At 43.5% G+C, this 72,089-nt stretch overlaps 1 protein-coding gene across 2 annotated transcripts; it reads right to left on the reverse strand.

The window, feature by feature from the left end:
* Nucleotides 1-4,411: 4,411 nt before the first annotated feature.
* Nucleotides 4,412-47,371, reverse strand: LOC147630804 (uncharacterized protein At1g03900-like). 2 transcript variants are annotated; one of them, XM_086810791.1, is made up of 3 exons: nt 46,713-47,371; nt 4,917-5,216; nt 4,412-4,716 (listed from the first exon to the last, which is right to left on the reverse strand). In XM_086810791.1, the coding sequence occupies exons 1-3, from the start codon at nt 47,184-47,186 to the stop codon at nt 4,642-4,644; spliced, it is 849 nt and encodes a 282-aa protein (XP_086666917.1). In that variant the 5' UTR covers nt 47,187-47,371; the 3' UTR covers nt 4,412-4,641. The 2 variants fall into 2 exon arrangements, with proteins under 2 accessions (XP_086666917.1, XP_086666916.1); XM_086810790.1 differs by having other exon boundaries at nt 4,412-4,835; nt 46,713-47,370.
* Between the last annotated feature and the right edge of the window lie 24,718 nt (nt 47,372-72,089).

Raw genomic sequence — 72,089 nt, forward strand, 5'->3', positions numbered from 1 at the left:
CTGCCCCATCTCACTCTCTCTCTCAAGCACATTCTACACATAGATGCAGATGTACACACATGCATGCATATACTCTCTCTCTCTCTCTCTCTCTCTCTCTCTCTCTCACACACACACACACACACACATGTACACACTGCACATACACTAATCTAAACGCATACTCTTTCTCCCACACAAACTATCTCCTACGTAGAAATTATTTGTCGTCTCTCTCTCTCTCTCTCACACACACACACACACACACACATGTACACACCGCACATACACTAATGAAAACACACACTATCTCCTCCCATACAAACTATCTCCTACATAGAAATTCTCAGCCTCTCTCTCTCTCTCTCTCTCTCTCTCTCACACACACACACACACACACACTCTCTCTCTCTCTCTTCACGCACACTCTCTCACATAGAAACTCTCATGCACACACACACACACTCTCTCTCTCTCTTCACGCACTCTCTCTCTCTCATGCACACACACACACATACACTCTCTCTCTTCACGCACACTCTCTCACATAGAAACTCTCTCTCTCTCTCTCTCTCTCTCTCACACACACACACACACTTAAATAGATTTACACATATATATAATTTTAATTAATTAAATTTTAATGGTAGGGATGAGTGGTGAGGTGTACTCACTCTCAAATAAATGCATCTTTCATGTAATCTCTCTCTCTCTCTCTCTCTCTCTCACACACACACACACATGTACACTATTTATATATACATGCTTACATACCTATAGATACACATACATACATAATATATATAAGTGTGTGTATCTATAGGTATGTAAGCATGTATACAAAGATTTCATTGAAAGATGTGAGATGAGATCTTCTTAGATTCAAATTCAAAATTGCTTTGGAAGATGTGAGATTTGGCTCTTGAGTCCTCCTCACGCTTGAAGGAGGAGTGGCCATTTTGAAATAGGCCCCCCTCCTTTGCCCACGTGGAGGGAGGGCCACTCTCCCTTAATCCTGTATAGATGAGAGACCCCAAAAGTGCAGCCAATGGGCGTGTAGCTCAGATATTGGTAGAACGGTCAGGTTCCACAATGATGACTCAGGTTCGATGCCTACGGACTACACGATAGATGGCACACACGACACGCACAAATCCATTGTCCCAACAAAAAAAGACCCAAGAAGAAGTGCAATGAAAAGCTTACAAATAAAATAAAAATAGATAAGATATAAAGAGAGTACATTAACGTCTTCAAAAGACCCAAAGGGTTAATATGATGTGTACATAGTGTCCATGAAATCTCATCATGGATGAAATAATTAAACTAAAATTGAAAACTTAAAAGCTAAGATCTTAGACTCATATTACATAAGATGAAAAATCTAGATCCTACTATGCCTTGGGACCATCCAAGGAGAGCTGAATAAAATCAACCATGTATGTCAAGCAAGGGACCATCTAGGATGTCCATCATGGGTGATACAAGAAGGCTAGAGATGTTGATAGTCTCTTGTGAGGATGAGTGCTTGATAATGGACCAAGATCTCCTAAATCTGGGACTAATGAGTTGGGGATGGTCGAGGTCCGATGAAACAAGGGCGTCTCGCTCTTTGGATTGTGTGTGCCCGATCTAATGCGACTCCCATGTGCCTACTGCGAGGGCACATTGGTATAGGCTCTCGTATCCACTGTAGTAGGCTCTTGTGCCTCCCTATCCACCCCTCTAGGTTGGAAAAAACTGGTGATGGTAAGCTAAGAGGAGGGCTGTTGGCAACGAGGATCTCTGAGTAGTGACTCTCTATGTCGCAAGACTGAGCTCCAATAATAGGAAGAGTCCAAGGCACCTCTAATCTGGCTACTCCATGATCCAAGATAAGGGTCTCGCTATCTGAATAGACAATGAAATCTCCCTCTGATCTCTAGCAGACTAGGCACTGGCAAACGTAGTGCTCCTTCAACTCGACCCTCGTCAGAGTCTACATGTCATGTCTTCTTTGGATCTCCGCTCAACTCTGCCATCCTCTATTCTCAATCTATGGGCCTCAGTCTATGGGATGATACTCTAAGCTAGCCAATGGCTATCCTCATAGCATGGGACATGAAAACATCCAGATAACTTGGTCTCCGTATGAAACCATCTAATGTGAGTCTCAGGAAACGATCTCTGTAGTATTGCAGCTTGGTGGGCAATGGGCCTAGTAGTGTAATCCATGTATTACGTGTGTATAGCCCTAGTAGATTGTATCGAATCACCCGATTCCTGTCCTCACGTGTAAGGCTAATGTATGGGGAATCTGAATCATGCTGAAATGGAGGGAGGCGATCCATCTATAATCCATGTGCCTAAAACCAAGTGAGTATTGTGCCATACCAAGATGAATGCTCTCCTCCGGCCACTATTGGTTGTGATCTGGTGGGGAACAGATGGCTTGCTACGTATCATCCGGATTATCTAAGAGGATGCTATATGTGCTGCCAATCTACCAAGATAAATCAGATTCCCAGAAGGGAGCTGCAAACATAAGTGTTAAGGTAACTAAAGTGTCAAAAAGCCAACCCTTCGTCCTCAACTCCTGAAAATGTGCATGGAAACACCGCCTCTCCAATAAGGCTAGAGCTACATATCCTCTAGTGAGTCTATCCTATGTTGCATGTCTCATAGAGAAGCGTGGCCTAGTGAAGGTAGCTCCGAGATAGACATATGAGTGCACCATGTCAATCCTACTACCCATGTAAGTGATCTTTGAAGGACCTGCAACTAGGTAGGAGGCATGGAATACCATAACATTGGTTTTTCCAAGGTTTATTGAGAGCCCCCTCTGTGTAAAAATCCTATATTCATTTTCTTTGTTAGACCCTCCTCAGAATCTACAATGAGCACAGTATCAACATATAAAAGGATGGAAACAAGAATCTCTCCTAGAAAATCTAATTCGCCTCCAATTCCGTCAATGAAGTTCTAGATCTCATCTATGTAAAGTCCAAAGTGGGTCAGAGATAGTGAGCATCCTCAGATAGTCCTCCCAAGCATCTCACCCTACCAATAACTGACTCATGTAGGGCAATGATAGCCCAGATCATGTCAAGCGAGACCCCAAGATGTTGTAAGCGTTGTAGGAGATGGGCCCGAGGCATTGTATCAAAAGCTTTGCATTAGTCCACATAGCAACAGTATAGTCAACATTTATCTGCATTGGCCTGCTCAAGAATAACCTAAAGCGTGAATGGAGAAGGTCTTGCTGAACCTTGGTGCCATGTATCCCTGTCTCTGCCAGTGTGTTGAGCTCAGACTCAAAAGTATAGATCCATAAAGCTTCGCCGAGATATGGCCGATCATGATGGTTTTGTAGTTATTAGGATCCATGGGGCCACGCAAAGGCACAATAATGTGTGATGACCAGGTGGGGGGAAAGCCCTCTGAGAGGGCCCTATTAAACATATGGGCATAGGAAAGGTGCTCAACCATAAGCCCCTTGTGATCCTATGATCAACCGTTCTGAAGCTTGCACGTAACCTTCACTTCACCACCATGCCATCTATGAAGAAGGTGGATGTGGTGGGATGTACGTGAGGTGGATGTGGGAGGGAGGGTTGGCGGGGTGTCATAAAATGCGTGTGCATATGAGTGCCAAATGTGCGGGTCTATGATGAGGGTGGGTAAGCAATGTTCCCGGATCCTACGCCAAACCTTGTGAGTTGGTACAAGTCCTTATGTTGTGTACGACAATGCGCTTGTTGCTTGCGGTGAGTAAGTTGCCGATTAGTCCGTTCAGCTTCGCACTTATAGATTTGACCGGTAGCCAACTAATGCAAAAGGCGTGCACGTGTGATATGTGTCATTAATCGTCATACCAACAATTATGAGGCATGGTACATGTGCAAGCTTTGGCAGTGGACTGGCGGGGGTGTGGAAAAGTGTCGATAGCAAATGTGTGGATGATTGTTGTGAGATATGAGGTGCACGTCGAGAGCAGTGCAGATGGGTCTACATCCAAGAGACGACGGTAGAGCTGATTTGCATAGATAAGATGACAATCATACGTGAAATGGGTTTGGGTGTAGTATGTGTGTGTGAGAGAGAGGAAAAGAGATAATTAATGCGTACCAAAAACCTGAAGGATCTATGAGACCAAAAGGCGTTGCATATTATCCATGAGTAAAGTAAATCAAAGACAACATAAAAAAGAAAACTAGGGCCAACATACTGTGTAAACCCTACGTATAAAATGGAGTCAGCATAAATACCTCATGTCCAGGCTTGTCATGTGTGCATGTATGCATGGACATGCAAAACACATTCTTACACACCCACACACTACAACTAAAATGAATGCAAGCTTAACATTCCAATTTCATAAATTCCAACAACATAACAAATATTATTCAACACAGATGGAACCTCTCTCATGATCTTCTTACAATTGTACCCCTTGAAAAGAAGTAAAAGAATCAGATTACTAATCGGAGTAACAGAAGTGATTTTACTAGTACGAAGACAAGAAAAACTATGAAACTGGGAAATCGGCCAGTACAAATACCATGAAAGCTTGCAGACCTCTTGGGTATAAAATAGTTCTCATTGGCATCAAGAGTACCAACTCATGATCACATTCTTTCCATCAAAGGTCTTGCAAAGCATAAAGTTCCCTTAGTCTTACAACTACAAAAAGACCGCCCTTCCGATTATGTCACTTGCATAAAGATAGGAGCCCACTCCTCCATTATCATAACTCCACTGCAAACAAAAAGAAATGAAGTTCTCAGCAAGCTTTGGTAAGCTCAAAAAGCTGCCCAGCCTGCATGGCTGCTCTTGTTTGAGGTTGTTCCTGACTTGAATGATGATGAAAGACTTGTCTGTTACACAATAGGCCCAAATAAGCAAAAGCAAAATATGACGTCAAGCATTCTGACCTACATATAATGACAGCACATTACCTCTAGCTGGGAGAGGTCAGCAAAAGGATCACCAGTGGGTCTACCACTCTCTCTGGAAGCCTCCTGTGTCGTGATAGGTACAACTGCTCGTGTGGGAGCAGCTGTGCTAGTAACTCGAAGAGGCTTGGTGTCATTAGGTGGAGGAGGGAGGGGAGAACGAAGCCGACCACCACCAGGAGGTGGAGCTAATGGTGCTTTCATGCGCACAGTGCTTGCCACATTACTTCCCCCACTTGCATGTGACATCATCCCTGTATTAGCAGGTTTTGTCTTTACATTTATCCTAATGGTCTCCCCTTCCTGCAGAATCAACCAAGTACCTCCTTGTAAAAGCAGAAAAGATATGCTCAAATAATTCCACCCTCAAGAGTACAAAGAGGAATACTGCAGACACAGTCAATGTAAGAGAAATTGCTTGAAGAATACATGTAAAAAACAGTGTGCGCGTAATGGATTACATAAGAAGTCAACAAGCAGGTGCAAATGTGATTACATGAAGCCATATCAAAGAATACAGATTTAGAATAACAAAGGGGATGTGTTGAACCTAGACTAGAGGACACTTGCTTACACCTCTATATAAATCACGAGATGCCGTGCAATAAGGATGTTCCATTGACTTAAACATAGTGACATGGCACCATAATGTGGCATGCTGAATAGACACATGACATGTTGAGTATCTACTATCAACAAACATTTCTTGATGAGCTCTCCCCCAATGACTGAAAGAGACAATACAGAAGTGTGGAATCACGCTGACAGAATGTACCAAATCAAACGAGTACAAAGAACAAATTACTACATATATATATATACCTAGATGAATCCAGGAACATGCCCAAATTCACTTTTTAGGAACATGCATGTTATATACTCATGGTAGTCAACCCACAAGGCTATATAACTATCAACTCCATTATACATAGTATGGACTAGATACCACGACATCCCCACTAACGTCATCAGAGCCCAATAGTGGGTGTAGAACTTTGTATCAAGATATGCTCTCACACACGCACTCCACACACACATAAGAGCATATATTCACACAAAGCCCTTCATACTGAGTTTCTGTCAAACCTCCGGAGATGCAAGGCAGACTCAGCCATAATGAAGCCTAGCACTAAGGGAAGTAGCAAATAGAAAGAATTAGCACAACAAATTAGTTGATAGGGCAAATGCACTGCTAAAGATAGAAAGAATTAGCACAATATCAACTGGCCGCAACTCGGACGAAAACTTCACAATGTGAAATCTGCATGTCCGCTAATACGGCTGAATTATATACCTAGATGAATCCAAGAACATGCCCAAATTCACCTTTTAGGAACATGCATGTTATATACTCATGGTAGTCAACCCACAAGGCTATATAACTATCAACTCCATTATACATAGTATGGACTAGATACTACGACATCCCCACTAACGTCATCAGTGCCCAATAGTGGGTGTAGAACTCTATATCAAGATATGCTCTCACACGCACTCCACACACACACACACACACACACACACACACACACACATATTCACACACAGCCCTTCGTACTAAGTTTCTGTCAAACCTCCGGAGATGCAGGGCAGACTCAGCCATAATGAAGCCTAGCACTAAGGGAAGTAGCAAATAGAAAGAATTAGTACAACAAATAAGTAGTTGATAGCGCAAATGCACCGCTAAAGATAGAAAGAATTAGCACAATATCAACTGGCCGCAACTCAGACGAAAACTTCACAATGTGAAATCTGCATGTCTGCTAATACAACTGAATTATATACCTAGATGAATCTAGGAACATGCCCAAATTCACCTTTTAGGAACATGCATGTTATATACTCATGGTAGTCAACCCACAAGGCTATATAACTATCAACTCCATTATACATAGTATGGACTAGATACTACAACATCCCCACTAACGTCATCAATGCCCAATAGTGGGTGTAGAACTCTGTATCAAGATATGCTCTCACACATGCACTCCACACACACACACACACACACATAAGAGCATATATTCACACAAAGCCCTTCGTACTAAGTTTCTGTCAAACCTTCGGAGATGCAGAGCAGACTCAGCCATAATGAAGCCTAGCACTAAGGGAAGTAGCAAATAGAAAGAATTAGTACAACAAATTAGTTGATAGGACAAATGCACCGCTAAAGATAGAAAGAATTAGCACAATATCAACTGACGGCAACTCGGACGAAAACTTCACAATGTGAAATCTGCATGTCCACTAATACGGCTGAATTATAAAACCTTGGGTTTGGATGCTATGAAGTATTAATGCGGGTTGCAACTTTTGACAGGTGAGGAGTTTTCTGGGGCCTTGAGTTGGACGTGCTAGGGTTTCCATCAAAGATATTAGAAGCATCCATTTGTGTGACTGCTCAATTTCTTATCATTGAAATCCTCTTTGCTGTCTACGCAAATGCAGTTAACATGAGTCTACTTTCAAGCTGTAGAGGGCAACACTAGGAACCATGTCCGTAAATTATTCATGATCACACATCTAAAAGGTATGGGACTGTTTGCCAAATGCCTGCAGTATAATTTAGAGTACGGCGACCTCTAAAATCCAGAGCACCTTGCTTGACAAAATCGATGATTTTTTATGATTTATGAGCCCTACTATTGTGCAAGGACTCCCCTAGCCCTTGAGAGGCTTTGGGACCCCAAAAAAGATCACCCCACCACAACAAATGGATGGCTTGGTTAATTTACATAATGTAACATGCATTGCAGAAGCTTGACTAGATTAATGCTAATTAATAGGTTGTTTACCACTAATCACTTAATGATGCAAGCCCCAAAAAAGATCACCCCACCATAGCACATGGATGGCTTGGTCAATTTAAATATGTAACATGCATTGCAAAGCTTGACTAGATTAACACTAATTAATAGGTTGTTTACCACTAATCACTAATTAATAGATTGTTTACCACTAATTAATAGGCCAGCTACCAATTGTGACCAAACTACCCAAAAACCTTGTGGACCATGTCCACATGGGTGATGTTTGCGACATCCACTCTTGCTTATCTTGGAGCACTAGAACATATGATGCACCTTTGCTCGACTTCTAATTCGGTCTAGCTATGCCCATAGTTGCCAGGAAACGCATTTCCTTCAGGGTAAGAAACCTGGAAACGTTTCTGGAACGTTTCCTTGTAGGAAACACAATTCTTTCATGCAATTTTTTTTTTGACTTTTTTTTTTTGCCCCAAATCCAACGTCTAAAAATTTCGACTATTTTGCTAAAGATGTTTCTCTCTTTGTAAATTGTTACAACTTACATGTACGCTTCAAATTGACGTTTCCATGTATTCTATGCATTTAGTGTTATTTTTACATATTTTATAGTCTATATTTGAAATTTTGTACATGCAAAAACTTGTAGGTAGGAAACTTGTAAGAAACTTTGGGTTGATTTTACGAAACGTGTTTGAAACTTTTTAGGAAACCCAATTCAAACAACCCCCTAACTACTATGTGCCTACTACTTGCACTCTTTTGGTTCTTCTTCCTTTTGTGGTTTCGACTCTACTACATCTTCTCAGACGCCAGTTAAGGTACAAATCTCGAGACACTGTAATTGCCCCAAAAAGGGTTGAGCACCAATATTGACACACTATTAAACAAAATGAAATGGCACAAAACCAAATGAGATTGCAATGCTGAAATTTAAATAACGCTGCAATAGGGCCTAAAAGGGCGACCCCCCTTGTAATATGATTGTATTATCAAGGATTTCTCAAGATACAAGCTTCCTGGGCATCACATGCCAGATTTCCAACGACATCCATGTAATGAAAACATTTTGTAAACATGTTTTGTCAAAGTCGAGGTTAATTCCAGCAAAGAACCTCGCTCCCCAATCCCCAGTGTCTTGCCAAAAGCAACTATGCTCCACTAGCATCCATACACAAGCATGTGTGTGCTAGGCCGAGTCATAGAAGACCTTAATGGTCAAACACGTGGATGTATGGTGATAGAAATGCTCCAAAGCATTTTCAGCAGGTAAATATTCAAGAGATAGCATCTGAAAAGGACTCCCAAGGGCTTGACAGCAGTGTATCACTCAATTGCCGGCTAATCCAAGAGTTGGAGAAGCAAGAAACTACGCCAAAAAGTATGTGTGTAGACTAGTTATGCTGAAAATTGTCTTTCTTTTCATCCTCATGAAGTAGGCAACTATTTCCCTACAAGGGAGGGAGAGGATAAGTCTTTCCATGGTGGTCATTGGGCCATCTTAATAGGAGCCACACCTCTCCCATAAGTGGAGAGGGTGCCCAATAAGTTGTCCACACTCTTCTATTTAAAAGAGTTTGGCCAGTTGCCATCCAATAACTCCCCAAACTCACTTATAACCTCTCAGCCCAATCTTTAATGAAGTGTGGACCTACAGAGCAACACAATGAGCTAAAACAAAAATAAGCTTAAACAAAGAGTTAAGAGTCACATCTACCACCTGTCTACAACCCACAAGCAAGGTCAAAATACAGATTCACGCGCACAATTCACAAGAGGGCATCCCCTGCCTGTAAACTAGACACAGATCTTACAAGCAATAAAACATTTCACGCGAAAACAATTCCAAGCATGCAAGTATGCCATGCAGAAGAATGTATTGGTCAATCTCCCTTTCATTTAGCTTGTAGCGAGTGGTCATTCCGAAAGTAGACATTACGTCCCCAGGCCAACCGGAATACCATAATTTGGATATCAGTGCGGACCAAAATCCCTAGCCTTTCTACTAGCCCTTGGTGAGACATCAGTCCCCTACCATGAGGTGCAAGTCCACATGACCCTTGACGTAGACGTAAGTCCCTTGCCACGAGGTGCCATGTCCACACTATGGAGCCCATCCATAGGTCCAGAAGCGTAGAGAATGCCCAACTAGTGACATCCCCCCCAGCTTCTGAATAGTTGACCGCAACTGGAAAGCTTCCAAGTATGCTTCTAGGAGCTGTGGATACTCCTGGAAGTATACCTCATCCATCCATTTAGCATCCATGGGTGAAAACTTCACAAGGTAGTGTCTTTGAAGTTTGCCACCTGCAAGCTTACGCTCCTTGTAAAACACAATTTGCTAAGGCTGTGACCCCTCTTCCAGCTCATCCACTTCAAGTGGATCTTCCATAATTGGCTCTCTAGGGTCCGGTCCCATGTATTTGCACAAGAGGCTGTGATATGCAACGGAAGTCTTTGTATTGGAGGATCTGAAGCCTGGCTGAACTGTACACGGCTGTAGAAACACCTCAATGAACTGATCTCGAGCCTATGCACTCTTCCCAAGGGCATGAGGAAGGGCTGCACACCTGAGGCTGAGAAAAGAAGGCGGTGGACTGTTCTAAGCTATGTTAGAATGCTGTAAATGCTTATGAATGATAGAATACCTTTACCAGATGACTGGTGTATGCCTAGATGATGCACTGAATGCTGGATACTGATGTAGACTGATGAATCAAGGCTGAAACTGCTGGGAATCTGCAAACGCAGGTCTGTAGGGCTGTTGTAGGGCTGTAACGCAGATCTACACCTGTTGTATGACTGAAACGCAAGTTTACAAGGCTGGATATCTGCAAACGCAGGGCTGTACTGGTCTGTGTACCTGCTGGTTATGCTGTATGCACAAACGGAGAGGTTGATGTTGATCTGAGGCCTGCAAGAGTGCTGACTGCAGGCGCCTATGGACTGTATGCTGCGCCTAGGCCTGCAGGGGATTGAAGAGCTGAACTACTGCGTTAAAAGGACTGTTGGCTGCTGGCTGAAGGGGTCTGATGGCTGTGCCTAGGGCTACTAGATGGGCTTCAAGAAGGGCTGCAAGAAGACACCAACTACCAAGGAGCAGGAGTTCAATCTAGGCTGAACGCAAGGGTACTCCTAGGGCGGAGGAGGAAAGCTCTTAGCACACTGAAGACTGAATGCTGAACTAAGCCCTATGCAAGCCTATTTATACTAACTAGGGGCTGGTCAAGTTGGCTGGTCATTTATTTAATAAAGTTTATATTTATAAATGACATTAAATGCTAAATAAATACCATAAAATATGAAAAAAAATACCAAATAAATCCTAGTAAATTCCCTACGGCTTCTGGGATGTTCTAAATGATGCACAGGCATATGAACGCATATTATGCAGGATGCAGAGTGCTTTCTGATGCAAACCCTAAGGCTTCTACTGACTCTACATGCATATGATTCTCTCCAAGTGGGTTAAGGGACTTGACTGACTGACTGACTGACCCGCTAAGGTTGAGGAATGACCTACGTAGCTCGTGCCTGACTTATCTTGGACTGAGGATGTACAATGGGGTCACGGTGTACGACAAATATCATCCTACTGGGTTCTAATAATGTACAAATGTTGCACTGCTGATAATGAGCTAGTTTGCCACTCTGCACTGTGAGTGCAGAGTGCACGTGACAGAGGCTTACATGCAACGAATTGTGTCTCCTCCAATGATTCGGCAAAGCCAACCGAAAAGCCACTTCATTGATTTGCTCAATGACTTTGAATGGTCCATAGTACCTAGTAGAGAGCCTAAGACACATCCCCTCTTTTCCAGGCCTCTTTCTAAGTCTGGCTTTCTCGAATTTCAACAATACCCAATCATTTTCTTTGAGGTCCAATTGCCTTCAATGCTTATGTGCAGCTTTTTTATACTTCTCTTGAGAACGCTCAATGGTTGTCTACACCTGTGCAAAAGCAATATCAAGGTCCTTGACAAATTCATCGGCAAGCATGCACTGTGTTGTTATATGCAAATTCCACAAGTAGCAGTTACTTCTCCCCATAACTTTTCTAATTGGCCACATAACATTTAAGCAAATCTAATACGGCTGAATTTGCAACTTCACTTTGTCCATCTGTTTGAGATGATAAGCTCATGAAAAATTCAGCTTAGTACCCATATTGTCAAAAAGAGCTCTCCAAAAGAGACTCTTTGTCTTGGGATCTCTATCCCCCACAATTGATTTGGGCATTCCATGATGCTTGAACACATGTGACATAAAGATTTTGACCATGTGCTCAACTTTTATGGTCTTTCTAACAGCTTTACCTCCTATAACCATTTAATAACCTCGAAAGAAAAAGAATACGATGCTGGCCCATCATCAAAGCTTGCTTGCTAAACCTATCCACAAAAGTTCATATTGCATAAATCCATAATTAAATCCATGGCAATGCTTTCCCATGGTTGGTTCGGATCTGGCAAAGGCTAAAGCAAACCGAGAGCCTTCGGCTATCAAATTTTACCTTTCGACAAGTGATACATGCAAGTACATAAGCCTCTATGTCTCTTCTCATGCCTCGCCAAAAGAAATACCTCTCAATCATTTGAGTGGTAGGCAAAATTCATCTATGCCTTGCATAAGGAGGAGCATGGCATTTATCCAAAACTTTTTGTCTCATGTTTGTGATAGAGTGTGTGAAACCGGCCTTCAGAAACAAAAAACAAATGAACATGAACATGCATACACATGCACACACGCACACCAAACATGTATCTGCATCCATACACGTGTACAAACTTACACATGCACATACACGATTAAACATGATTAGTGAATGCTATACAGGTTTAAACATAATCACAATGCATAAGAAAAAGAGGTAAAATACTCAGTCTTGTAACATACTCCCCTCTTAAAACAAAGCAATCGTCCTCGATTGTTCATTCAAAGGATCTGCCAATTGAAACAAAACCTAAGAGAGCAACGAGAAAGCTATGTCCTGCCAACTGAATCAGAACATCTGAATAACATAAATCAAGAGCATCCACCTCGTGAATAGTCATGTCCCCCTGGATGTTTTACCTGCTCCGCTCATGGCCATCCCACAGGACCCACGATCAGCAATACATCATGAACATGAGTAAAGACTAATGCATATCAAATGAAAGTCTAGAATAGGCGTCCCCATTCTCTCAAAAGATTCGTATATCCATGAATCAAACCATGTGACTCTCACCATTTGGCCACCCAATTGGTCCACCCGTGCTTTCTTATCATGTATGTACATTGGACCGGTGTCCATGGCAGTTGTTTATGCCGGGGATTGATGCCACTCATGTGATACTGTAGACTTGGCTTTCCGTTGGGACTTGTGCCTCCGTGTACATGCTCGGAAATGCTTGGTGGATTGGTGTTCCATTGGGTCTGGTACCTCGTGTACTTGCCTGGAGCACGTCTATTTTGGTATAGTCTCATGAACGGGGATTGTCCATACCAATGTTGCATTGCATTGCATCTTTATGTGCTTGCTTGCAATTGAAATTGCATGCTGTTTTCATGCTTGCTTGACCAGTGTGTAGTTCCGGGTAAAGGGACGCCCGCCCGCGAACCGTGCATGTGAAACTGTCTGCTGACATGGTTATGTGGCATGTGACAGGTGGTTAGTATTGGTCATAAACTTGGCCTTAGGAGTTAGCACTAATTTATAAGTGAGTGTGTACACACTTCATTAAGTTTTGGGCGACCAAAACTCACTTATAAATTATGACCAGCCCACTGTTCACACATACTGATGTCCGGAGGTGGACATAACCTAATGTCCACTGCCCAGACCTTATCCCCTTAAAGGGAGTAACCAGCCATGTGTCCACTCTAGCTTGCTCCACAAAGCACCTGCCTACCACCTACACTAGACAACTTACCATCTCACTCCTCGTCCTCTCTCTAGAGTTTGGCGCCTCCTTCATGAGGGCTATTGGGCTGCATTTTTTGCAATTTCTCCTTCCCAACTACATTTCGAAGCTTGCTAAGGTGATTTTCAAGCTTCCAAGAGTGATTCCGGATGCTAATCACTCTCCTACACACTCCCAATGACTGAAATTAAGCAAAACAGCTCTCTTTATTGCTGTAATTTCTGGTCTTTTTGCTGTGAAAACCCTAATTTCAACCCTCCTTTCTCAAGTTGAACCATAGGGGAAGCTTTCCCAAGGTTCCCTTCATCCTCTTGAAGACTTTTGTCGCGAAGAATTGCGACAAATCGAAGATCTCTTCACTCCAAGGACTTCCATCGCGAAGACTTCCGCTGTCATCGACTCTACTTGCAATTGGTAAGCTTTAATGCTTAAATATGGGAGCAAGTAGCAGGAGGGAGAAACCGGATTACAAGATCACATACCCTATGTAGTGTTATCTTGTCCTACGTGCTCTCTTGCAGATTGTTGCTACCATGTGTTGGTGGAACAATAGAGAGCAGATGGTAGGCAACATGGGCACTTGAGAGGGTAGTGTGGGTTGCAAGTCTACATCGATAACCACTTCTTTGCAATACTGTATTCATATGCATTGGTATGGAAATCTGGTCAGAAATGCCCATGACACTATGTACTTGATTCTCCCAAGATCAATATACTTAATTTGAGGGAGGGGTCAGTCGTTCCGGCTCATTGTGTGTCTCTTGTCGATTCAGCAATTTACTTCTTGTATTTGAACAAGTGTCCATCAAATCTTAGTGTATTTAAGTGTATTGATTAGCATTGTGTTCAACCAAGTTACAGTGACTAGTACACATATATCATAGAAATCCCATACGTAAATATGCTGTCAGTTCAGTATCTCGGGTGTGCTGATAAGAACACCAAGCGATTTCCAGATCTCATCCAAGTGAACTCTGTGACAAGGGAGCGGAGTCACCCCCCTCTTGAGTAACAGGTAGTACTTCGGAATCCACAGCTGAACCTGTTGAAGCACTTTCTAAGGTATGCTCCAAACCAAAAGCCTTGAGGTAAAGTTGTAGTATCCTCGCTAAATCTGCCAAGTCACTATCCTCCATCCACTTCGAATCCATAGCTGAATAGTTCACAAACTTCACCAGATATCGACATGAAACTTTTCCTCTGACTATTATTTCTTTATGTGCCAAAATTTGTTCCGGTTGAAGAATCTCATCTAGTTCTTCGACTTCTAGTTGTCTCATCAACTTGATCTATAGACACCTCACCTCTGAAAGATTTAAGAAGACTCACATGAAATGCATTATGAATCCTCCAATGATCCGGTAGCTAAAGACGATAAGAAACATCACTTATCTTCTCAATCACCTGAAAAGGCCCATAGTATTTGAATTTGAGTTCCTCAGATCATCCTCAATCTGATGACCAGACTGAAAGAGTGAATCAGATTTTGGAGAATATGCTTCGAGCATATGTATCCAAAAGACAGAGTTCATGGGAGAATTATCTTCCTATGTTATAATTTGCATATGACAATAGTAAGCATACGAGTACAGGATTTAGTCCTTTCATGCTTATGTATGGTTTTCAACCTAGATCACCTGTTACAGTAGGATTCTCAGGACTTCAGCATAATGCAGCACGTAATTTTTTGCAAGATATGCAGGAAATGTTACAAGTTGCAAAGGAATCTATTAGAAGTGCTCAAGACCGAGACAGGTTTTATTTCAATAGACATCGTTCACCGAGAGAGTTCTCTGAAGGAACAATGGTGTATTTGCGAGTTCCGAAAGATTCCGAGACTTTACAGACAGGTAGATCTCCGAAATTATCCCCTAGATATTGTGGACCATTTCGTATTACACGACGGATTGGTTCAGTTGTATATGAATTGGATTTGCCTTCTCATGTGAAAGTTCATCCTGTATTTCATGTCAGTAGACTTAAGGAAGTACTGGGTGGAGCAGATCAGTTAGTTACTTCTCAAGAAATCATAGATGTCGAGGACACGACATTTGTTCCGCATGAACCTAAAAAGATTCTTGGATTTCATGAACGAAGATTGCGTAATACGCTTATCACGGAATACAAGATCAAGTGGAAGGATCGTGTTGAGGAGGACGCTACATGGGAGACATCGACTACTCTTCAGAGAGATTACCCTGGCTTTTTAGTGAGCTCACCATGTGCTACACGCACGCAAGACTAGTTTCGAGGCTTGGGGAAGCTTGGAACTAGGCAGGCTGATTGACGAGCTGAGTTAGGGAAATACTAACGGGCGGGCACCCAAGTATGGACGGGCGGGCGTCCAAGTGTGGATGCCCGATGACCGGCCAAGAGCCTATAAAAGGGTGGCCAAGGTTAGTTATTGGGATATAGAGAGTCTCGCGAGTTTCTGAGCTCTATGGTCTTGGAGCCTGGATCTAGTACAGACGTGCACCTGTGGCGGTATGGGACATCGCGAGGAGGAGATTGGTCGGTACGTCAACCTAGTTAGCTCAGCTCGTGGCTCGGTGGGGACAGCCAAGACTGTGGGCTCGCCCACGGCTGTCATGGTTGGGAGGTGAGTCACTCAGTCAGGCCTGCACCCCCTTGCTTGTTTGTTGTTTGTTCGTTTGTTCGCGGGATTCGAGTTTCGAACCAAGATCGATCACGAGGAGATCCGTGGGGATTTGACACACTCCAACCGTGGAGTCAAGCTCCATTATCAATCTCCCTCCTGTGTAAAAGAGTCCACGATCCTTCGCATGCTACAGAAACCACAAGATACGCAATCCTGCCTCCCAAAGAGTCATTTGCAACCATGAGCTCAAGGGCCTCATCAAGAAGCTCCCGTCCAATCCGGTGTCCATCAACCGAATCAATGAACCATTATGCTTCTGAGTCAAACAAGCATCACACTGCTCACAAGGATCAACACCTGTTACGGTGGGAAGCTGTTACAGGACTGAGTATTTTACCTCTTAGTCTTAAGCATTGTTAATTATATTTTAAGCATGTTTAAGCATTCACTAATCACGTTTAATCCAGTAAATGCATGTGTAAGTCTGTACATGTGTGTGGATTCAGATACATGTTTGGTGTGTGTGTGTTCATGTGTGTGCATGATCATATGTTTGTTCATGTGCATATTTTTTTGGGTCTTTCTCCTAACTTGGAAGCAACAACTGAGGCATCTTGTGGGTCAGCCCAGTCAGCAGCTGTCGTGGCATTGCCATGTGGCACAGGTGCAGGTGATGTGGCAGCTGACACAGTAACGCTAACGTGGCGCACGTGGACTGCAGCTGACGTGGCAGGCACAGGCACGTGTGGCTGGCTGCATGTGAGTCGGCTGGCTGCAGGCACTGCCTTGTAGACGGCTGGCTGCAAGCGCTGCCACTTGTCATAGGCAGCCTGTAGCAAGCAGTCCTACAAGCGCGCAAGTGAAGCGAAGGCTGGCTGCAGGTGCACATGGCGGCTGGCTGCCACGTAGGCGGGCAAGCGTACAAGCCAAGGAGAGAAGCGAAACGAAGGCGCCGAGCAGCAGCTACACGCAAGGTGACGGGCAGCAAGAAAAAGCACCGGAGAGGGAAAAAAAAGCGTCGGGCAGCTCAAACGCGCAAGAGAAAAGCTAAGCGTGGATTTTTTAAAAACACTAATCGCTGTGTTTTTTTTTGTTTTTTTTTTTTTTAAGAGAGGAAAAGCTATGCGAAGAGTTCTTTCTTTTTATAAAAGCTCTTGTAGTAGTTTTTTTTTCTAAGGGGAAAAGCATAGCTTTTCTCCCAAACTTGTATAAAAAGGGGACCAAGGCTCTTGTTTCAACACAACACATCTTGGGTGAAAGCTAGTAGGAGATCTCCTCCCCGTGGATCAAGGAGGAATCTTCTCGAGAGTTGTGCAAGGGCTACGCCAACTTTGAATTATAAAAAATACCTGCGGGGGCGCCACGCTTTGGGGCCAATTGGTCTCTTGTGCAGGAGCGCTCTAGCTCCACTTAAATATTTTATTTTTCCTCCAAATTTATTATTCCAGTTCATAAAAAGATTAAAGTGTGATTAAGTGTGTGTTCACCGCCCATCAAGTTACTGAAGGCCGGTTTCAAGGTTCCATTGCCAGGACTCATCATCAACTTTTTCAAGAGGGCGAGCCTGTGGTCGACACATTTAATTCTATGGCTCCACAACTTGAAGATGATGATGCCACCTATGAAGCAAAGATGCAGAGTTTGATGGAGGAATTAATGGAACTCACGAAGGACTCATGTTTTCCACGAAACTTCAAAGCTGATTCCAAACCACGGAGGCAGGGGTCTGAGAAGAAATCTAAGCCTCAACATTCAACTCCCATCCACCCAAATTTTCAGCCATACCCTGATTCTTCTTCTTTTCCCCCACCTATCCATGGAAACCCTTTCAATACTTCTCATCCTGGTTACTTTGGCGAAGCTCTGTCTTTCATTCCATGACGGGTGTACCCAACATGGGCATGACTGGGAGCTATGGCATGCAACCAGGAATGCATGGAGGTATGTATGGAGGTATGCCAAGAAGTATGTATGGAACTTATGGTGGCGGTGGTGGAAGTGCTTTTGGTATGCCTAATATGGGAGCTGGTATGATGGGAATAGGATCTAATGTTGTGGGCAATTCTCTTCTCAAACCACATCCCTATAATAATCTTGTTCAAGGCGAGAAGCCAAAAGATTATAAAGAGGATGGCGCTGCAATAAAGTTTGATACTTTTAGTGGTGCAAAGGACCGTTTGAAGGCTCTCACCTTCATTCAACAGTTTGATGCGACATTTTCTGGTGGTAACTTCACAGAGGCATCTAAGGTACAAAAGGCAGCTTCTTTCCTAAAGGGTAATGCTCTTCAATGGTGGTCGACACTTCTTCATCAAGGAATAGCGCCTAGCACTTGGGTGGAGTTCAAGCAAATCTTCTCTTCCTTATGGTTGACACCGACTTTTGAAGTGGATCTTATGACAGCTTGGCATCGATTAGATTCCAGAGATTGTAACAATCTGGAAGAATATAACAAGAAATTTTGGGATGCTCTGCTACCGGTCACATCCTTTAGGCCCGTGTCATTGATTGACCAGATAGAGACTTATTGCTGTGGGTTACCCAAGGAGCTTCGAGATTATTGCATCAAAACAAAGGTCATTAATATGACTCAGATGATAGAAAATGCTTAGACTGGATATGCCATGCTTACTAGTCAGATGTCAAGATTCAAGGATCAACGTCTCTTCTCCCAGAAAGCATCAAACGAGTCGAAAGAGACTAAAAACACTGGACCACCAGAAAAGGGACAATCCAAGAAGAGAAAATTTCAGTCCTTACCTCAAAGGACAGATGAAGAAAGGACAGAGCTTATAGCTGGCAATAAATGTTTCTCCTGTGGAGAAGCAGGGCATCGGTACTATAGATGTCTGAAGAGAGCACCTAAAAACGCAGATGATTTACAAGAAGACCTAAAGCAAAGATTCTCTCATAGGACTCAATGGTTCACTTTGAGTAACAAAAACATTGTGAACACTAGGATGTCTACTTAAAGCATCTGCCACAACATTTTCTTTTAGTGAACCCATTTGTAATTCTAAAACGTTAACCTCCTTTGTGCAGTTGTACTCAATACCTCAGGGGCCTTTTCAATAGTTCCTAGCTCATAGTACCAGGCAATATAATTACATAAGAAAATCCAGATGGACTCTCCATTGATGATCAGCAATATCAACCAACAGATCCATATAAAAGAGCCATGGACTCATCCGCTGAGGACCAACAAGGTCAATCAACCATATCCATGGCCAAGTTCAAAAAAAGACTCTAACACCTTGTTCCATTTTCTTCCTCGATGCACGCGTGGGTATCTTCGGCGACCCAGAGCCTGAGCACCATATGATCAGCACCCTCTAGGCTCCTTCACAGGTCACCTAGTGCGTCAGTCATAGGCCGCTTCCTTGGTCCCTCATCCACCGTACCGAAAGCTCACCACTTAAATCGAACCGAGGTTGATCAAGACCTCGGCTGACCTTGCTATGCGAGATGTCCTCCATTGACTCTTCGTCTGTGAGATCCCGCTACCCCCTCTGCGCACCGGATTCCCGGATGGTAGCAGCGTAAGTAGATCTTTCTTGCACGAGATGTCCTCCATTGACTCTTCATCTGTCAGATCCCGCTACCCCCTCCTGCGCACCGGATTCCCGGATGGTAGCAGCGGAAGTAGATCTCTCTTGCGCGGGGCAGGGGTTCTCACTCAGGGCCTCGCCCTCGAATGTCCGGGCACAAGACCAGGCTGGTGGTCCTTCCAAAACTGAAACCGGAAAATTTCCCATGCCCGGGAAGCGGGGACGATTCTGCCATTTTTATTTTCTTAACGAATTTTTCTAACAAGGTCAAGATACTGAACTAACCTTCATCTGAATAGAAGGGAAACTATTACAGACTTAACTTGAAGGAATCAACGCTTTTTTCCTGATTGAATCAGGCACAGAATATCATCTGCATATAGCATAATGTGGATTGTGGTACCTGAGATGTCTACCCCGTCCCCACCACCGTGACCAATGAAGTCAACCACCTCATTGATGTATAGCCCAAATAGTGTAGGAGAGAGTGGGCATCCTTGCTTCACACCTATGGTGCTAGCAATAACATCAGATAGCCCCCCGGGGCATCGTATGCCCCCGAGGACCTGCTCATATAAAGCATAAAGCATAGATGCCCCAAATCATCTCTGATGGGATCCCCAATGACTGTAGGCGCTGGAAGAGTCTCTCTCGTGGCACCGTGTCAAATGCTTTGCGGAAATCCACAAAGCAACAGTATAATCTCTTCTCCCGCGCCCTAGCTTGGTCAATCAGACATCTGAGAGAGAGAGAAAGAGAGAGAGAGGTGGGGGCAGGCCTAGGAGTGAGAGACAGTGAAAGAGAGAGAGAGAGAGAGATGGCTATAGAGAGGGAACCGGTTGTTTTCTAGACCCTTGGTCGCCACAACAACGCGCAGGTCCAATACTAGTATATATATATATATATATATATATATCACACACACACACGTATCTATAAAACCGTCTGCTGGACTAGTACCTGACTTGATAGGGATGAAGCAAGGGGATGCATCTTCAAAGTTATGCAAAGCATGGGGAAGACTTCGAGATCAGGAGGTTTTGATCTTCTTCGATCCTGGGGCTCATGCAAACTTCATCACCCCCGAGCTTGCAGCAAAGTTGGGCATCAAACCAGAGGAGATGGGTGTGTTACATGAGGCTACTTTGGCTTGTCCTGGACATTCGGTTGAGGTTACACCGATCATTGGGAAACTGCGTCTCAGTGTGCAGACTTACACGGACAGAGAGGATAACTTCTTCATTATGCCTTTGGTCCTGCCTGTCACCAATTGGCCGACCATTTGGTCCATTCCTAGTTTTTGCGTCTCGTTCACTTGAGGCCAGGCCGGTGTCTCATGTGAAGAGGCCAGTATTTTGCTGACATGGACGGGAGCCAGACTGGTGCCACCCGTGTGTTAGCAGGATGGTGTCGTATGGACGGGAGCCAGACCAGTGCCACCCGTGTATGACCTGGACTGTGTTCGATCCATGGGACTGTCACGCCATGGAAGAGCCAGTATTCATGCCGTGTTTTACCTATGGGACTGTCACACCTTAGGGAAACTCGTGCCTGGAACTGTGTCTTACCTATGGGACTGTCACTCCATAGGAAGACCAGGTTTTTATGTTTTTATGTCATGCCAGTTTTGTGCCGACAGATATTTTGTACATGTTCCATAAACGGGAGATATGTCCATGTTACTATTTGCACATGCACACATGATTTGTATGCTTGAAACTGTTTTCACATGACATGTATTCGTGTGTTTGCCTGCTTGACGTGTTACTTACTGAGCGGGGACGCCTGCCAGTGAGTCGTGAAGTCTGCTCTGTATTCTGACGAGTTTTGGTGCATGTGAACAGGTGGTAAGTATGTTGCACATGTTGTTTTATTATTTTATCTCTAACCCCTTTGTTTTATAAGGTGAAGTGTTCACATTCATTTAAATGTGGGCACCACTTTGGGCACCCACTTTGGGACTAAGGTGGGGAGCCCCACTTAAGTGAGTGTGGGGGTGGGCATGGGCACCTGCCCAAACTCCCCACCCTCATGCAAACGTGGGTATTATCACCTAGTTAACTCCACATTAATTTTATTAAAAAAAGGGCCCCCTTCAAGCGTGGAATGCATCGCATCTTCTTGGCGTTGATTTTTCATCACCCATCGCTTCCTTCTTACGTAAACAACCGGCGACCAGCGCTTCGGCTTCTCACAAGCTGCGCATACCACCATCAGCAAGGCTGCGTTTCTGCATACAGCCAGCAGGCCGTGTCCATCAGCAGCAACAGGCGGCCTTTCTCTTGAGGCTGCGCTAATCCTCCTAAGGCGGCTGCCATCTCCTACAGAATAGCAGCGCATACTCCCCAGGCGGCCATGAAACTGCTGCGCATGTTTTCCACAAGCAGCTACTACTGACAGGCTGCCCTATCCTTTACGCTACAGGCTGCAATCAAGCCCCTCTACATGCTCCTACAGGCGGCAGCATATTGGCAGTAGGCGCTGCCTGTTTCTCTTACAGGAAGTCGTGGGTCCTCTCCAGAAAATCTACGCTTGTTTATCCAGCAAGCTACCTTCTACAGGAAGCTACGCAGGCTGCAGCTAAATAGCTGTGCACAGCAGCCTGGTGCCTCCTCCATACTCGGTGGTTTCTTTTCTCTCTCAGGCGGCTGAGCTTACAGCGGGAGGCTATCTTCAGTTGGCAACTACACAAGCCTCTCCTTCTCTCACAGCAGGCGACAGTGGTCTTTGCGGTGGTACCTGTCGTGGTGGCTACACTAGGTTTATCTACAAGGCGGCTGTGCCATCTCAACAAGGTTGCACATCTTCTCCATTACAAGAGGAATTCACATCTATTGGGTGGCTACATCTTCTACACAAATACCACGGGTATTGGTCTTCTATCGGCCATCCACAAGTAAGTGAATTTCAGATTTGAGTAAAGCATTTAATGTTTAAATCTGATAAGGGATTCATCCCTCTACGGCCACACCCGTTCGGTGCCGGGTTGTCCAAGCTGTATTGGCGAACCTCGGTCCAAAGGTGCTGAGATCGGGAGAGCCAGGCGTTAGTACGAGAGCGCCTGTTTGTGCGTGGTCTCGGAACACCAGTGAGGCGCTCTCCGCGGAGTCCAGTGAAAGCACAGGACCGTAGAGATTGGGCCACACTAGTGGTCGTTCTGCTTCGAGTCTCTACATCGAAATTCGAGCCTACTTGTTTGGTACTGTTTTCATATGTACATGGACATTATCTGGTTCTCAGAACCCATGGAGCATTGTATTCTTTAAATACTCCCAATAAATATATCATATATTGAGGGGGGGGTCGGCCCGTTCCGGCCCCAGTGCTGGTGTCCATCTTTCCATTTCTGTTCAGTTAAATTTCAAGTTGTTTTAAGTTGTCCATTTCATATTTGTGGTTTTAAAGTTGTGCTATTAAGCGTGTGAGTGTCCAACGGAGTCTTTCCCACTTGACGGGATCGGTTTCATTGGTATCAGAGCACGGTTGTTTCCCTCTTCCTAGTGGGGAAACGAACCTGTGTACTGGACATCCCGCTTTTAGCAAACTTTGAACACAATGGACAGCCAAGGCAACCCTTTGGAAGTACCAAATTCGAGGGGTCCATCTAGTGCTTCTCGTGGGTCTGATGCCCTGCGTGGTAGGCACAAGCCTCTTGAAAGGGTTATGGATAGTGAATCCAAGGGTCAACTGTCTCCAGGAAAGACAGTTATGCTTGAACAAGAGCCTGAAGCTATGAGGGCTGAAATGGAACATATGAGAAAACTTTTGCAGGCCCAAGAGCAAGAATTGAAGTTTTTGCATGAAGATCCTCATCTACAAAGTGCTATTGAAGCCAGGAAGGCTGATGCTATGGTTGATGTAACCTTTGAATCAATGGCTCGTGAAGTGGGCAAGAAACCAAGGGAGTTGGCACTTGCCTATCTCCTTCGCAAAGGTGATATCAAAGAGGGGGATGACGGAGAGCTGAAATTCAAAAATCCACCTCGTTTGAAGCATGGAGATCCCGCATCCCAGAGGCTGAAATCTTTTATGCAAAAGGAAGAGGTGACTGTCACCTCTCGACATGCATCCTCTCCCCAAGGCACTAAGCCTGACAGATTTATGTATGCCAGTGCTCATGGAGGGCACGAAAGTCACATGCATGCAAGATATGTATCTCATGGTGACAGGTCTGCTTCCAGAAAAATTTTGCCTTCTGAGTTGTCTCATGGAGAGACTATGCCATATGCAGGTAAGCCACATGCATCTGAGCTTCGAGTTCGTGGAGCACATGCCACCGTGCCCCATGAAGCTTCTATGACGGCCCATGGAGCCCATGCAGACAGGGCTACCCCGTTGGATAAGGGGAAAAGAAAAAGAGAGGACCATGAGCCTCATGCCAGGAAGCTCAAGGAGTTCAAAGCAGGTGATAAATCTGTCAAATTTGATGTCTTTCATGGTGAACATGATGCTTCTAAGGTGTTAGCGTTTGTGGCACAGTTCGACATTGCTTTTAGCGATGAGGACTTTACAGAAAAGTCGAAGGTGCGCCATGCTAGCATGTTTCTAAAAGGGACTGCTGCCCATTGGTGGATCACTGAAAAGATCACCAAGGATCCCATCTCTACTTGGAAGGAATTCAAAGATAGATTTTATGCTCAGTTCTTGCCACCCAATGCGGAGCAAACTCTCACTCGAAAGTGGGACAGGCTGGAACAAAAAGATAATGAGAGTGTGCAACAGTATGTTAACAAATTTTGGAAAGTGTTGCTGGAAGTGACTCCCTTCATGCTAATCTCTGAGGAGGAAAGAAAGAGGAAGTTTCGTTCTGGATTGCAACCTGCATATAGATCGGGTATTGAATTGCACCCAAAACATACGTTGCAACAACTCACAGCTTCTGCTCTTGCTACAGAGCAATTGGTGCTCAAGATCAAGCAGGATCAAGGAGGTTCCAAGGCGAAGGACAAGGCTGCCCCAAATCAGCAAAAGGGCGGACAGCCATCTAAAAAGAACTTCCGGGAGCCTTACAAGGGTGGTAAAGCTGAAAATAACCCATCTAAAGAACAGGGCCCAAGGAAGAACAAATTTGGCTTAACCCCGGAGCAAAGAGAGCAATATGCTAAGGATGGAAAATGCTTTTCTTGTGGTAGCAAAGACCACATGTTTCGGCAATGCCCAGATCGCAAACCAAAGCACGAGGACAAGCACACCAAAGCAAATGTTCATGCAGTTCCTGATGTGCAAGGTAATACAGGTCATGATGCTAAAGAGAATGGTTTGCAAGGCTTGGGGGCAAATCAAGGATCAGCCCGCACTCTTTATGTTTGATGACTGTGCAACTGACAATTTCATCTCTATGCAAATGGCAGCTGCATTGGGTATTGAGGTTGAAAACATGGGACCTCAGATTGAAGCCGAAGCTGCATTTATTGGTAAAGAGGTGCAGGTTACCCCTTTGATTGGGAAGTTGCGTATTCATATACAGGGCTATCTTGATAATGAGCATTTCTTAGTTGCTCCACTGAATGGATGTGATGTATTGTTGGGCAAGCCGTGGCACCATAGGCTTGAGCCCCGCAAAGACTACAAGTCTAATATGATTTCCTTTATGCATAAAGGCCGCATGCATTTTATTGATGCTGGCAAAGAAGGGGATTCCATCCCAGTTGTATCACACATCCAAATTAATAAAGCAATGAAAAAGAGTCTTTCAGCGTACTTGGTTTTTGTGCGTGATAGTCTTGTGCCAAATCATCAAAATATGGATGCTATGTCTAATGATAGGCTGAATTTTCTTAATGCATTCAAAGACTGTTTTGCTGACTCGTTGCCAGGTGAATTACCTCCCCAAAGGCCCGAAGATCACCGCATAGATCTTGTGCCAGGTAGTTCTCCACCTAACAAACCCGCATACCGAGTGAGTGCTGCACAACAAGAAGAAATTATGAAGCAGGTAAACGAGCTTTTAGAGAAAGGTTTGGTTCAGCCCAGTTCCTCACCTTACTGCTCTCCTGTGCTTCTTGTTCAAAAGAAGGACGGATCATTCCGTATGTGTGTGGACTATAGAGCTTTGAACAAGCTTACCATCAAGAACAGATTTCCAATTCCACGTATTGATGATATCTTGGATAAGCTTGATGGTTCCGCTTGCTTTAGCAGACTTGATTTGAAGAGTGGTTATCACCAGATACGCGTGGTGCCACAAGATGTCCATAAGACTGCATTCAGGACAGCCTTCGGATTATATGAATTCTTGGTAATGCCTTTTGGTCTCACCAATGCTCCTGCTACTTTTAATCGTATGATGGATAGGATATTCCGACCCCATCGCAAGTTTACAGGAGTCTTCTTTGATGATATCTTAGTTTTCTCCAAGAATGAGCAGGAACACAGAACTCATTTGGTCACAGTGTTCGAAGAGTTGCGGAAGCATAAACTTTTCGTCAATGCCAAGAAAAGTGAGTTTTTCCTTTCAGAGATTCATTATCTGGGACATATTGTATCCAAGGATGGAGTTACAATGGATCCTGCAAAGATAGAGACTATTCGGAATTGGCCCGAATTGCAAAACGTACATCAAGTACGTAGTTTTCTGGGATTATGTTCGTATTACAGGCGTTTCATAAGGCATTTCGCCATGATTGCCACTCTTCTACATGATCTCACGAAGAAGAAAATTGCTTTCAAATGGACTTCAAAGGAACAGGATGCTTTCTTGCAACTCAAGCATGCGATCATATGTGGTCCAGTATTGATTGTTCCTGACTTGCACAAGTCATTCATGGTTGAATGTGATGCTTGTGGTGATTGCATAGGAGCTGTCCTAAATCAAGAAGGGCATGCAGTTGCATACGAAAGCCGTCGTTTGCATGATGCTGAGCTTCATATGGATATCTATGAGAAAGAGCTCTTGGCTGTAATTCACGCCTTAAAGATTTGGAAACACTACCTTCTTGGGGCTGAATTTGTAGTCAAGACAGATCATCAAAGCTTGAGATACTTCCTATCTCAAACCAAGCTTTCAGAAAAGCAGATGAGAATGGCAAATTTTCTTTCCATGTTTCATTTTCAGATTGTGCATACTCCAGGAAAGAAAAATGTGGTGGCCGATGCACTTTCTAGGAGGCCTTATGTTGCTGCAGTCTCAGTGGCCTCTCATGGAGATCTATCTGCTATGAGAGATTTGTATCATTTGGATGCTGATTTTTGCCATATATGGACTGATTTGATGGCTGGTCATTCACATGCCTCTTATGTTATCAACGAGGGTTATCTCATGAAGGATAATTGCCTATGTGTGGTGAAGGATTTGCGTCCAAAGGTTATGGACGAATGTCACGCTCCACCTTATGCTGGTCATAGAGGTATTATGCCTACTACTCGCATGATTCAGAGATACTTCTTTTGGCCAAGCATGCGTAAAGACATTGAGGCTTATGTGCGTGCATGTATTACTTGCCAAAAGGTGAAATTTGATAGGCAAAAGCCTCCAGGTTTGCTTCAGCCATTGCCTATTCCCTCGCAACCTTGGGAAAGTATCACGATGGATTTTATTATGGATTTGCCTAGATCCCAGCATGGGAATGATGCTATTTGGACTATTGTGGACAGGTTTAGCAAGCAAGCTCATTTCTTGCCCGTCAAGAAAACCATTAAAGCTGATCATATGGTAAAGCTTTTTCTTGCTAATATTTTCAAGCATCATGGTATGCCTAAATCCATTGTTGGGGATCGAGATCCCAGGACTACAAGCCTATTTTGGAGGGCTTTATTTGATAATATAGGTACTAAGCTTGAGTTTTCATCAGCTTATCATCCCCAAACGGATGGCCAAAGTGAAGCTGCAAATTCAGCCGTGTTGGATTTGTTGAAATGTTATGTGGCAGATCAAAAGAGTGCATGGGAGAAGTATCTTCCACTTGTTGAGTTTGCCTACAACAATACGATCCATGCTTCCACAGGAAAGGCTCCGTTTGAGATTATTTATGGCAGAGTGGTCTTGCCACCCATCCTTCGTACAAAGGATGAGATTTTTGCAGCTGATGAATATGTTCGTGACTTGGATGTTGCCTTTGGTCAGGTGCGGACAGCCATTGCAAGATCTCAGGATAAGCATAAAATGGCTGCTGACAAGCATAGAAGGGACATGGAAGTCAAAGAAGGTGATTGGGTATTGCTGAAATTTGAGAAGGCTAGGCTTCGGAAGAGGCCAGGACGAGAAGGATCATATCCTAAACTTTCTCCTCGCTATTATGGACCCTTCAAGGTGATTCACAAGATCAATGAAGTGTCCTACAGGCTTGCTTTACCTAGTCATTGGAAGATTCACAATGCTTTTCATGTGAGTCTATTTCGGAAATATGTGGGGCCAGATCCTGATGAGCCTGTCACAGAAGATCCGCCAGAAATTGAAGAGCTTGAGGAGATCCTCCAGCCAGAACAGATTGTCTTTCACAAGGAGAGAAAGCTACCTGCAGGAAAGCTTTCCAGGAGATACCTTGTGAAGTTTAAGAATTATTTGCCTATTGATGCCAAATGGGTAAATGAAGATTATTTTGCAGATTATCCGCAATTGTTGCAGGCATATCTTGAGGCTTTTAAGTTGAGGTCAACTCTTTAGAAGCCCGGGGGGATGTCACCAATTGGCCGACCATTTGGTCCATTCCTAGTTTTTGCGTCTCGTTCACTTGAGGCCAGGCCGGTGTCTCATGTGAAGAGGCCAGTATTTTGCTGACATGGACGGGAGCCAGACTGGTGCCACCCGTGTGTTAGCAGGATGGTGTCGTATGGACGGGAGCCAGACCAGTGCCACCCGTGTATGACCTGGACTGTGTTCGATCCATGGGACTGTCACGCCATGGAAGAGCCAGTATTCGTGCCGTGTTTTACCTATGGGACTGCCACACCTTAGGGAAACTCGTGCCTGGAACTGTGTCTTACCTATGGGACTGTCACTCCATAGGAAGACCAGGTTTTTATGTTTTTATGTCATGCCAGTTTTGTGCCGACAGATATTTTGTACATGTTCCATGAACGGGAGATATGTCCATGTTACTATTTGCACATGCACGCATGATTTGTATGCTTGAAACTGTTTTCGCATGACATGTATTCGTGTGTTTGCCTGCTTGACGTGTTACTTACTGAGCGGGGACGCCTGCCAGTGAGTCGTGAAGTCTGCTCTGTATTCTGACGAGTTTTGGTGCATGTGAACAGGTGGTAAGTATGTTGCACATGTTGTTTTATTATTTTCTCTAACCCCTTTGTTTTATAAGGTGAAGTGTTCACATTCATTTAAATGTGGGCACCACTTTGGGCACCCACTTTGGGACTAAGGTGGGGAGCCCCACTTAAGTGAGTGTGGGGGTGGGCATGGGCACCTACCCAAACTCCCCACCCTCATGCAAACGTGGGTATTATCACCTAGTTAACTCCACATTAATTTTATTAAAAAAAGGGGCCCCTTCAAGCGTGGAATGCATCGCATCTTCTTGGCGTTGATTTTTCATCACCCATCGCTTCCTTCTTACGTAAACAACCGGCGACCAGCGCTTCGGCTTCTCACAAGCTGCGCATACCACCATCAGCAAGGCTGCGTTTCTGCATACAGCCAGCAGGCCGTGTCCATCAGCAGCAACAGGCGGCCTTTCTCTTGAGGCTGCGCTAATCCTCCTAAGGCGGCTGCCATCTCCTACAGAATAGCAGCGCATACTCCCCAGGCGGCCATGAAACTGCTGCGCATGTTTTCCACAAGCAGCTACTACTGACAAGCTGCCCTATCCTTTACGCTACAGGCTGCAATCAAGCCCCTCTACATGCTCCTACAGGCGGCAGCATATTGGCAGTAGGCGCTGCCTGTTTCTCTTACAGGAAGTCGTGGGTCCTCTCCAGAAAATCTACGCTTGTTTATCCAGCAAGCTACCTTCTACAGGAAGCTACGCAGGCTGCAGCTAAATAGCTGTGCACAGCAGCCTGGTGCCTCCTCCATACTCGGTGGTTTCTTTTCTCTCTCAGGCGGCTGAGCTTACAGCGGGAGGCTATCTTCAGTTGGCAACTACACAAGCCTCTCCTTCTCTCACAGCAGGCGACAGTGGTCTTTGCGGTGGTACCTGTCGTGGTGGCTACACTAGGTTTATCTACAAGGCGGCTGTGCCATCTCAACAAGGTTGCACATCTTCTCCATTACAAGAGGAATTCACATCTATTGGGTGGCTACATCTTCTACACAAATACCACGGGTATTGGTCTTCTATCGGCCATCCACAAGTAAGTGAATTTCAGATTTGAGTAAAGCATTTAATGTTTAAATCTGATAAGGGATTCATCCCTCTACGGCCACACCCGTTCGGTGCCGGGTTGTCCAAGCTGTATTGGCGAACCTCGGTCCAAAGGTGCTGAGATCGGGAGAGCCAGGCGTTAGTACGAGAGCGCCTGTTTGTGCGTGGTCTCGGAACACCAGTGAGGCGCTCTCCGCGGAGTCCAGTGAAAGCACAGGACCGTAGAGATTGGGCCACACTAGTGGTCGTTCTGCTTCGAGTCTCTACATCGAAATTCGAGCCTACTTGTTTGGTACTGTTTTCATATATACATGGACATTATCTGGTTCTCAGAACCCATGGAGCATTGTATTCTTTAAATACTCCCAATAAATATATCATATATTGAGGGGGGGGTCGGCCCGTTCCGGCCCCAGTGCTGGTGTCCATCTTTCCATTTCTGTTCAGTTAAATTTCAAGTTGTTTTAAGTTGTCCATTTCATATTTGTGGTTTTAAAGTTGTGCTATTAAGCGTGTGAGTGTCCAACGGAGTCTTTCCCACTTGACGGGATCGGTTTCACTGCCCTTGACCTTCAGAAGTCCACCCCTTTGCTTGGCAATCTCCTTGGCTTGACTGGCCCTTGATTGGCTTGAGCACTTGGTGAAAACTAAGATGAATGATGGGATTATGGCCTCCACTATTTATACTCCTCCTCACGAGCAGTCGGCCAGCTGAAAAACAGGCTATGTCCCACGACTGGTGGAAATTCAGCAATAAATGCTGAATTAAATCTCAAAAAATACTGCCTTTTTTTCCTAACAGGCTGAAAGTGATGCGCCTGCTTCTGATTGACTGGACACCACTTTTGTCCACAATCCCAAGGCTGGGCAGCCTGTATGGGCTGCCCCATACATGCCATACAGCCATCTAAAGGCTGTATGCTCCTGAAAATAGCCTTATCTTTGCCCTAGGGCTGTCCCACAGCCCTTCCATGGCTGGTGGGTCCAGCCTGGGCCTTCCTGGCCCTCATGGGGATGGTTTTCACACCATTCCCATGCCCATACTAAGCTCCGGGGTAGCCCTATGGGCTGGCCCCTTGTCCTAAACATAATCTACTCAGTGATCTGGCATCCGGTACCATACCAGATACACAGAACCACTGACATCATTCTAGAGGAAGACTCACAGCGCGGACTGGCACTGTTTCATGTGCAGGACAGTGCACACCTGACCTTAGACTCCTGTGCAAGACAATGCACACCTGACCTCGGACATCTGAGATGGATCCCTGGCTGACTCGTCCCGGACTGGGCTCACATGGGACCACTTCACCATCCCAGGTCCTGCACCTTCTGTACAGAAATGTCTACGTGGCATCCAAGTGCGAGATGCACGTGACATCCCCTTCTGTTTAACTTGACGGAAGCTGCATAGCCTCCAAATAATCCGTCAATAATGCCGGATAGTCTTTGAAAAATTCTTTGTCGAGCCATACCGCTTCATGAGTTCCTCGGTCCTGACACTTCGTGAGGAACTATCGTAGTCTTCGGCCTGAGCCATGCTTGAAACGGTGCAGAAGGATCTGTTCTGGAACCATTACTTCTGCTTCATCAACAATGTCTAGTTCCGCTTCGTCTTTGACCTCTGAAGGGGGTGGACCTGCATATGGCTTTAACCAACTGACATGAAATACATCGTGCATAGTCCAACTCGGAGGTAGCTTTAACTGCATAGACACCTCATTAATCTTTTTCCGGATGGGAAATGGTCCGAAGCTCCTGAAAGACAACTTTGGGCATCGCTTGCCCACCTGCTTCAATCTTTGCTTCATAATCCGAAGATACACCCAATCCCCTTCCGAAAACTTCATATCCCTTCGGTCTTTATTGGCCTGTCGAGTGTAGGCCTCTTGCGCTTTAGCCAATCTGTCTTTAACGGACTCTAGGATCTCCTGTAAAGACTTCGTCACTCTGTTCGCCTCCGGTACTGAAGACGAAGTCCTGGTTAACAACGACTGGAAAGGCCTTCCAAACACTGCCTCATATGGAGTCCTGCCAATAGCTGAAGAAAAAGAGTCATTCAAAACAGCTTGAACTAAAGGCAAAAACGATTCCCACTTACAATGCTGATCGTGGACATAACACTTCAGCACATCAAAGGCCAACTGGTTGTATATCTCTGTCTGGCCATCTGTCTGTGGGTGGAATGCACTGGAAAAATTCAACTTAGTACCAAAATTATCAAACAATGCCCTCCAAAAATGACTGGTAAACTCGGCATCTCGGTCTGACACTATGGTTCTAGGAATCCCGCCAATCGGGTACCAATGCCGAATGAACAACTGGGCAACATCCTCGGCGGTCACATTGGCCCTGCAAGGAATAAGCATAACAAATTTGCTGAACCTATCAACAATAGTTAAACACTGCGTATTACGCTTACTCGGACTGGGAGGCAGATTTGTGACAAAGTCCATCGAAATGTCCTGGAAAGGACCCTCAGGAATTGGCAAAGGCTGTAACAACCCTATCTTCTTTCCACGAGGAGCTTTTACCTTTTGACAAATGTCACAGCGTTGTACATATGTAAACACATCACGCCTCATCTTTGGCCAATAGTATTGCCGTTCTAATTTCTCCAGAGACGAATTCATGCCCCTATGACCACCTGTAATGGCGTCATGGGCATCATGGAGAAGAGCTGCCCGGAATGATTTCATGACACATAGTCGGCCTTTGTAGAAAAGCCAACCATCGCGTATCAGAAAATGGCATGGTCCTGTGGCATCCAATGCATGTTCCCACTGAGTACCGAATTCCTCGAAATCCGTGTACGTGTGCTTCATGTCTTCTAGTCCTGTACCAACAAGGTCAAGTCTAGTGGTCTGAATTGCAGATACTTGTCCCTTCCTGCTCAGAGCATCGGCCACTGGATTGGCCTTTCCTGGAAGGTACTCAATCATACCACCGAACTGCTGGAATATTTGACTCCAGCGGTGTTGTCGATCACTCCACTGTGCACTTGGCATCGTCTGAATCCAGCGCAATGCCTGATGGTCAGTGCGAACCTCGAAGTCACGGCCATACAAGAAATGTTTCCAATGTTTCAAGGCCTGTATAACTGCTAGGAGTTCACGATCATAGACTGAGTAGTTCTTTTCGGCGGGCAGTAACTTACGAGACATGTAAGCTACCGGATGACCATTCTGTTGCAATACACCTCCAATTGCGATGTTACTCGCATCGGTGATCACTTGAAATGGTTCGTCCCACGAGGCAAATGTCACGTGCATCCCGCACTTGGATGCCACGTAGACATTTCTGTACAGAAGGTGCAGGACCTGGGATGGTGAACTGGTCCCATGTGAGCCCAGTCCGGGACGAGTCAGCCAGGGATCCATCTCAGTCGTCCAAGGTCAGGTGTGCATTGTCCAGCACATGAGTCCAAGGTCAGGTGTGCACTGTCCTGCACAGGAATCAGTGCCAATCCGCGCTGTGAGTCTCCCTCTGGAATGATGTCAGATGTTCTGTGTATCTAGTTTGCAACTGGATGCCAGACCTCTGTGGGCATGTAGGTTTGCATGTAGAGATGGGGCCAGTCCATAGGGCTACCCCAGTGCGAAGAGTTGCACCCTTAGTGTGGGCATGGGGGAGGTGTAGAACCACCCCCAAGGGGCCAGGAGGGCCCAAGCTGTGCCCACCAGCCATGGCATGGGCTGGAAGGGCTGTCGGCCAGCTTTAATGCTGCTGGACAGGCAGCCGACAGGGTTAGAAACCCTACCCAACACGTCGGCCAGGTGTAGGGGCAGTCCCACACCCATGCGCAGATGTGCCCAGCAGCCTGGTGCTGTCCCAGAAGGCATGCGCAGAATGGCCAGCATTTTATATAGTGTGAAAGCATTTTATTGAAAAAGATCTAGTCGTGGGGCTTCATGAAGCTGGCCGACTGGATGATAAAGGGAGTATAAATACTCCAGCCAATAATCATTGAAGTCATCTCATAATTCACCAAGTGCATCAAGCAAACAAGGGCCAGGACAGCCAAGAGGTTGCTAACGCAAAGGGGTGAAGGACTGAAGGTCAAGGGCAGGTTTTCCAGCCAAGAAAAGGTCAAGTTTCTGTATTTGTTTTCAGATTTACATCATTCTAATAAAGCAAATACACCATCCGTCGTGGGGGCCCTACAGAGGGTAATTGGGACCCAATACTGTGTCCTCTCCATCTCCCCTTTCTCTCTCTATTTTCTGCACATCTCCTTTCAGTTTGTGCGTTAATTCCATCGCGAAAAGAGTGCTGATTTCTGAGTTTTGAAGTACCGATCCTTCTCCGAAGCTTCCGCATATTACAGTGGTATCAGAGCTCACTTCAAGGACAAAGATTCAGCAAAGAAAACCAGAAAATGTTTTCGCTCGTGTGGTTGGTTTTTAGACACCGGTGGACTACCCCTTTCGGAGTGACTCCTGTCCCTCGAAGGACGGTTGGTTTTTAGCCTCCGGAAGCCTCCGGAAGTCTCCCGCGGATGGTCAGATTGCGTTCCGGAAAGGAATTGCATTTTCCCGCTATGGCGAGTTTCGGCGACGAGAGAGAACCAGAACCATGGGACCAGAGTGCACCAGGCAGCCCAACTAGGGCACCCGGCTTGAGTGTCACAGACATGTTCCAGCAGATGATGCGAGCAATCGCAGACCAGACAACCAAGTTGGATGAGCAGAAGGCGCGGATTTTGGCTCTGGAGGAGCGTTCTCGCTCTCCAGCGTCGCGTTTTCCATCTCCTCCTCCCTCTCCTTCCGTATCCCAGATACCAGATCCTCGTCACAGGGACCCTCTTGCGGGATCACAGCCGCAGCCAAGCTCCTTGCTTGAGATGCAGATGCGTGCATTGGAGATTTGACAACGAGAAGACGACGCCATGCGACGAGTGGAACACGAGCGTTACCTCAGAGCTTTGGACGCCAGATTGACACCAGCGGCGCCCTCGAATCATTTTCCCGAGAAAATGAATTTCAGTAAGGATAATGGTAAACTCGATCCCACTACTCTTTATTCATGGTTACATCAATTTGAAGCTTACTTTGCCCCAGTTAGGAAAACAGATATTGACAAAGTGATCTTAGCTAGTTGGTACTTGGAAGGTGAGGCCATTCCTTGGTGGACTCAGTGCCAGAGCAGGTATGGCAGCTTATGTGTGGGACGAGTTCGTCCGCGACCTTAAGCAGCGGTTTCTACCGCCCCACTACCTTGAGCAACTCGAAGACGAGTTCAGGGGAGCGCGTCAGAACGCGCAACCAGTCCTTCAGTTTGCCAATAAAATTTTGACCTTGTGTCTGCAATTAGGCTTATCTGATACGGACAAGAAAGGGCAGTTTTTGTATGGCCTGGACACGCAAATCCAATGGGAGGTGCGTATGTTTAGGCCAGCCACCTTTGAGGACGCACTCTCGCTTGCGCAGAGTGCAGAAATGAAACACAATGGTGGCAAGCCCAAGACTTCCCAGCCGGCTTCCCCCAAGGCTAACGCCTCGGGGGGCAAAAGCCAGAACCAAACGGGGTCTTCCCCAGGACAGAGCCCGGGAGCCTCTGGCTCCAAGAACTCGAACAATGCGTCTAAGCTTACTCCAAACCAAAAAGCGGAGGCAGGCAAGACAGGTGGCAAGTTGAGTGCTGAGGAGCTTTCTCAGTACAGGAAGGAGGGTAGATGTTTCTTTTGTCACACAAAAGGACATACTTCTCGGGATTGTCCGAAGAAGCCTCCAAAGGCCGCCACCGCCTCCACAGCTTCCGTGGTGAGCACAGCTCCCACACAGACCCCAGCGGCTACCCCTAGTTCTTCAACCCCCGGTGCTTCAGTTGGAGCAATTATTAGCCGGGAGCTCGAAGATAAGCAGAAGGGCACCCATGACCAGGAGTATGAGCGCAACGAATTGCTCAAGTCCTTTGGCTACATAGGTGGCCAGAGAGTCGTTGTCTTGTTTGACAGCGGCAGCACGGAGGATGTGATCACGGAACAGGCCGCTAGGCGTGCCTGTTTTGAGCCGACTCCGGTGGACAAACAAGTTGAGGGTTTTAGCACAGGTATGACAACGAGTGTCAAGTATGAAGCTCTAGGTGCTAAGTTAGTAATTCAGGGCATAGAGTTTGTGCGTGACTTTATGGTTGCCCCTCTTGTAGGAGCAGACATAATTTTGGGTATCCAGTGGTTTCACAAGTTTCTTCCTGATGTCAAGTGGGACAAGCACACGTTCCAGATCGATCGGAATGTGTCAAACACCCCGGTGACCATTAAGTGTGAGCCAGGTATTCCAAACTTTCCGCTCATAAGCCACTTGCAGGCTAAGCGAGCAGTCAGGAAAGGCACACAGTGTGCGATGATTTACATCCAGACAGCCCAGACGGTGGCCAGTGCTTCCGAGAAGTACTCGGTTCTCCATGAAAAGTTCCAGAAGATTTTTCTTCGGGACAGTCTCCCTCCCCAGCTTCCCCCGTCCAGACCGGAGGATCACAAGATTGACCTCCTCCCAGGCTCAGAACCCCCGAGCAAGTTTCCGTATCGCCTTTCTAAGGCAATGGAATCGGAGTTGGACCGCCAACTCCAAGAATTGTTGCAAGCTAGCTTCATCCGCCCCAACGTGTCGCCATTTGCAGCACCGATCTTATTTGTCAAGAAGAAAGATGGGTCTTCTCGGTTGTGTGTCGATTATCGTGCACTCAACAAGCTGACTATCAAGAGCAGATTCTCGATGCCTCGAATTGACTATATTCTCGAGAGGCTGAATGGAGCTAAGGTGTTCTCCAAACTGGATTTAAAGAGTGGGTACCACCAGGTACGGATTGTAGAGGGGGACATCCCCAAGACAGCATTCCGTACAGAACGGGCCCACTATGAATTTGTGGTTATGCCATTTGGATTGACGAACGCCCCAGCTACATTTAACCGCATGATGATGCGTATTTTCCGGGAGTTGATTGGAGTGTGTGTGTTCATATTTCTGGACGACATACTCATATTTTCAGCTACAGTTGAGCAGAATGACATTGATGTGGAGAAAGTCCTTAAGTTGCTGGAGAGCAACGAGCTCTATGTCAATGAAAAGAAGTTAGAATTTTATCTGTTCCAGGTACATTACTTGGGATATATAATTAGTGCCGAAGGCATTCGACTTGATCCGGCTAAAGTGGCCGAGATTGTTAACTGGGAAGTACCTCAGACCGCTTATGACATTAGATCATTTGTGGGTATATGCCAGGCATATTCCACCACATTGACAAGTTTTCTGATCTCTCGGCAGACCTCACCGATCTGCTAAAGGGAGTGAAAACAAGGAGGCAAAAGATTCGAATGACTCCACGAGCGTTGGAGGCATTCCAGAACCTCAAGGTGGCTTTGTCAGAAGTGCCTTGTTTAGCCCTTGCCTCGTGGGACGAACCATTTCAAGTGATCACCGATGCGAGTAACATCGCAATTGGAGGTGTATTGCAACAGAATGGTCATCCGGTAGCTTACATGTCTCGTAAGTTACTGCCTGCCGAAAAGAACTACTCAGTCTATGATCGTGAACTCCTAGCAGTTATACAGGCCTTGAAACATTGGAAACACTTCCTGTATGGCCGTGACTTCGAGGTTCGCACTGACCATCAGGCATTGCGTTGGATTCAGACGATGCCAAGTGCACAGTGGAGTGATCGACAACACCGCTGGAGTCAGATATTCCAGCAGTTCGGTGGTATGATTGAGTACCTTCCAGGAAAGGCCAATCCAGTGACCGATGCTTTGAGCAGGAAGGGACAAGTATCTGCGATTCAGACCACTAGACTTGACCTTGTTGGTACAGGACTAGAAGACATGAAGCACACGTACGCGGATTCCGAGGAATTCGATACACAGTGGGAACATGCATTGGATGCCACAGGACCATGCCATTTTCTGATACGCGATGGTTGGCTTTTCTACAAAGGCCGACTCTGTGTCATGAAATCATTCAAGGCAGCTCTTCTCCATGATGCCCATGACGCCATTACAGGTGGTCATAGGGGCATGAATTCGACTTTGGAGAAATTAGAACGGCAATACTATTGGCCAAAGATGAGGCGTGATGTGTTTACATATGTACAACGCTGTGACATTTGTCAAAAGGTGAAAGCTCCTCGTGGAAAGAAGATAGGGTTGTTACAGCCTTTGCCAATTCCTGAGGGTCCTTTCCAGGACATTTCGATGGACTTTGTCACAAATCTGCCTCCCAGTCCGAGTAAGCGTAATACACAGTGTTCAACTATTGTTGATAGGTTCAGCAAATTTGTTATGCTTATTCCTTGCAGGGCCAATGTGACCGCCGAGAATGTTGCCCAGCTATTCATTCGGCATTGGTACCCGATTGGTGGGATTCCTAGGACCATAGTGTCAGACCGAGATGCCAAGTTTACTAGTCATTTTTGGAGGGCATTGTTTGATAATTTTGGTACTAAGTTGAATTTTTCCAGTGCATTCCACCCGCAGACAGATGGCCAGACAGAGATATACAACCAGTTGGCCTTTGATGTGCTGAAGTGTTATGTCCACGATCAGCAAGGTAAGTGGGAATCGTTTTTGCCTTTAGTTCAAGCTGTTTTGAATGACTCTTTTTCTTCAGCTATTGGCAGGACTCCATATGAGGCAGCGTTTGGAAGGCCTTTCCAGTCGTTGTTAACCAGGACTTCGTCTTCAGTACCGGAGGCGAACAGAGTGACGGAGTCTTACCAGGAGATCCTAGAGTCCGTTAAAGACAGATTGGCTAAAGCGCAAGAGGCCTACACTCGAAAGACCGAAGAGACATGAAGTTTTCGGAAGGGGATTGGGTGTATCTTCGGATTATGAAGCAAAGATTGAAGCAGGTGGGCAAGCGATGCCCAAAGTTGTCTTTCAGGAGCTTCGGACCATTTCCCATCTGGAAAAAGATTAATGAGGTGTCTATGCAGTTAAAGCTACCTCCGAGTTGGACTATGCACGATGTATTTCATGTCAGTTGGTTAAAGCCATATGCAAGTCCACCCCCTTCAGAGGTCAAAGACGAAGCGGAACCAGACATTATTGATGAAGCAGAAGTAATGGTTCCAGAACAGATCCTTCTGCACCGTTTCAAGCATGGCTCAGGCCGAAGACTACGACAGTTTCTCACGAAGTTTCAGGACCGAGGAACTCATGAAGCGGTATGGCTCGACAAAGAATTTTTCGAAGACTATCCGGCATTATTGACGGATTATTTGGAGGCTATGCAGCTTCTGTCAAGTTAAGGAGAAGGGGATGTCACGTGCATCCCGCACTTGGATGCCACGTAGACATTTCTGTACAGAAGGTGCAGGACCTGGGATGGTGAACTGGTCCCATGTGAGCCCAGTCCGGGACGAGTCAGCCAGGGATCCATCTCAGTCGTCCGAGGTCAGGTGTGCATTGTCCTGCACATGAGTCCAAGGTCAGGTGTGCACTGTCCTGCACAGGAATCAGTGCCAGTCCGCGCTGCGAGTCTCCCTCTGGAATGATGTCAGATGTTCTGTGTATCTAGTTTGCAACTGGATGCCAGACCTCTGTGGGCATGTAGGTTTGCATGTAGAGATGGGGCCAGCCCATAGGGCTACCCCAGTGCGAAGAGTTGCACCCTTAGTGTGGGCATGGGGGAGGTGTAGAACCACCCCCAAGGGGCCAGGAGGGCCCAAGCTGTGCCCACCAGCCATGGCATGGGCTGGAAGGGCTGTCGTCCAGCTTTAATGCTGCTGGACAGGCAGCCGACAGGGTTAGAAACCCTACCCAGCACGTCGGCCAGGTGTAGAGGCAGTCCCACACCCATGCGCAGATGTGCCCAGCAGCCTGGTGCTGTCCCAGAAGGCATGCGCAGAATGGCCAGCATTTTATATAGTGTGAAAGCATTTTACTGAAAAAGATCTAGTCGTGGGGCTTCATGAAGCTGGCCGTCTGGATGATAAAGGGAGTATAAATACTCCAGCCAATAATCATTGAAGTCATCTCATAATTCACCAAGTGCATCAAGCAAACAAGGGCCAGGACAGCCAAGAGGTTGCTAACGCAAAGGGGTGAAGGATTGAAGGTCAAGGGCAGGTTTTCCAGCCAAGAAAAGGTCAAGTTTCTGTATTTGTTTTCAGATTTACATCATTCTAATAAAGCAAATACACCATCCGTGGTGGGGGCCCTACAGAGGGTAATTGGGACCCAATACTGTGTCCTCTCCATCTCCCCTTTCTCTCTCTATTTTCTGCACATCTCCTTTCAGTTTGTGCGTTAATTCCGTCGCGAAGAGAGTGCTGATTTCTGAGTTTTGAAGTACCGATCCTTCTCCGAAGCTTCCGCATATTACAGCAAAGGCTAAACAAGGCGCTTCTGACAAAGCCACCTTGAGGTTCTAGAATGCCTCCAACACTCGTGGAGTCATTCGAATCTTTTGCCTTCTTGTTTTTACTCCCTTAAGCATATCGGTGAGGTCTGCCGAGAGGTCGGAAAACTTGTCAATGTGGGTGGAATATGCCTGGCATATACCCACAAATGATCTAATGTCATAAGCTGTCTGTGGTACTTCCCAGTTAACAATCTCGGCCACTTTAGCCGGATCCAGTCGAATGCCTTCAGCACTAATTATATATCCCAAGTAATGTACCTGGAACAGATAAAATTCTGACTTCTTTTCATTGACGTAGAGCTCGTTGCTTTCCAGCAACTTAAGGACTTTCTCCACATCAATGTCATGCTGCTCAACTGTAGCTGAAAATATGAGTATGTCGTCCAAAAATATGAACACACACTCTCCAATCAACTCCCGGAAAACACGCATCATCATGCGGTTAAATGTAGCTGGGGCGTTCGTCAAACCAAATGGCATGACCACAAATTCATAGTGGGCCCGTTCCGTACGGAAGACTGTTTTGGGGATGTCCCCCTCTACAATCCGTACCTGGTGGTATCCACTCTTTAAATCCAGTTTGGAGAACACCTTAGCTCCATTCAGTCTCTCGAGAATATAGTCAATTCGAGGCATCGAGAATCTGCTCTTGATAGTCAGCTTGTTGAGTGCACGATAATCGACACCACACAACCGAGAAGACCCATCTTTCTTCTTGACAAACAAGATCGATGCTGCAAATGGCGACACGCTGGGGCGGATGAAGCGTCCGTATCAGATACACAAGGTCGAAATTTTATTGGCAAACTGAAGGACTGGTTGCGCGTTCTAACGCGCTCCCCTGAACTCGTCTTCGAGTCGCTCAAGATAGTGGGACGGTAGAAACCGCTGCTTAAGGTCGCGGACGAATTCGTCCCACCCATAAGCTGCCATACCTGCTCTGGTGTGGGCATGAGCCCACTGAGTCCACCAAGGAATGGCCTCACCTTCCAAGTACCAACTAGCTAAGATCACTTTGTCAGTATCTGTTTTCCTAAGTGCGGCAAAGTAAGCTTCAAATTGATGCAACCATGAATAAAGAGTTGTGGGATCGAGTTTACCATTATACTTACTGAAATTCATTTTCTCGGGAAAATGATTCGAGGGCGCCGCCGGTGTCAATCTGGCGTCCAAAGCTCTGAGGTAACGCTCGTGTTCCACGCGTCGCATGGCGTCGTCTTCTCAATGCACGCATCTGCAACTGTGACCCTGTGAGAGGGTCCCTGTGACGAGGATCTGGTATCTCGGATACGGAAGGAGAGGGAGGAGAAGATGGAAAACGCGACGCTGGAGAGCGAGAACGCTCCTCCAGAGCCAAGATCCGTGCCTTCTGCTCATCCAACTTGGTTGTCTGGTCTGCGATTGCTCGCATCATCTGCTGGAACATGTCAGTGACACTCAAGCCTGGTGCCCTAGCTGGGCTGCCTGGTGCACTCTGGTCCCATGGTTCTGGTTCTCTCTCGTCGCCGAAGCTCGCCATAGCGGGAAAATGCAATTCCTTTCCGGAACGCAATCTGACCATCCACTATCTGTGTGGGAGACTTCCGGAGGCTAAAAACCAACCGTCCTTCGAGGGACAAGAGTCACTCCGAAAGGGGTAGTCCACCGGTGTCTAAAAACCAACCACACAAGCGAGAAAATTTTCTTGTTTTCTTTGCTGAATCTTTGTCCTTGAAGTAGGCTCTGATACCACTGTAATATGCGGAAGCTTCGGAGAAGGATCGGTACTTCAAAACTCAGAAATCAGCACTCTTTTCACGACAGAATTAACGCACAAACTGAAAGGAGATGTGCAAAAAATAGAGAGAGAAGGGGGATAGATCGTTTCAGCAAGCAGGCTCATTTCATTCCAGTTAGGAAGAAGATTAATGCAGAGCAAATGGTGAGAATATTTTTGATGAATATCTTCAAATACCATGGGATGCCCACATCTATTGTGAGTGACCGAGATCCTCGAATGACAAGTTTATTTTGGAGAGCATTGTTCGAGAACATGAAGACTTCGTTGAAGTTCTCGTCGTCTTTTCATCCACAAACTAATGGGCAATCGGAAATTGCCAACTCAGTTGTATTGGACCTTCTAAAGTGTTATGTTTCGGATCATAAGGAACAGTGGAAAAAGTATCTTCCTTTGGTGGAGTTTGCTTACAACAACACCATTCACACTTCGACAGGTAAGGCACCTTTCGAGATTGTGGAAGGCGGGAAGAAAGTACCTCCGATCCTGCATACAAAAGATAAGATCTTCGAGGCAGATCGTTTTGTGGAGAATATAGATGAGGCTTACAAAAAAGTCAAAGTGGCTCTTCAAAGGACTCAAGAGAAACACAGGAAAGCAGCAAACCTTCACCGTCGATCATTGGTTTTTGATTTGGATGATTGGGTGCTTTTGAGATTTAAGAAGGCTAGACTCAAGAAAATGAAGGATAAACAGAGCTTATATCCTAAATTGAGTATGCGGTACTATGGGCCTTTTCAGGTGATTGAGAAGATGAGTGATGTTTCCTATCGTCTTCAGTTACCAGATCTTTGGAAGATTCATAATGCATTCCATGTGAGTCTTCTTAGACCTTTCAAAGGTGCAATGCCTACAGAGCAGGTTGATGAGCCGCAACCAGAGGTAGAAGAACTTGATGAGATTCTTCAACCGGAACAAATTTTGGCACATAAAGAAAGAAAAGTCGGAGGGAAAGCTTCACGTCGATATCTGGTGAAGTTTGTGAACTATTCACCTATGGATTCGAAGTGGATGGAAGAGGGTGACTTGGCAGATCCACGGAGGATACTACAACTTTACCTTGAGGCTTTTGGTTTGGAGCCTACCTTACAAAGTGCTTCAACAGGTTCAACTATGGATTCTGGAGTACTGCCTGTTACCCAAGAGGGGGGTGACTCCGCTCCTTTGTCACAGAGTTCATTTGGATGAGATCTGGAAGTCGCTTGGTGTTCTTATCAACACACCCGAGATACTGACCTGACAGTATATCTGCCTATGGGATTTCTATATGTGTGTACTAGTCACATGGTTTGATTCATGGATATACGAATATCTTTAGAGAATGGGATGCCTATTCTAGACTTTCGTTTGATATGCATCAATGTTTACTCATGTTCATGATGTACTACTGATCGTGGGTCCTATGGGATGGCCATGAGCGGAGCAGGTAAAGCATCCAGCGGGACATGACTACTCACGAGGTGGATTCTCTTGATTTATGTATTCCGATGTTCTGTTTCAGTTGGCAGGACATGGCATTCTCGTTGCTCTCTTAGGTTCTGTTTCAGTTGGCAGATCCTTTGAACGAACAATCGAGGATGATTGCTTTGTTTTAAGAGGAGAGTATGTTCCAGGACTGAGTATTTTACCTCTATCTTAAGCATTGTTAATTATGTTGTAAGCATGTTTAAGCATTCACTAATCATGTTTAATCAAGTAAATGCATGTGTAAGTCTATACATGTGTGGATTCAGATACATGTTTGGTGTGTGTGTGTTCATGTGTGTGCATGATCATATGTTTGTTAATGTGCATATTTTTTTGGTCTTTCTCCTAACTTGTTGCAGGAGCAACAGCTGAGGCATCTTGTGGGTCAGCCAAGTCAGCAGCTGACGTGGCATTGCCACGTGGCACAGGTGCAGGTGATGTGGCAGCTGACACAATAAAGCTAACGTGGCACACGTGGACTACAGCTGACGTGGCAGGCACAGGCACGTGTGGCTGCCTGCAAGTGAGTCGGCTGGCTGCATGTGAGTCGGCTGGCTGCAGGCACTGCCTTGTAGACAGCTGGCTGCAAGCGCTGCCACTTGTCATAGGCAGCCTGTAGCAAGCAGTCCTACAAGCGCACAAGTGAAGCGAAGGCTGGCTGCTTCTGCAGGTGCACATGGCGGCTGGCTGCCACATAGGCGGGCAAGCGTACAAGCGAAGGAGAGAAGCGAAACGAAGGCGCCGAGCAGCAGCTAAACGCAAGGCGACGAGCAGCAAAAAAAAGCACCGGAGAGAAAAAAAAAAGCACCGAGCAGCTCAAACGCGCAAGAGAAAAGCGAAGCGTGGATTTTCGAAAAACGCTAATCGCTGTGTTTTTTTTTTTTTTTTTTTTTAGAGGAAAAGCTATTCGAAGAGTTCTTTCTTTTTATAAAAGCTCTTGTAGTAGTTTTTTTTTTCTAAGGGAAAAAGCATAGCTTTTCTCCCAAACTTGTATAAAAAGGGGGCCAAGGCTCTTGTTTCAACACAACACATCTTGGGTGAAAGCTAGTAGGAGATCTCCTCCTCGTGGATCAAGGAGGAATCTTCTCGGGAGTTGTGCAAGGACTACGCTGACTTTGAATTATAAATAAATACCTGCGGGGGCGCCACGCTTTGGGGCCAATTGGTCTCTTGTGCGAGAGCACTCTAGCTCCACTTAAATATTTTATTTTTCTTCCAAATTTATTATTCCAGTTCATAAAGTGATTAAAGTGTGATTAAAGTGTGATTAAGTGTGTGTTCACCGCCCGTCAAGTTACTGAAGGCCGGTTTCAGAAGCCAAGTCCTGGAACCTGCTGAAGACCACACAAGGCCTTCTGATACCTGTAAACCACCCTCTCTGAAACCGAAACCACAAAGCCTAGAGAATCCACCTCCTTCTGCAAGTAATCAATTGCCACCTGCCTGGCTTTCCAAGAGGTCCCCATGGAAAGAACATCCTCATCTACAGGAGTTTCTTTGTCCCGAATACTACAAGACATCAGAGCATAAGTTACTTGTTTAATTTCCTCTGACTGACGAACACAAGAACCACCAATATCAGTACTGGAAAGTTCCTGCCAACTGCTGCCATCAACTGGCAAGCTATCTTCCATCTGTTCCCGGAAAGCCTACACCTGCAACGTCTCGCACTTAAGTGGCCATTACCAGACTGCCACTCATCACAAAACTGAGGACCTGGGAGAGAGAGTGCTGAAAGCTTCTAAACTCCATTCTCCACTCCGCCTTCCCAAACTACCTAGCTTGTTGCCTTGTCCCGAAGAGCAACAAAATGCTCATCAAACTCCACCCGTACGCCAGTCTTGCAAACCTGATGCACTGACAACAGATGAAAACCAAGTGACGGAACATACAACACCAGGGAGGAATGCTTCCCCCCTCTGTCATCGAGGACTATCTCCAACCTACCCTCACTATGAACTGGGATAGTGGATGTATCCCTAGTAAGAATGTGACTAGAATACTTGCAGAGATCCTGTAAAGCCGAACGGGAAGGAGTCATGTGCCTGGAAGCACCACTGTCTAGAATCCACTCCCGAGTATCTGTTGCGGAGAGTCCTCCAACCTCCTCCCTGCCTGAAGAAAATGAAACATCGGTGTCCATGGTTGCCCTTCGCAGCACTGATCCTGTTCATCCGGAAGAGAGACGGTTCGTTGTTATTATGTGTTGACTACCATGCGCTCAATAAGCTCACAATCAAGAGCAAGTTCCTGATGCCGTGCATTGACTACATCCTTCAGCTACCAAACGGCACAAAATTTTGACTCGAACACTAGACTTGTGCTTGACTCGGCTACAAGAAACCCTAACTCACAAGACCTAGTGAAATCTTGGCTGCCCTGCAAACTCTAATGCACCTCTGCAAAAAACAAATGCACCAAAGATAACCTAACACAACACCCTTGCATTAAGCCACCAGATGCTCTGATACCAATGTAAATGGACATGGAAGCTGGTCTGGATTATGAAAATTAGTGTTCATTACGCTGATTAACGAAAACCTCCTGCATAATCAAAACACAAAACTCAATAAAGAAGACCAGAGTGAGACCTAAACTACTGGAATATATACAATGATGTCACATATTATAAACTGAGATCTGTCTGTGCAAGACTATGCAAATTGCTGATGAGATGTCTTTGTTGTGCCTGAGACTCTGACCTGCAAACCCTATCTCCCATACTTTTGAACGACCCTTGACCTGCCAATTTATAGGTAACTTCAGGGCTGGTATGCTGGCTTCTGCTGATTGGCCAGTTGGACATTTCCACGACTATGATAGAGGTGCCAAAAGGCTGTCCTGACCATGGGCACTTGGCTACCCACTGTCCAGCTGGTTGATCGCTCAGCTAATCCTCGATAAATCTAGTCAGTAACCGCTCATGAGGAATAGATCGATCTAACTTGGGCCCTTAGTCACGTCCGCTGACAAGTCTCTATGGTATTAACTATGTCAATTCGTATGATAAGATCCAAATTAAAAGTTTTTTTTAATTAAATGAAAGAACAAACTAATCCCCAAAAAAGAGGCATTTTGACTGAGGATAAAGAAACCTAGCTGAGTGAATGGAAGCATGCATACCTTAAGGCGGAGGTCTAGGGAAGGAAGAGATTCATGAGGGGTGTCCTCGTGGGCGTCCTCTCTGTCCTTGTGGAAGGCGTGCTTCTCGTGATCCGAGAGAGCGACATTGAAATCGAACGCTTCATTGCGCTCTGCGAAGCCTAACCCGATGAAGGCATGCTTGCCCCGCCCATCATCGATGCGGAGGACGAAGTAGCGGGAGGAGTCCGTGGCCGGTTCCACACTGATGTCACGCTTGCCAGGGTGGACATGGCAGGCGGCGAAGAGCTCTCCCGTGTTGGCGTCTTCGAGGCGGATCTCGCAAAGCTCTCCCACCGACACCACACGAAGCCTGCCGGTCCAGATTTTGTCGGACTGCAGCCACTCCCCGCATTTGTACCCTCCGCTTGTGCTCCTGGGCGGGATCTTGTATGCTGACACCTCCCTCACCACCAGCAGTGTATGCTCGAACGACTCCCCATCGTCATAGGACATCGTTGCACACAGCCGAGACGCCCACCAACAGATCAAGGGTAGCTCTGGCGAGAATTACGCTTGCAAATGGTGATCACCACGCTGTGCTTTCCCCACTTCGTGCCTAGAGCCACCCTCTCCAACCTCTGACTCTCCACGGCATGTGTGTGCGGTTTACACCCTCCAACGCACGATTCATAAAAAAGGTAATGACGGAGTGCCAATATTATATTTTTGTGCTGTAAAAGGTCGGACTACGCGGGTGCCAAATTTTTGTTTTCAATTAATTAGTTCGCTGGAACCTAGTTATGTGATATTCTTTTAGGGTCTTGTCAGAGGAGGATTCTTGAGGGTTCTAGTTGTCCTATGTGGCGAGCTGTTCTCTCTATCAATGGATGCTCTCTCTTTGTCCCTCTGTCTCCGTCAATGCTTTGTCTCTCTCTGTCTACGCGATGGTGGGAGGACGGGGCGGCCTCTCTCTCTCTCTCTCTCTCTCTCTCTCTCTCTCTCTCTCTCTCTCTCTCTCTCTCTCTCTCTCTGCTTTGTGTGGCACAACCTGCTCTCTCTCTCCATGTGTCTCCGTCAGTGCTCTATTTGCCAACTTGCTCTTTCTCTCTGTGTGAAGAAGAGTGATGAGGAGAGGAGTGAGTAGAGGTGGAGGAGAGGAGAGGAGAGGAGTGAGTAGAGGTGGAGGACTGTGGTGGAGGGCGAGCTAGTTGGGGGGAGGGGAATGTGAGGCTTTGTATGCGAAGGTTAAATCTTAGGCTCTATGTTTAACCTTAGGAAAACCATTAAATAATTTATGGAGGAGCCCCCATTATAGCTTGAATAATTTTCATAAACAAAACAGTTTTTTTTTAAGGCAAGCTTGAAATTAACAAGAAATGGATATTTACACCCGGCTTGTGTATACAACTATTATTGACAATTTGTACAAGGGTGCGCATCCATCATAATCAACATAGGATCGAACCCAGGGCCTCCAGGATAACACTCGTACTCTTCCACAACTGAGTTACTGCTGTGGTGAAACATTACAGCTTTGAAAAATACCCAAAATAATAATAAGAATCACAGAAGATTTTTCATCTTCCCATTCAAAACAAAAAGGTAGGACCATTTTTATGAGATTCCTCTTGTTTGTTAAAAGAACTCCACAACAAAATCCCAACAAAAAAAACAAAAAACAGAAAAAAAACAAACGAACGAACCAATAAGATTCTCTCTCTCTCTCTCTCTCTCTCTCTCTCTCTCTCTCTCTCTCTCTCTCTCTCTCTCTCTCTCTCTCTCTCTCTCTCTCTCTCTCTCTCTCTCTCTCTCTCTCTCTTTGTGGCCTATGCGCAGGCAGCCCCCCGTATTTTGTTCTGTGCGCGCCTATCTGCCTGCGCTTCAGCATGTAGCCTGCTTTGTGCGCGCCTATCTACCTGCTTTGTGCGCCTCTGTCTGCCTGCGCTTCAGCATGTAGCCTGCACACCTCTGTCTACGCTGCCCACCTACGTGCCTCTGCATGCTCTATGTATAGGGCTTTGCCTCCCTTTTCCCACACACCCCCGGTCAGGCCCCCACAAGGCAGCAACGAGGGTAAAATATGTCTCAATCCCACAAGGGAGAACAGGATGGTGAGACAGCCTTTCACACCCCCATGCAGGCACCAAATGCCTACCACAGAAGACTGAGGGAAGGGATCATGTCCCCTAGCTCACGAAGGCTTGCGAGATGGGCCGACGAGATGAGGCCCTTTATGAGGAGATACAGCTGCACATAAGGATAGAGATGAACACCATGCGACAAGAGCTTGAAAAGGAATGGACCGAGCAAATGCATGCCCTAAGAAAGAATTGGTGGAGGAGGAATGAGAATGGCCCTAGTCTTCTATTACTTATTAGATGATCCCATTGCTTGGGACTCTATGCATGTGGGATTGTGGCGGCCAGGCCACGACCTTCAAACAGTCCCTAATAGACTTACCATCCGTTTTTATGAAATTGTATAGTTGAGCTCCAATTGAGATATTTAACTTGGTTTATGTGGTCCATAATATACTCGCCCTCTAGCTGAGATATCTATCTTAGTTTATGTGGTCCATTATAATAGACTCACCCTCTAGTTGTGTGAAATTATAGTTGGTCTCCATTGGGTTCCTTGTCTAACAAACCCACCAATTGTGGTGGAAATCCGCCAAATGTTATGGAGTCCTATGAATATGGATAATATCTTAGGTCATGTAGGCATGGAAGGTGTTAATTAATTCCCAATTGTATGGTATAAATTCACCAAACATTGTGGAGTCTTACTCCCATATGATGTAGCACCCCATGGATGCTGGTAGATCATAATAATGATCTACCCATATGAATAATATCTTGGGTGATGCCCCCATAGGAAACACCCCATGGATAGTAGGTCATGTGATGATGATATGATAGAACCTTTTCTGGAGGTGTGTACTCTAGTGGTATTATGGGCTCTACATACAGCTTGATCATGTGAGTCATCCCCTGTTAAAATAAAAAAAAGAGGGCTCACAACATGGTGGTAATAGTGTTTTCATTAGAGCTTAGCTCTTTAAACCAAAAGTCTCGTTGGACGCGATTTTGGTTTTTGGATCTTGGATCTGTATCATTATTACCAGACACTACATACTCCTTCCCAAATGAGAAGCAATTGAACCTTGGCTTGTCGTGTTGGAAAACCGGTTCCAGATAATTTTTCGATGAAGGGTGCTAACATCATGATGTGCATAGGATGAAGAAAATGAGAAAGCAACCTTTAGAGTATGGATATCACCTTAGCCTCCAAAAAATGCTCATGTGTGGGCTCTCTCGTAGATGAAGGCTCTGATGTAGATCAAAACATTAATGGCACGGTTGAATCGGACATCAAAGAGATAAGGTGATAAAAAAGAATGTTCATAGCTTGGCTGATACTGAATAGCAAATGAGAGCGTTTAGACCATGTTGATGTGGAAGGAAAACGCAAGCATATGAAGGGATCAAAGTGGAGGTGGTAGCTCTCATACCATGTCGAGGGGAGAGGAGCTTGAACATAAGAGAGAGAAAAGTGGGCACAACACAAGAATGATTGTATTACGAAAGCATAATGAAACCACCAAGTACAATACCCTTTTATAGGCACCAAGGCCTTATCTTTTGACTCTTACTAAGAGGTGGTTTTCACACCTAAAAAACCTTGTAACCTCTCACACCACTAAGACTCTGATAATTCCAACACATAATTCTGCAGTACTTGGTTTTCAAATTTTAGTAGTCTATGCATAGAACTGTGATCTGGTTTAGTTTTTTAAATTCATTTTTTTGTTTATTTAACTTTAGCTCTAGATGTTAAGCATGAATGATGGATTTAAATACTAAGCAATACATCAATTATCTATATCTATACTTGTTGTGATCTCAAGTAAGCAACACACACATACAAGTAAACTGATGGATTTAAATACTAAGAAATACATCAATTATCTATATCTATACTTGTTGTGATCTCAAGTAAGCAACACACACATACAAGTAAGAGATTCAAAACTTTTATGATGACTGAAATAATTGGAAGATTCAAGATTATAACCATGGCCTACCAAACCACGCCAAAAATTTAAACCAACAAAATTTTAGGACTATTAAACACAAATGAACATGTTCTTTCACTCATTAAATAAAAACAAAATGTTGTAAAGTTAATATTTGGCAAATAGTTTAACATCTTTTGAATTTATGATGATATATATGAGCTTGAGAAAATCTTACTCTCTAGCTTGTGCAACTTTGGAAGCAAAATTTAGAAGCTAACCCAAAAACATGAAATTTTGATAAGGAAAGCATTCATTTATAGAGTTAAAACATGAGTGGACACATGCGTATACGTTTCAAAACTTTTATAAGTGGAATAATTAGAAGGTTTCAAATGAGAACAATAATAGCATGCTAAAAACCAAAGAACAAAATCTAAGGACTATTCAATCAATTGATGTGTTCTATTGCTTATTAGATACAACATAAGTGTTTTAAAATTCATGTTTGGTAAATGCTCATGTGGTAGGTTTCTTCTTTACAATGATATATATATGAGCTAGAGAAAATTCTCCTCTAGCTTGTGCAACTTTGGTACAAAATTTGAAAGACTTACTAGAAAACATGAAATTTGGAGTAATGATTTATACAAAAACTCTTACAAATCTTGGCAGATTTTAATTTGAAAGGAGTAGATTTGGGAGTTACTAGAAAACATGAAATTTTGAGTAATGATTTATATAAAAACTCCTACAAATCTTGGCATATTCTAATTTGAAAGGAGTAGATTGGGGAGTTAAGATTGTATGATAATGAATTTTGAAACTTGAGAACAAAATAGTTTCGAGGTTATTATTGAAATTTCAAAAAAGGACTCTTGAACCTAAGAAAAGAATTAGTTCAACTATCGTATGAAAAACAAAAGAAACGGAACATCACTTACTCTTAATTTATAATTACTTTGCCTTATTGAGACTTGAAAAGTAGTTTAACGAGTGTAAGTGCTTGAAAGAGGACAAGAGAGTTAAGTGCAAATTGGCACGTAAGAAGATCAAAAGAGTGACAATCTAAGCTCCACAAATAACATTTAGTAAAGTGGTTCCATAAAAAAGTAAAAAGTGACAAGTTTCATGACATATGTGGCATAGTATTATTTATGCACACAACTTATACAACCATCCTATAAACCCCTCTCTCAAATTTAAAAGAAACAATAACACTTGTAGTTAGTAGATAGTGATGTGTGTTGTAAATACAAAAGAATTCAAAAGTATACATTAATAAAGTAAATTGAATCACCTTCTACTAAGACATAAAGTAAATCAAATCATCTTCTACTAAGTACTATTTGTAGATATTCAAATGCCTCATAAAATAATTATTCATAATGCACAATAGAGCATGCAAAAAAGTACAATATAAAGGTCCACCAAAAAAGCACAGTCTAAGAGTCCACCAAAAGGTTGTCATAAAGCTGGTCCTAAATGCCAATGGCTAATAGTAATTCTCAGTACAATAATTCTTTTACTTATCCACAATTCTCAGTAGAGCATGCAAAGAAGTGAATGCTATTTACACTATTCAATTTAAAAGGCAACTTAATATCAATTGTATACATAAAAAGTTATAAATTTTTTGCATCTAAAAAGACTAGACTTGCAATGCCTCTATGGTTTCATCATATCAAGCTCACATGTTGTTAGTGGCCTTTAAGTTATAAATGTTTCACATCTAAGAAGACGAGACTTGCATTGCCTCTATGGTTTCATCATATCAAGCTCACATGTTGTTAGTGGCCTTCTTGACCATTCAAGACTTAGATCTTGTCAAGAAAACCCTTTAACCATCTTAAAGATTTAAGATCTAGATCTTGTCAAGAAAAGCCTTTAACCATCTTAAATACTCAAGACCTATATCTTGTCAAGAAAAGCCTTTAACCACTTTTATCAAGAAAATCCTTTAACAACTCTTAAATATTTTGGCAAGTTGTGATTGTTGGTACATTAAAAGTAGAAGAAATTTAAGTCCAACAAAGCATGCACGTACACAAAGCAATCATTATAATATTCAATAAGAATGTGATAAATTTATTTTAAATTTAGATACACAATGAGTCATGAAGCTCTGACCAAATTGATGCACACAGATGTGTGTCCAAAATTAGCACGGGCATACATTAAAGAAAGCAACTAATGAATTATATTCAAACATATTGAGACAAAACAGACATTTGTAAGTGCAACATCTGAATATATATCATACCGTTTAAGGAAAATGCACATTTGTAAGTTTATGTCAAGGATTATAAAATTGTACTATTGAGGCTCCAACTTTTGTAGGCATTTTTTGAGCCTCATAAATACTTGACTTCGAGAGATTTCTTTTGATCACTTCTTATTTTGAAGAAACACTAAACATATTTAAACTAACCAAAGTTGGGTCCCTCCATCTTCCAACCACTAGAGAGCATTATCACATTGGCAGTGGTGGTGATTGAGTCTAGTGGGAGGATGATAAGACTTTTTAATTTGTTAGGTTTTTTTTTTTAAGAGAGAGAGCATGTTAACCCCAAATTACATATGCAAATGCCTTGTATTTAGAACAATACCTTCCCCCTCCCCTCCTCTTTGTGGGTTGTAGGGGAAAGGAATTATGTGCATAATCATGGGATATGCCAATATTGTGGTGTGTTAACCTCTCTCTCTCTCTCTCTCTCTCTCTCTCTCTCTCTCTCTCTCTCTCTCTCTCTCTCTCTCTCTCTCTCACACACACACACACACACACACACACACACACACACACACGCACGCACGCATGCACGCACACACACACAATAATTTAAGAATCATGATGCATTTTCATCTTGTCATCATCATTATTTATCTCTCTTCATCAACAATTTTTCAATGAGCAAGAAGGCCGAGGGGACTCTCTAGGTGGTCATGGGGAGGTCGAGGGTGAAGGTAGATAAGCAAGGAAGTTGGATTATCGTTTTTTTGCTGTTCTCTTTTTTTTTGGGGGGGGGGGTTAATTATGATGTGATACAATACATTATACACACATGTGCACACACACACACACACGACATTAAAAATTTTCATCTTGTCATCATCGTTGTTTTATGTCTCTTCAACAAATTTTCAATGAACAAGAAGGCAGAGGGGACTGGTGGTGATGGGGGGAGGTCAAGGGTGAAGGTAGATAAGCAAGGAAGTTGGAGCATTGTTTTTTAGGGGGCACAAGAGGGGGGGGGAGGTAATATGGCATGCAGTGTGATTACAATTCACTACTCTCTCTCTCTCTCTCTCTCATGCGGTGTGATGCATCATTGGATAAGATAAAACAAAACATCCATGAGTATGACAATGCTACAATGTGTCCATGTAGAAGCTAAACATGTAGTGGAGAGAGAGAGAGAGAGAGAGAGAGAGAGAGAGAGAGAGAGAGAGAGAGAGAGAGAGAGAGAAATGAAATGATATATTAACGTCTCTAAGAGGCCATAATGGCCTATGAGACCAAAACTGAGAGTACATCGGAAGTTGGTGTCTCATCAAAGAGAACAACTAAATGAGACTAAAAAGTACAATAAATTGATTGTCTTACAGTTATAAGAGTAGAAAATGCTGGAAAATGTATATCAGGTAGATCCATGTATGCTGATCAGTTGAAGTGTTGCCCTCTCCTTAGATCAACTATATCCGCCATGGGGTTGTCTAGAATGGAGAGGTCGTAGAAGCGAGGTAGGCGCCTCCAATGCCGAGCAATAATGGCTCTGATCTGGCGATGGTGAGAGGATGCCGTGGTCGGGATCCTGGTGGGCGTGGCCGACAAGCACGACATAAGATGATTGCTCTATCAGTGGGGTGACTCCCTGGGAGCGTGGTCAGTGCCCTGATGGCCCAATGGAGGAGGTATCAGGAGATGTGTGGGCTAGGTTGCTGGTGTTGGTGCTAGTGTTGGTGCCGAAAAAATCTCTTAGGGTCCTCTGTCTAGGTACATCATGGCTCGGTCTCCTGTCTGCCAAGAGGGTCCTCTGTCTAGGTACATCATGGCTCGGTCTCCTGTCTGCCAAGAGGGTCTCTCTGTGTCTCCTGAGCTCAAGTAGGAACAATCCCAGGCATCTCTAATCCTTAAACTCCATGACCCTGTGTGTACCGGACCAAAACCCTCGCGGAAGAGGCAGTGATATCTCCCTCGGATCTCATAATAGATTGTACATCGGCAAATGTAGTGATCCTCTGTCTCTGTCTTCTGGTAGCATAGCAGACAAATGTAGTCATCCAAGATCTGATGCGCATATCGCCCTGTCTCAATCCGTAGCTGGTGTGATGAGGTCCGGATCTATCCAATGACACAATGTATCCCATGTGATAGGTGTACATCCATGTACGCTGGGCGGGTGATAAAATCATATGGTTAGAGGTGTAGAAAATGGCTCTTGTAATGAGCCATTATTGTGCCTAAGGGCTCAAGGGGACTAGTCATTCAAATAATATTATGTTTCCCTACAAATATCAAGCAAATTGAATTGTATATTAAACATCTCACTAATTTTCGAGCAGAGATGATGTTGGTTAATCTTGTGCAAGAAATTAAATAGTATCTCTTGTGAAGTTTCCTCTTCATTTTCATCTTGCTTTGCTTTGAAAATAACTTCACCGGCCATTTTCATCTTGCTTTGAAAATAACTTCACCGGCCATCTACAAATAATAAAAGACATTTATATAAATACATGAATTACATCTTGCTCTACCCTGAAAAGAACATTTATATAAAAGACATTTATAAAAAAGACATTTATATAAATACATGAATTACATCTTGCTCTACCTTGAAAAGAACTTCATCGGTGATCTGAAAATAATAAAAGGCATTAACATAAACACATGAATAAAGAAAAAACAAATTCACATTGTGCGATTCATTCAGATAGTGGAGAAGGTTACTCGTCGAAGAGAGCCTTGCAAGGGTGCATAACAATGTGATATGGTCAAACTTATATAAATAAAACAATGGATCACTTTGTATTGCATTTATGAGGAGAAAACATGTGTCTATATTTAAGAATAAGTTTACTACGAAGGGAGCTTTTCACAAGAATGCATAATAATGCGATATGGATAAACCTATATAAATAAAACAATGGTATCGCTTTGTATTGAATTCATGGGAGAAAACATGAATCTAAATCTAAGAATGAGTTGACCAAAAAGGGAGCCTTGTAGGGATGCATAACAACACGATACGGACAAATCTATATGAATGAAACAACGGTATCACTTTGTATTGCATTAATGCAAAGAAAACATGTATCTATGTTTAAGAATAAGTTGATCGAGAAGAGAACTTCACAGGGATGCATAATAACGCGATATGGACGTAATTATATAAAATGAAACAAATGTATTGCTTTGTATTCCATTGATGAGGAGAAAACATATATGTATATTTAAGAATAAGTTAATCGAGAAGGGAGACTCGCAAAGATGCATAACAATGTGATATGGATGAACCTATATAAATGAAACAACGATATCACTTTGTATTGCATTGATGCAGAGAAAACATGTATATATATTTAAGAATAAGTTGACCGAGAAGGGAGCCTCACAAGGATGCATAATAACGTGATATGGATGAACCTATGTAAATGGAACAATAATATCGATTTGTACTACACTGATTAGGAGAAAACATGTATCTATATTTAAGAATAAGTTAACCGAAAAGGGAGCTTTGTAAGGATGCATAACAATGTGATATGGACCGAACTTATATAAATGAAACAACAATACTTCACAGGGATGCATAACAACGTGATATGAACAAACCTATACAAATAAAACAATAGTCACTTTGTACTGCATGATGAGAAGAAAACATGTATCTATATTTCAGAATAAGTTGACCGAGAAGGGAGCTTCACAGGGATCCATAACAATGCAATATGGATGAACCTATACAAGTAAAACAACGGTATCACTTTGTATTGTATTGCATTGCTGAGGAGAAAACATGAATCTATATTTAAGAATGAGTTGACCAAAAAGGGAGCCTCCCAAGGATGAATATTAATGCAATATAGATGAACCTATATAAATAAAACAACAATATTGCTTTGCATTGATAATGAGAAAATTTATATCGTTTTCATATGCTTTGGCTGTATCTTAGGGATGCATAACAATGAGATAGACACGAGCCTATATAAGTGAAATAATGGTATCACTTTGTATTGAAATATGTATGCCAAAAACCTTAAATTGAAAGCCTAATGAAGTTTTTCTATTAGCGGCAGCAATAAAGAGATTGAAAAGCCATACAACATGTACTTGCATACCTTTAGAACGTGGAAGCGAACTTTCAATTTGTAAATGTGAGTGCGGAGTAGCATTTTAAGGAAACATTAGAAAGCTTGAAACACGAGTGTGTGGCGTGATATTTGTGAGATTAAGTATTCAAAGACGGTTGAAATGGATGGAATATTGGGAATGTCAAGGGAAGTACGGGCAGAAATGGGCAAACAATGCATGTGAAATTGGGCAAAGTGATTTCTATTTTCAAAGTGGATGGTTCTTGAGAAATGAGCATATGGCTAAACCAATGATCGCCCTCCACCAACATGACATCGATGTAATGATCAAGGTACTGTAATTGATCGAATCAACAAATGCCATGTGGCAAGGAGACCATTAAATCGCATGTATTGTTGCACTCCTTTTTCTCAAAGAGCATCTTATGTTTGTCCAACTTATCGAGATAGGCCTACCATGTTGCCTCCCTACTTTGAGAGAGAGAGAGAGAGAGAGAGAGAGAGAGAGAGAGAGAGAGAGAGAGAGAGAGAGAGAGAGAGAGAGAGAGTGCTTATGTCATGGCACGATGCAACATGATATCGCTCATTTAAGTTATATCTGGTTCGTATATTTGCAGTATGTTGCTCAAATCATCCATTTGAAATCAATTTTTGTTTTTGTTCATCACAATGCGATATGTTGCATCTCATGTCTGTTGAACATATCGCATTGTACTGCATGTGATTCTTTCCTATGTGCTAGTTCATCTCACAACACGATATGATTGATGTGTCTCATGTCTGTCAAACATATCGCGTTATATTGCATGTGATTATCTTCCATGTGCTATTTCATCACAATAATGTAATATGGCTGATGTATCTATTGTCTATTCAACTCATCTAATTCTGTTTCATGTGTTAGTTTGCATTTGATTCTATTTTATGTTGTGGCACAATACAATGCGATGTTGCTCATTAAAGTTATATCTGCTTCATTGTTAAGGTGACCCTACCCTAACGTGTCATGGGAAGTTTCTTATCTGCCGAGCTCGAGCATGGCTCAAGAGTTCCACCGTAGCCGCTTATCACCGCCGTCCTCCCGCACTCGTTGTCACACCAAGGCAGTTGCTCTAATCCAACGGGTGATGCAAGCTTTCACGTGAAGATCATGTGGGATCTCCGGAAGAGGATTGCATATTGGTTAGCCTAATCATCAGAGAGAGAGAGAGAGAGAGAGAGAGAGAGAGAGAGAGAGAGAGAGACTAGAGAGAGAGAGAGAGAGAGAGAGAGAAGCATGACGGAACAATTGATAGCACACCACACATGCTAGATCAGAGTTACAAGAGAGAGGGAGAGAGAGAACACTCCACTTCTATTGCACAAATGGGAGAATGGGTTACAAACTAGAGAAATTGGCTTTTATAGTTCTAAGCCTTTTCCCACTCGAACACCCAGGAGTAAGTGAACCGGGGCACCCAAAACATAGTTACAAGGCTTTTCTCTATGGTTTGGCCAATTGACCAAGATCCTCTTGTCTGTCCTTTGAAGCTCAATACTCGGGAGCTTCTTTAGGGAGTTTCCCTCATCAAATGACGAGATTTACAATATGGCACGGGCGTCCATTACATAAGTGTGCGGACATAGTTGTCATAGGAATGTGTTAACTAATATGTGGTTAACATACTCCCCTTCCTGAAGTGGATCGCGTCCTAGTGATTAGTGAGGGGTTGTCGAGGCACATGGGGAAGTATCGCACTTGGTTGGTTCTCCCGTTTCTCCATAACTGAGAGGGGGTGGGGGAGTTAGTAAGATTGAAAGAAGTTAGTGGAGTACTGGTGATTAAGTATCCAACCAGTCGTATGGGCTCTTATGAGTTTGCTTTTTTATATGTGCTGAGTAGTACTCTTTATTTTATTTTTAGTATGTTTTCATTTTTTGTCACCTTTGCGGGGCGGGACATCCTCATTAGAGGAGTCATAATACTTGAATGAGTAGACTAGCATGTAATACATAATGACCAGTATCCAAGTGGGAGGTGGTATGGTTAAAGAGGAGTTAGTAAAACGATGGGGTTAGTAAGCAAGTGGGGAGGGGGGAATTCCGAAGGAACAAGGAGGCAACATACATGGAGACTATTTGCACTCCGAGATGCTAGATGTCGATGGCAATGTTCATGAAGCTCTAGCATCTTTGTCAAGACATCCTGATGGGTATCTTGGCTCCTGTGGATGTTGAGTCATCAAGATGTGGTGTTCTCTCATTTTTTTTATATGCTTTGTCTTCTTCTGTCATTGAAGCTCTGGGATCCTATGTTGATAGGAGTGGTAGTTGATGTCGAGGATCAATAGGTGTTGAGCCAAAGAAGAAGTTTTGGGTAGTAGGACTGATTAATCATGAGGCACATTTATTCGGGTGCAGTAGGGGTGATTAAGAAGGTCTAGGCAATGGGTTGTACCATGGACCAGGCTTGTGCTCACCATGGTCCCCCCATCCAAAGATGTACCTGGATGGCTGTCGATGATGAAGCTTTATGCTGTGTGTGCACATAAGACAGAGCCCAGTGAGATTTATAGGTGTTGTGCATGAGCGAGGGTTAAAGGTGTGCTCGTGGTCCTAATCACCTAGAGACTCTCTTTTTTTTTTGCGTGTGTTTATTGGTTAGCACCCCTAAAAAGGGTTTTGTACTAAGTGGCCCATGTGGCTAGAGTTGTGAGCTTACCTTTGAGTTTATCTTTGAGTGGTTGGATAAGCTTGGCCATTCGAGCACTACCCCTTGGTTTGGTGACGAAGTCCAGGGGCGGGGTGGAGCTTCGTGGATGAGGCTCCGTGGGTTAAAAGGGTTGGGCAAATTGAGCTTTGGAGTGCCCATGGGTTGGGTGCGGGCAAGTCCAGAGGATTTTGTTAAGGAGGAGGGGACTTGCCTGCCTATTTGTTATATGCACATTATGTGTGCATATACTAGGAGGCTAACCCACATTAAGCTTGTGAGTATGGGAGCATGGGAACAAGCTCTAGTGGAGCATGGGAACAAGCTCTAGTGGAGCATGGGTTAGGACTAACCTTAAGGGGTTAAGGTTAGGGTCAGGCATCCAAGGGTCACACATGGGAAATGGAGAGTCAAGAGTCACTTGAGGGCCCTCCTATATAATGGGGGCATGGGGCACACTCAAGGGAGGCTTGGAGGCTTAGGCTATGTTATCTTGAGGCTTAGGCTATGGTCTCTTGATGTTATCTTGAGGCTAGGTTATGATATGATGTCCTCTTGTATAGAGGATTATATCTACTCACCTACCATTTCACACTATAGCTACATGCTATTGGATTGGAGTTATACCTCTTGATGGTATGGGACATCAAGGTAAAGGTATGATGTACTTCATTATAATTCATGTGTGCATCCCTTGGGCTCGAGGGTGGTCGGGTGGATGAGTTTATGCCTGATTTATGCATGTTTATGCATAACAATTATCTAGAGAGATCTTAGGGTTTTGACATTGTTGGTCACCAAACCATCTTTGTTGATTGGACAAGTACTATCGTGGTGGGTGTGGTTTGGGCAAACTGCTGCCTTGGGAGCCAAATGATGGAATAGTCATCATGGAAGCCTTGGGCTTCTAAGAGACATTTGGGCACGCACAATGCTGCCGAGTGATGAAGGTCTGTGGTTGGCAAGACTTTCAGATTTTTTGTCGACGAGGCTTTAAGCTATAAGGTGTGTGTCAATGCGGAGGAGAGGCTTTTGATTGTGGCTTGGGAAGCCACATGTGTGTGTTGCCTTCATGGAAGCCTTGTGCTTGGAGCACGTTGGTAGGCACTTAGCGTTGTTGGCTTAGCTATGCTTGGGGTTTCCGAACCATGGTTATGGGACCTTTTGTAGCGGCTTTCTAGGGAGTTTTTGTGGGGAATGAGGACAGGCAGCATGCTTGGGTAGCCAGAGGCGAGTGTAGCCTTGTACTCTAACAAGTGGTCAAGGACTAGCCAACGTTGAAGCTTTATCTTAGGGTTGGTGTTTGTTAGCTTAGTTGGCTTTTTGTGCTTGGGTTTTAGAGATGGCCGTTTGGGGATTCATAGTTCTGTGTAGCCATCGTAGAATACCTGACCTGCAAGAAGATTCTTAGGCACCCACCATTAATTGTCATGATAAAGATATAAGTTTGGGGTGCTTGCAGTGTAGGTGGTCGACGTTGTAGAGTTGAGGGGTAATGTTGATGAGGGTTGTTTGTCAATGGTGGATGATGTCAACAGTGACCGATCGATCGGTTTTGGTGAGTCATGAGGTGTGGGAATAGGGGAGATTGCCGGTGATGAGGATAGGGTGGGATGAGTAAGGGCAGTCGGGGGCAAGGGTGTGTGTATGATTTCCTCTTAGGGACACAAGAGGACAATGGCCTTCTGGCCATTTCCATGGTGGCTGTTTGTTCATGCCAATTGATTTGGTAGGCAGTGAGTGGCATCAATCCACTTCTTTCCAATGATAATCTGGCCTTGGAGTGCCCCTACATCAATGACATGAAATCTACACTCCAACTGGTTATTTTTAATAGAAATTTCAAGAATGAAAGACCCAACACTCATTAAATGCATTTCATGTGAAATTTGAATATGTGTTCTCTTTTGTTAGTGTGGGTTTTCCAAGAGCTTTCCATGCCTCCAAGAATATGAGATTGGTGTAAACCATAGGATATATGTGGGCCTGCCACCGTTGTAGACCATTCTTGGTCGGGAGTCCAATCCATATTCTTGGTGGGTTGAGTTCTGGTGGTAGTTCAGGGGTAGTGGAAGACTTACCGGTTATTGTGGGAGTACCCTTTGTGGAAGTCGTTGGTGGGGGTAGAGGATCAAAGTCGATATACTCCCTATCCTAGAGGATCATTGGTACCTTGCTCTAGGGAAGCTTGAGGTTAGCTGTATTGTTACAGCTGAGTTAATTGTCCTTGTAGTGTTCTGGACCTAGGATGACTGTTTCTTTTGTTTCACCTGTGGGAACTACATAAAACTTACACGCCAGTGGGTTAGCTATAATATGTACAATTTTTGTGAAAGACCCAAGGCTTTGTATGCATTGTCCACTAGGCAATTGAACTTTGGCATGGGCAGTTTTAAGAGAGGGTTTGCCCAGAGAGACCCACGTTTCCCATGTTAAAAGATTATGGCTAGATGTGGGAGATATCAAGGCATGTTTTCTTTGCATGTTCTGTTAACTCAATTCTAGGGTTAACAAAATCTACCACCATTATCTTACATCAAGGAGTCACGATAGATACACCAAAGGGTCATACATTCAAGATATGAAGCAATGATGTCCAAAGCTACAACTTGGATGGGTGCCCGTAATGGTGTGACGGAGCATTTATAGCTATTCCCAAGAGCGTGTGGTAGCAAGTTAGGATGAAGTCCTAAGTGATGTACTTCATGGATATATTATGAGAGTAGTCATTGTAATAGCATTAGGTCTCTTATGAGCCTAAAGTGCCCAGTCGACCATAGTTTAAGTGAGTGTGAACACTTATGGCCATGTATATAAGTGAATATCTCTCATAATACAAGATACTCTCCCATTTTGTAATTGAGTCTTGCTCTTGCTGATCCTCTTGCTAATGTCTCTCCCTAATGCATGCTAGTGAGTGTGTGTGAGTGAAGTGAGGTGAGAGGAGGGACGAGTAACCGTAGTGCAACGCGGTGGTGTGAGTTGCAATGCTTGCGGGATGTGTGGTGGAATTGCTTCTCAAGGAGTTGTAGAGCTTGGAGACCTCAAGGGTTATGAGCTCAGCCATTGGAAAGATTCTCATGACAATTGCGGTTCACCAAGTAATCTCTTGTTGGATGTGTTTCAAGGGGGGTTAGGGTGAGCCTTAACATTTTTGGTGCCGCTTTTGCAGGTGAGCCATCCCTTGGCTATTTCCATTATTTTTTCTCTAATCTATGCATTACCCATTGCCCATTATCTTGATTAATGGTTTCCTATGAAAAAGATGTGGATTTGATGGTCTTTTTTGTTTTTGAAAAGAATGCCTTTTGCTTATTTTTTAGTTTAATTTGTTGTTTTTGTTGTTGTTATTGTGGTTTTTCATGTTCTTAGGGCTTGCACATAGTTTGTATTAGGCTTAGTTTGCATCCATTGCATCAAACAATGTAATATAATGTAAAATTTTTAGTGAATGTTAGCTCTTTTTAGTGTTAAACATAGAACTAAAATCATTAATTTTAACTTAATTGTGTATTTTTTATTGAAATTGTTTGCATTAGAGTGTTAGCAAGTATTCGAAGTAGCTTAATCTTTCAAAAAAAATTTAAAGCCATAAAAAAATCCTTGAATTTGACTGATTTCTCTTAATGAACTGGTTTTTATCATTAAAGGTGATTAATCTTGTTCAAGAGGTAAAAAATTTAGAAAATGTGTTAATTGGGGTCTAAATTGATCTCATGAGTAGTCGAAATTGGTGTTTTTGAGTGTTTTGAGAGCATCTAGATGCATCAAAACACCTAATTACATCAAATTTTTCATTAATTGGAGAAATTTGACTCTGCTTAATTTTACCTCAAAAGAGGAGACCAATCTAAGAGTCTAATTAATTTTTCTATTTTAGATTAATTTATACAATTGTTGATGCATAAAGATTAGCATTCTCTTGCTCTATCCAATGATGTTCTCAATTGTGTGAATTAATTAGAGATTAGTGGTTAATTAGAGTCCTTAATTAGTATAAAAGAGAATAGTGAAAGGATTAATCTTCGATTAATTCTTAATCACTTTTTTACATAACTCATTAAGGCTAATGAGCATTCAATGTGTAGATGCTCATGAATTGTCAAATTGTCCATTTTGGGGGTCATTTATGAAGGGTGTAAAGGGTGTCATAAAAAGGTTGACTTTTTTGATTCCCACTTACCTTTTTGGAAAAATGCTTATATCTCCTTAATTTTAAATTCAAAAAATATCCCCCCCAAAAAAAATTTCTTATTTCCCACTAGACTCGATTTTTTTTTTGATGAACCATTTCTACAACTTTATTGCCTAAGGATTCACGCCCTAGGAGCCCGCATTGGGAAAAAAATCGAATTAATTTTTCCGTGAAGTCTGCTTCACGACGTGAACCGTTGAGGGTTCATGGTGTGAGACCCTTCATTCACGCAACCAATTTTTTTTTTGAATTTAACTTTTTTGTGAAGTCCGTTTCACGATGTGAACCGTTAAGGGTTCACGGCATGAGACCCTTCGTTCACATAACCAAAAAAAATTCAAATTTTAATAAAATCTGTGAAGTCCGCTTTACGGCGTGAGACCCTTTGTTCACGCGACCAATAAAATAAAATAAAATTTGAATTTAATTTTTTTCGTAAAGTCCACTTCACGACGTGAACCGTTTAGGATTCACGGCGTGAGACCTTTTGTTTACGTGACAAAAAATAATAATAATCGAATTTAAATTTTTGTGAATTTAACTTCACGTGAGACCCTTCGTTCACACGACCCTAAAAAATAAATAACTCAAAATTTATAAAATCCGTGAAGTCTACTTCATGGTGTGAATTGCACCGTGCTAGTTCACGACGTGAAAAGGGGTCCGTCGCGGTCGGCCAAAAAAAGGACTCTGGAAAACACCCCTGTTTGGCGGCCCGTATCTCTTAAACAGTGTATTTGATGGAGGCGTTCTAGGGCTCATCGAAAAGCTGATATCAAGCTCTTCGATGGAGGCATTCTAGGGCTCATCAAAAAGCTGATATCAAGCTCTTCGACTTTGGACCCAACCGTCCGAAGTCAAAATCCATCATTTTGGCCTTCGACCAACAGCCTCAAAATTCAACCAAAAATCGAGGCAAAAACAGTCCAAAAACCACGAAAAATCAAAAAACAGCGTGAACGATAATGAACCATATTTGGGCTACTGGGCTACTTTTTGAGGGTATAAACGACAAAATCACGGACGACTCAAGGAAACAAAGTTGTAGTACTCCAAAAATGCGACAACTTCCTCATACAAAGATTTTAAAAATTCCTTTTAGAACACCCACTAAAAACGTACTGCGAAACAGGGAAAAAATTCATATAATTTTTTTCATCTTGAGACAATGATGGAAAATAGCTTGTAGGACCTCCTCTTTCATCTGAGAAGTTACTAGTATATGCTTTTTTTGAAAAATTATGTCTAAGAGGTCATTCGCGTTCGTATAGCGCCTAAGCTAATTAGGGCGAACGAACACCTGTTTGACCCAACGAAGAGAACGCCAGGCCTCTTGAGGCTGTAATGGGCTGTGAGAGAATATAAAGAGCAAAAAAAAAAAAATTCTACTCATTAAGGAGAATTTATGCAATCAGACATTGCAACGATAGAGGGATTGCTAGGGATCACACAAGGACTGAATCCAATGGCTGACATCTTCGAGCCATTGAGATCTATGCTGCAAATACACCTCCCAATACCATTGGCCATGCCTATAACAAATGTGTCATCGGGTTTTACACCCCATGTCATTTCAATCCCACCGGGCTTTGGTCCTTTACCTAACATTTTCACAAATCCTATAGGTACCAACCCTTTCTTGGATGCCCACACCTTGGACATACTGACTAGTCTAGGAAGGGGGCTAGCCCAAGGACTCAATGAGTCTCTCCCAAACAAGAGCACTTACATACGGCCTCAATGACTCATATAAAAATACGACCGTACAAATTTCTAAAATTATGGGTAAATACGACGGAACAACAAACCCGGTTCAATTCATTCAAATGTTTGAATACAGATGTGAAGCCTTTGGAAATCCCAACTGTCCCACCAAGGTACATGCATTGAACCTATGCTTAGAGGGAAAAGCTAGTCGATGGTTCATCACATTGAGGCCGACGATCAAGACCAACTTCAGAACCTTGAAAATAGCCTTTATCCATAGTTTTCAAGACAAGGTGATCGGTGGAGTGTAGCAAAAGGACTCTATTCAATTGAGCGTTAACCAAATGAATCCGTTAGAGGTTTATCCTTCAGATAAAACTCTTGGACTCATGATGTGAGTCATGGGAAAAATTAAACGATATTCAATTGAAGAGATGTTGCATGTTGGGCTTAAAGAATAACAACTTACACAACTTGATCATTGTATCCAATCCGGAGATATTCGATCAATGTTGTAAAGAAGCAATACGTTTAGATGACAACATGCTGGAAGGTGATCATGCTACGAAGTGTTCCTTATCTTAAGTTCCTCAAAGAACTCCACCAAATCAATAAGTGTGGATATCAAAACATTTATTGTGCAAGCACAAGGGTAATACCAAAGCATGGATTCCCAAGCGCATCAAAAAGTCCCCTAAGTCTGTTCAAAGAAACAAACCTCATCACCAAAGGCATTAGCTACCAATTTATAATGTTCATCAGAGATGGGTTCCTGTGCACGTGCTTTAACACAACAAGGATACTATGATGGTTATCCTATCATATGGTTGTTGCCAAAATTGAACAAAGTGAAGATAGCCTCGCTGTCGACTTTAACCCCAATAGCTTCACCTAAAGTTCGACAAGAATAAAGGCCCAAGAAACACCAAGCAAGTCACTCAAACACTCTCATGCATTCAGCACCTACACAAGAGCTTTATGTGTTCAAGCAACCCCAATGGTAACCAACCAGTAGTCTTACCTATCGCTTTAACAACATTTGAGCCAAAAAATCAAGAATCAATTCCCACATCTGCAAACAGAGGCTTATGAGCGCATCAAAGACAAACTCACAATGCTCTTTTCAACCCTCTGGATGTGAAGCGCAAGTGCAAAAGCTACACGGAAGACATAAGAACCTATTCTCTCAAAAAGGAGAGCAGCCCATAAGAACCTGTTGCTCGCAAGGTTGTTAAAAAAAAACACAAAAACAAGGGAGTAACGCATATGGGAACTCCCAAGGATCTTCAATAGTCATTATATCTTGTTAAGCTTATCACTTACTATTCTTTTGGCTATGTTAATGTAGCAGTTGCTCCATGAGTACATATCCATACAGCTATGTTAATGTAGCTATTCCATTGAGGATGTGGTTAACTAGTCAAAATTGATCCAAGGATCATTGTTTATCATTCACTTTTACCTAAACAGCTATAACTTTTGATGGAGTTTCCAATTCTGCAAAGTTCTTTTCACATTTTGGAATCTTTATTTTTAGTATATAACTTTCGACTATTTGATCACCATAATCAAAGCTGTAAGTCAAAAGTTACGGCCTAAACAAGACAAGGGTGTCTCCATGATGAAGTGGCCTAGATAAGCATATAGTCCAAGTTTGGTAAAAACACGAACTTATCTTCACTAATTTGTAGATTCCTCTTACACATAAGTAGTCTTATATATGTACTAGATGATTACCTGGTCAAACAATTTTCTAACAAGCTGAAGGGCATATTCTAAGCTACGTGAGCACTGGACACTAGAAAAGGCTACTTCTATACCGGCCTCCATGTTTGGAAGTTAGGACTCCTTCAAAGAAACTTTTTGACCTATTTTCATGTATGCCAATGAAAATAACTTAGTACTTGTGATGCATATAAGGTTGGGTTGCATTCTGTCCAACCTAACTCCTATAAAGGAGCTAAAAACATGAAAATTTCCTGATTTTTTAGCCATCATGGGACCACCTCATCAGGGGTCCACATTTGGAAAAATATGGTTCTTATGCTTATTATATAACATCAAGGATTTGCATATGGAAAAATAGTGCTATCAACTCTAAGCATGTCCAATATCCAAGGATTCTAGACATTGATGCTATGATTTTGGAATGCTCAAAGATGGCCTTGAACAAGGATATGTACAATTGGTCATTCATGCACTATTCTTTTTACTGGTTGTTTCGCTGGAAGAAGGCCTTATAGTTTCCCAATCGCAATATGCTTTTGCAAAAAACCTTAATTCCATTTCCATTCATAGGTTGTGAAGTTTCTTGGCATTCAACCTCTAATCAGGTCAATTAGCACTTAAACTACTCAAAAGATCATTTTAGCCTACAATAGCCAACTAAGCTGAAGGGTGTCCACATTTGGTAACCACACCCTCTTCTCATTACCTGATATAGCTAAAGATTTACACATGCCTAAAGGGTACATTGGCCAAAATTCATATCAAATATCAAAGCGTTTGGACATCATACACTATATTTTTGAACTACTCCAAGTTATCCACAGGCAAAGATTTGCACATAGCATCACAACTGATCCGTGGGAGTTAAGTCTAGCTAGATGGGTGGATTATTGATAAATGGTTACTCCAAAAACTAGCATAACTCGCCTATCCATGTCCCTTTACAAGCACACAAGAGTTGGTTCAAATCTATTGATGATAGGGGGTCATTTGTCTCAAGGAAACCTCTTCTTCAGAACCTTGATCAAACCACTCTGGATAGATGCCCACATAGGGGGTCCACGTTTTGGAAAAAGAGGGACTTACTCTCCTCAATTTTTTGTAAGCCTTGGCGTATGAACACTCCAATGGTTTCTCATGATGCATACTAGGCCTCAAACCATTTCAGGCAATAGAAGGTCACTTTTTCTACAGCTGAACAGGGCCTTGGACATCATTTTAAGCCCCAGCTTAGTAAAAGCCCACGTTTGGTAAAAATTTGACCGTGATTTACTCAGATTACCCCGTGCACATACATGGAATAGCAAAACAATTACGACTGTAGGCTCATCAACTTTGGTTCAATTTTAATAGTCTACCTACTTCCACGATACCCATAGTCTACTCCGATTGCCCTATGCTCATATAGATCTATACCTTGCACGTAGCTTTCCATGCCTATCAAGTATGGTTCCCTTCTAGATTACCTAGCTACTAAAATAGGGCAGTAAACAAGTAAAAAACATCAATTACCTAATAACTAGATTACCTAGCTACTAAAATAGGGCAGTAAACAAGTAAAAAACATCGATTTTTGGGCAATTTGTAGATGGTCTGGTCAGTGGTTCACGTTTGATCACGTTTCTAGTGACATTTCACATGAGGATTATGGAATGTGTCATGATACTCTATACCAAGTTTGGTAAGGATTGGGATAATGTAAGGTCTATTTTTAATAATTGATTGGCACAGAGCTTGTTCACATCAACATGAAAGATGACCTTAGATTTAACACCCAATTTGAACCAAATCTTGTACACTTGTTTAGGGTGGCAAGAACCATCCTTGGTTTTTGTCCTATGACATTTGGCCCATGGGAACATGCTCAGAATAGAAAAAGTCAAATTCTTCTATTTTTAGAAACCAAACTGCTATTTTTAGCTAAAAACACATTGTAACCTCACTCAATTGGATCCATGCAAGTAAAAATCAGATAACAAGTAGTTAGGGCCCGGCATTTCAAATTTTGACCCATTATGAGCATTCTACCCAAGTCAAACCACCTTCGAAAGGTTTCACGTACACACGAGGGCATTTTTTCCACCAGTTGTTGTCCTCTTCTAAAGGGGGTCCACGTTTGCTTCTACAAGGCCCTTATTGACCTCTTTTTGCTACAAGCTCTCATACATAGGTAGTCAATTGCCCTGACTACAAGCATGTCAAACCCCATACTATTCTCGACAAGTTTGGCACCAGAAGCAACTTGTTTATAATGCTCCTGGGCAAAGATTTGACGTGATGCCAAACATAGGCATACAAGGGTCCACATTTTGGAAAAACATCACCTTAGAACTGACTAAATGCCAAGGGCTCATGAACAGAGCTTCATCACATACCAAAGCACTACCATATTAAAATTTGACCTCATCGGACATTATTTGTGCATCCAACAGACATCAAACCTACTTCAAAAAAGTGATCTGGCAACTGTAGCACTATTGGCCAAGAGGGGGTCCACTTTTGGAAAAAAAAAAGGGGTCTACTGACCTCGGATATAGATAAGACCTGATATATGCCTAGTTAGTACACCGGTCTACATATCAAATCTTTTTCCCATCCGACACATTTAGAGTGTGCCCGTGGGCAAATTTTTCAATCTGCGTGCTACATACCATGCAGGGGTCCATGTTTGCTATTTTTAAAAGGCGGACTAAGTCAGAATCTAACATTGTCTTACGCATGCAAGAACTGCACTGTGAACTTGCCCTGTGTCCAAACCCCAGTTGTTCTAACTCTGTTTACATACTTAAAATAGTATTACAGTGCCTAGCAGGCAACTCGGGTGCTGTGATGTAAATATGAGCATACCTGAAAAAGGCCCAATTGTTCTCAAAAGTGAACATGATCTTGTCAAGTACATATTTGATATACACTTCATTGATATACCAAATCTTAAACCATACGGAATAATTAACCATAGTTTCAGACCATGCCAACAGCCCATCAGACTCATCTTTGATATACACTTCATTGATATACCAAATCTTAAACCATACGGAATAATTAACCATAGTTTCAGACCATGCCAACAGCCCATCAGACTCATCTTTCACTATTGGTCCATAGTAGTATCGTATAAGGAAACTACTATTTTGGGCTAGCTATGATCTCCAATGGCTGCAAGATTTCATATCTAGAGTCTACTCATCAAGGGCTACACACATCGAAAATCTCATTAGTATCCAACAGCCCGACAGTCTCAGCTAAATTTAGCGGTCCACTAAATTTAGCATACTTTTGGGAATAATTAGGATAATTAATTATTTCTTTAGCTTAGTTAGTGTCCAAATATGATTTCTAGATTTCAGGTTACTTTTGATGATTTTCCATCTATTTTTGGTAATTTTTCATGCTTTTTTGAGATTTTGCTTATTTTAAAACATAAAAGGCTAAAACTCACTTACAAAGAGCCAAAAAAAAAACATTTTTCTTGATCCCCTTCATCTCCCTTGATGCTATGGGTTTTCCACCACATGCGAGCCCATGCTAAGCAAAACAAGCCCGGGACTACTTGTAGAGTCTACATAGCCTGCAAGAAAGAAAAGGGGCAAAGGAGCAACACGATTTGATTCTGAGGGATTATCTCACCATTTTCACCAAGTTGAATCACCCAGCACTCTCACAATCTCTCTTGGGTCATCCAAAACCCTAAAAAATATACTTTTATGTGCTTTTTGTCTATTTTTTTAATTTCTTTGCTAGAGATGCATACATATCAGGCTGAAATGAATCTAAGACCGAATTGAGTCACACTTAGTCTCTTTTGATTTGGAAATAGGGCTTGCATGATGCATTTATTGTGCTTTTTATTGAATTTCTTGCTTTTTGTGTAATACACATGCTTTTCGGGCATTAATTGAGTTTATTTTAGAATTGATTGATCAGTTTGATTCCAATTAGGTAAGTGATTCCTTCCATTTTTGTCATCAATTACACAATTATGCTCTTTGGATAAGTAAAATTTGAAATTTTGTCCAAAATACAAAGAGACTCTGCTGAAATTTTTCCAAAATTTCTCGCAATATGCAAAAACATGTATTTTATTAAAATCTCATGGCTTAGGTACTACCTTGGCATGAAATTTAGTATAATCATGCCTTTCGAATCCGACATAAGTAAGTACCCGCTTTAGACAAAAAGCAGGTTCATACGCATATGGCTGAGCGACTTAAATTATGACCTAGTTTAGGTTGTACTTACCCAAATCTTTTCTGGATTGTTGCTAATAGCTCCTTTCCATGTCTTGGATAGGGGGTTAGGTCCTTGAGCCACTCTAACAAGTCCTTCTATGGGCTACATTAGGTTGTCGAGCCACCTAACTGTCATTTTTTACCCAAATCCTTTCTGGATTGTTGCTAATAGCTCCTTTCCATGTCTTGGATAGGGGGTTAGGTCTTTGAGCCACTCTAACAAGTCCTTCTATGGGCTAGATTAGGTTGTCGAGCCACCTAACGGTCATTTTTTTACCTTTTTTTTTAAACCTTAAAGACTGATTTCGCCTAAATGGACTACATGCACTCCTAATTTCACAATTCTTCCTCTCACCTTAGTTGACTAATTTTTTGTCTTCTATTCACCTATCAATTTAGAATCTTCATTTCTACTTGCTATTTTTAAGAACTTCCCTATTTTTTATTAGATCTAACCCTTCCTATGCTTTATTCAGCCCCCTTGATTCTAATGCCTTCAAAAACCTGACTATTCTTGTCCATGGCAACCATGTCTAAT

The sequence above is a fragment of the Cibotium barometz genome, chromosome 16, assembly GCF_041138505.1.
Source record: "Cibotium barometz isolate CiBa-2024 chromosome 16, ASM4113850v1, whole genome shotgun sequence".
In the NCBI taxonomy this organism is placed as follows: domain Eukaryota; kingdom Viridiplantae; phylum Streptophyta; class Polypodiopsida; order Cyatheales; family Cibotiaceae; genus Cibotium; species Cibotium barometz.

Excerpts from the sequence above, each read along its gene's own strand:
- LOC147630804 (XM_086810791.1), bottom strand. The coding sequence starts at position 47,186 with ATGTCCTATGACGATGGGGAGTCGTTCGAGCATACACTGCTGGTGGTG. Across the intron at positions 5,217-46,712 it reads CCCTAGACCTCCGCCTTAAG|GAAGGGGAGACCATTAGGAT; the intron begins GTATGCATGCTT and ends TTGATTCTGCAG. Across the intron at positions 4,717-4,916 it reads CTGACCTCTCCCAGCTAGAG|TGGAGTTATGATAATGGAGG; the intron begins GTAATGTGCTGT and ends TTTTGTTTGCAG.